Here is a 72,089-nt window from a genome sequence, read left to right as displayed (position 1 = left end):
GTTTGATATGAAGTGGATTCTTTGGATCAAAGCATGTTTAGTCTCCTCTAAAGCCTCCTTTCTTCTTAATGGTAGTCCTTCTTCCGAGTTTTCTATCGAAAGGGGCCTTCGTCAAGGTGATCCTCTTTCCCCTTTCCTTTTTATTATCGGCATGGAAGGCCTCCAAGCAGCCATCAATGATGCCTCAGATGCTGCACTGTACTCTGGTATGCGAATAAATAATTGTCATAACAATGTCGTTGATAATGCTAAAAACGAACATATATTTCATAGCATTATTCCTCAAGAAAGACAAGCTTTTAGTTGCAATTGTCCTATTTACAAGTGATATTCGTTTAAATAATAAAAGGTGAAGACAAAAGACAGATTCGACAAATTGAAGACGCAAACGACCAAAAAGCTCAAAAGTACAAAATACAATCAATGAGGTTCCAATTATTGATAAGAAACGTCTCAAAATTACAAGAGTACAAGATTCAAAACGAAAAGTACAAGATATTAAATTGTACGCAAGGACGTTCGAAAATTCGGAACCGGGACCAGAGTCAACTCTCAACGCTCGACGCAACGGACTAAAAATTACAAGTCAACTATGCATATGAATATAATATAATATATAATTAATTCTTAAAATTAATATATATATTATATTATATTTAAATAAACGTCGGCAGAAGAAAACAACCAAAAGTGGCTCTCCCCAGCTGGCCATGCGATCGCATGGCCTGGAAGGCATAAATCCATGCGATCGCATGAGCCCCTTTTCCAGATCACAGGCCTATAAAAATCGAGCTTTGGTGCACCATTTTTCAATCAATAATATCAATCTCTCTATCTATATACGTAGTATATTTATATTTATATTTTAATTTTAATTTTAATTTTAATTCTAATAATAAGGGTATGTTAGCGAATGTTGTAAGGGTGTAAGTCGAAATTCTGTCCGTGTAACGCTACGCTATTTTTAATCATTGTAAGTTATGTTCAACCTTTTTACATTAATGTCTCGTAGCTAAGTTATTATTATGCTTATTTAATCCGAAGTAATCATGATGTTGGGCTAAAAATATTAAAATTGGGTAATTGGGCTTTGTACCATAATTAGGGTTTGGACAAAAGAACGACACTTGTGAAAATTAGACTATGGGCTATTAATGGGCTTTATATTTGTTTAACTAAATGACAATTTGTTAATATTAATATAAAGATTTACAATTGGACGTCCCTATAAATAACCATATATACTCGATCGGACACGATGGGCGGGGTATTTATATGTACGAATAATCGTTCATTTAACCAGACACGGGAATGGATTAATAGCCACTAGAATTATTAAAACAGGGGTGAAATTATGTACAAGGACACTTAGCATAATTGATAACAAAGTATTAAAACATTGGGTTACATTCAGTCGACATCCTGGTGTAATTATTAAACAAAGTATTAAAATCTTGTTACAGTTTAAGTCCCCAATTAGTTGGAATATTTAACTTCGGGTATAAGGATAATTTGACGAGGATACTCGCACTTTATATTTATGATTGATGGACTGTTATGGAAAAAAACCAGACGGACATATTAAATAATCCAGGACAAAGAACAATTAACCCATGGGCATAAAACTAAAATCAACACGTCAAACATCATGATTACGGAAGTTTAAATAAGCATAATTCTTTTATTTCATATTTAATTTCCTTTATTTTATATTTAATTGCACTTCTAATTATAGCACTTTTATTTATTGTTATTGTATTTAATTGCACTTTTAATTATCGTACTTTTTAATTATCGCAAGTTTATTTTATCACACTTTTATTTATCGCAATTTCATTATCATTATTTACTTTACGCTTTAAATTAAGTCTTTTATTTATTTAATATTTTACATTATGTTTTAACTGCGACTAAAGTTTTAAAATCGACAAACCGGTCATTAAACGGTAAAAACCCCCCTTTAAAATAATAATATTACTTATATATATATTCGTATTTTTATAAATTAAACTAATATAGCGTTAAGCTTTGATTAAAAGATTTTCCCTGTGGAACGAACCGGACTCACTAAAAACTACACTACTATACGATTAGGTACACTGCCTATAAGTGTTGTAGCAAGGTTTAAGTATATCCATTCTATAAATAAATAAATATCTTGTGTAAAATTGTATCGTATTTAATAGTATCTCCTAGTAAAATTTAAGCTATTTTATGTACACCTCGCATAACATCAAGTATTTTTGGCGCCGCTGCCGGGGACCAAAATCTAGCTTAAAAGCCGGAAGCGCAACGCTAAATAAAAAAAAGATTTTTATTTTTAGTTTACTTTTAAAAAAAAATACACTTTTGTAAAAATACGTTTTAATATATTCAAAAATATAAAAAGAAAAACAAAAATATAAATATTTTTAAGAGTTTGTTAAATTTATAAGTTCTATAAAAGTTTCTTTATCTTTATTTTATAAAAATATAAGTTTTTTTTTATTTATATTAATATATTACATAAATTTATAAAACAGAAATATAATACGGCAGAAAAAAATAAAAAAATAAAAATAAAAACAAAAACACTCGAGTCCAAGTACTGTAGCAGCCCAGTGTCTGGTCCGAAACCCTAGCCCATGCGATCGCATGACTGGGTAACTAAGAACTCATGCGATCGCATGAGCTCTGCAGACACGCCAGAATTGACTGAAATCTGCATTAATTACGGTTTATAATTATTATTATTATATTTAAACCCTAATTAGGTTAGATTAGTTAAATATTTAATTTAGTTATTTATTTAATTTATATTTTTAAGTTTAATTAGTTTTATTAAAATATAAAATTAATAGTTTTATAAAATAAATAATATAAAAATAATATTTTTATAAAAATTGTACTTTTTACAACTTTTAGTATATTTTTATATTTTATCCCTTTTTAATTGTTTTAGCGTAACTTTTGTAATTTTTGCTCGTATTTATTTTTAATTCATAGTTTTTGCCATAGTTATTTTTATTTCTAGATTTTTAGGCTTTGCCGTAAAATCCCTTAAGTGCTTTTTCTTTAGACTAAGATTTAAGTGCTTTAGAGTTCTGCGACGTTTTTTTTAAGTTTTAATACCTTTTTGAGATATTGCCATTTGGGATATCGTTTTTCCTGTAAGCTTTAATATTTTTAGACACCTTTTACCTATGTATCAATTATCATTCCAATTAGTAATCTCAATTTGCGATTATAATTTTAAGTTAGTGATAGTAATAAGGTTGGGTTAGTCGAGTTTTTTTTTTTAAGTTTTATAGTCATTTTTTTTTCTTTCTTATTTTTTGACGCATTTTATTTTTCGATCTTTTCTTTTTCGAACTTTTTCGACGCACTCTTTTTCTTTCTTATTTCTCGTCATTCTAGTTTTTAGGACTTAGAATTTTTTTTCTACTTCTTATCTATACTTCTTAAAATTACGAAAATTTATTTTAAGTGGTTAAATTGATAGACATCAAAATCAACTGGTTCGTAGTAATAGTTGGATTTGTACGTGGACTGGGTTATTGGAGCCAAACAGTCCTCAATTATATTGAGACCAAACGAATCCTGCCCCTCTGCTGCATCTTTTGGCTATTCGAAACGTGGGCAAAATCAGAAAAGTCTATTAACTGGATAACTTATATAATTTTTTCTTTCCTTTTAAAAACTAATAGGATATTCAGTGAATGCACCGAGCAAGACGTTCACCACATTTTGTACGTTCACCACCTGTAACTCGATCAAGACATCTAGCAAATATTACCGCCGTTGATTTTTCTTTAGAATCATCATCCAGTCGACCAAGTACTCCAATTCAAATTTCTGATAATCCATTTTTTGAACCCGACCTCACAATTGAGAATCCGGATAATATTCAGGGACAATTCATAGATCCTGAACCATTAAATTTTCCTCCGGAACCACCAATCATTCAAACAGAGATTGTTGAGGAACGAACCATTAAATCAGAATCCTCTAGTGATTCGGATTCAACAAATTCAATCATGGAAAATCTAGAACCTTTAAGTATGGAAGACCGAATGAGAGCTAAACGCACTGGCCAAGGTCACGCAATTACTCATCCCGACATTAATGCGCCAGATTATGAAATCAAAGGACAAATTCTACATATGGTGACTAATCAATGCCAATTTAGTGGTGCGCCGAAGGAAGATCTAAATGAACATCTTCATACCTTTAATAGAATCTGCACACTATTTAAAATAAGAGAAGTTGAGGATGAACAGATATATCTCATGTTATTTCCCTGGACTTTAAAGGGAGAAGCCAAAGATTGGTTGGAATCGTTACCTGAAGGGGCGATCGATACATGGGACGTTTTAGTTGAAAAAATTTCTTAAACAATTCTTTCCGGCATCTAAAGCCGTAAGACTTCAAGGAGAAATTGTTACGTTCACACAGAAGCCAAATGAAACTCTATATGAGGCGTGGACAAGATTTGGAAAGTTATTAAGAGGATGTCCGCAACATGGTTTAGATACCTGTCAAATAGTACAAATATTCTACCAAGGATGCGACATCACTACAAGGAAAGACATAGATATTGCAGCTGGTGGTTCCATTATGAAGAAAACCGAAACTGATGCTTACAAAATTATTGATAACACTGCTTCCCACTCACATGAGTGGCACCAAGAAAAAGATATCGTTAGATCATCTAAAGCAGCTAGAACCGATTCTAGCCATGACTTAGATTCCATTTCCGCAAAGATAGATGCTGTCGAGAGACGAATGGAAAAGATGACTAAGGATATCCACTCAATACGAATTAGTTGTGAGCAGTGTGGAGGACCACATTTGACAAAAGATTGTCTTAGTATTGAATTAACAATGGAACAAAGAGAGAATATTTCATACATAAACCAAAGGCCTGGAAATAATTATCAGAATAATTATCAACCGCCAAGACCGATTTACAATCAAAATCAGAATTATAACCAAAATATTCCATACAACAACCAACAAGGTCCTAGCAATCAACAAGTATCCAATAATACTTACAACCAGCAAAGACCTAATTTTCAAAACAAACCACCACAAACCGATGATAAAAATCCGAATTTAGAAGATATGATGACGAAGCTAGTTGAAACTCAAACGCAGTTATTCACATCTCAGAAACAAACTAATGAACAAAATGCTCAAGCATTTAGAAATCAACATGCTTCTATTCAAAATTTGGAACAAGAAGTAAGTAACCTAGCAAGGTTAATAGGTGAAAGAAAATCGGGAAGTTTACCTAGTGATACAAATGCTAACCCCCGGAATGAAACAGCTAAAGCCATTACCACAAGAAGTGGTACAACACTTAAACCACCTGAAATACCTGTAACTTCTGATGAAGCTATTCCTACTCCACAAGAACCACAACCTGAACAAGATAAGGAAAAAGAACCGGTAGTTGAAAAGGTTAATGAAGATAACACAGTTAAGGATAAACCTTATGTTAAACCATACCAACCACCACTTCCTTACCCGAGTAAAATGAAGAAAGAGAAACTTGAAGCCGAGCAATCCAAATTCTTGGATATGTTTAAACAGATAAATGTAAATCTTCCTTTCATTGATGTGATTTCAGGAATGCCTAGTTATGCTAAATTCTTGAAAGATCTAATCTCAAATAGAAAGAAAATGGAAGAACTCTCGGCTGTTACTATGAATGCTAATTGTTCAGCAGTGCTGTTGAATAAGATACCAGAAAAACTATCTGATCCAGGAAGTTTCACAATTCCATGTTTTCTGGGTAGTCTTAGTTCAATAGAAGCATTGGCAGACTTAGGTGCTAGTATAAATTTAATGTAGTATTCACTATACGCTAAACTAGACCTTGGAGAATTGAAACCAACAAGAATAAGCATACAACTAGCCGATCGATCAATAAAATATCCTAGAGGGATAATGGAGAATATGCTAGTTAAAGTTGGTACTTTAGTATTTCCAGTAGATTTTGTTGTTCTAGACATGGAAGAAGATTCTCAAGTTCCTCTCATATTAGGAAGACCATTCTTAAACACGGCTAAAGCAATGATAGACGTGTTCGGTAAGAAATTGACCCTAAGTATAGAGGACGAGAGTGTTACCTTTTCAGTTGATAGAGCAATGCAACAACCGCAATCTGCAGATGATACATGTTATTATATTCAAACTATAGATTCACATGCAGAATTGTTAGAAGAATTTCCAGAATTACAAGGAACAGGAGAATGTTCTTTAGGAGAAGGAACTGAACAAATTGATGAAGCTGAAATGTTAGCTACACTTATAGCTAATGGATATGAACCAACAACAGAAGAAATTCAAATGCTAAAAGAAGAAGACAGATATCGATATAAATCATCGATAGAAGAACCTCCGAAATTAGAGTTAAAGCCACTTCCAAACTATTTGGAATACGCTTATTTACATGGTGAATCTGAATTACCTGTAATAATATCATCTTCTCTTACTGAAAATGAGAAATCACAACTCATTTCTGTGTTGAAAGCTCATAAACCAGCCATTGCATGGAAGATTCATGATATTAAAGGAATAAGTCCTTCGTATTGCACACATAAAATCCTTATGGAAGAAGGTCATAAAATGTATGTGCAACGCCAACGAAGACTAAATCCAAATATGCAAGATGTAGTTAAAAAAGAAATTATTAAACTGCTAGATGCAGGTTTAATTTATCCAATCTCTGATAGTTCATGGGTAAGCCCAGTTCAATGCGTGCCTAAGAAGGGTGGCATGACTGTCATTACAAATGAAAAAAATGAGCTTATTCCTACAAGGACTGTAACAGGATGGCGTGTATGTATTGATTATAGAAAATTAAATGACGCCACCAGAAAAGATCACTTTCCCTTACCTTTCATTGATCAAATGTTGGAAAGATTAGCCGAAAATAGTTATTATTGTTTTCTTGATGGATTTTCCGGATACTTTCAAATTCCAATAGCACCCGAAGATCAAGAGAAAACCACATTCACGTGCCTTATGGTACTTTTGCTTACAAACGCATGCCATTTGGACTTTGCAACGCCCCTGCAACCTTTCAAAGGTGCATGATGGCGATTTTTCACGACATGATAGAAGAATGCATGGAAGTTTTCATGGATGACTTTTCAGTCTTCGGTGATACATTTGAATCATGTCTAGTTAATCTGGAACGAATGCTTATTAGATGTGAACAATCAAATCTAGTACTTAATTGGGAGAAATGCCATTTCATGGTTAAAGAAGGCATCGTTCTTGGACATAAAATTTCAAAAGAAGGAATTGAAGTGGATAGAGCTAAAGTAGATGTAATTGCTAAACTTCCATATCCCACCAATGTTAGAGAAGTTAGGAGTTTTCTAGGGCATGCCGGTTTTTACCGACGTTTCATAAAAGATTTTTCTAAAATTGCCACTCCTATGAATAAACTCCTAGAAAAGGATGCTCCATTCATCTTTTCAGATGAATGTATCAAATCTTTTAATATTCTTAAAGAGAAACTCACTAATGCGCCGATCATGATAACACCAAATTGGAATCTACCTTTTGAACTAATGTGCGATGCAAATGATTTTGCAATGGGAGCTGTTTTAGGACAAAGGATTGAAAAACGATTTCAACCTATATATTATGCTCGTAAGACGTTACAAGGAGCACAAACAAATTATACAACTACTAAAAAAGAACTCCTTGCTATTGTCTTTGCTTTTGACAAATTTGGTTCATATCTCGTTCTAGCAAAAACGGTGGTCTATACCGACCATTCTGCTCTTAGATACCTATTTTCGAAACAAGATGCCAAACCAAGATTAATCCGTTGGATCTTACTCTTACAAGAATTCGATATTGAAATCCGAGATAAAAGAGGAGCAGAAAATCTCGCCGCTGATCATCTTTCTCGTCTTGAAAATCCTGAATTAGAAGTTCTAAATGAATCGGCCATACAAGACAACTTTCCTGATGAATATCTATTGAAGATAGATTATAATGAAATACCATGGTTTGCAGACTATGCAAACTACTTAGTATGTGGATTCCTTGAAAAAGGATTATCGTACCAAAAACGAAAGAAATTCTTCAGTGATATAAAACACTATTTTTGGGAAGATCCACATCTGTTTAAAAGCTGTCCCGATGGAATAATACGCTGATGTGTATTCGGAGATGAAGCTAGTAAAATTTTAAACCATTGTCACACAGGACCAACAGGAGGGCACTATGGGCCTCAACTAACAGCAAGAAAAGTTTATGATGATGGATTCTATTGGCCTACAATTTACAAAGACGCACACCTTCTTTGCAAATCCTGTGATGCTTGTCAAAGGGCCGGAAAAATAAGTCAACGTGATGAAATGCCACAAAATGTCATCCACGTATGTGAAGTATTTGACATTTGGGGTATTGACTTTATGGGTCCATTTCCAAAATTTCATAATAATCTCTATATTCTCGTAGCCATTGATTATGTATCTAAATGGGCGGAAGCACAAGCTCTCCCAACTAACGATGCACGAGTTGTAGTCAACTTTTTAAAACGTCTTTTTGCAAGGTTTGGAACACCGAAAGCTTTAATAAGTGATCGGGGTACTCATTTCTGTAATAATCAACTTGAGAAAGTTCTCAAAAGATATGGAGTAACTCATAAAATCTCCACCGCATATCATCCACAAACAAGTGGACAAGTTGAAAATACCAACCGAGCTTTAAAACGTATTCTAGAGAAAACCGTAGGATCAAATCCGAAGGAATGGTCCATTAAATTGGAGGATGCACTCTGGGCTTTTAGAACAGCCTACAAAACTCCAATTGGAACCACACCTTTTAAACTCGTCTACGGAAAAGCATGTCATCTTCCAGTAGAAATTGAACACAAAGCATTTTGGGCTTTGAAGACATGTAATCTTGATTTACATGAAGCTGGACGTCTACGATTAAGTCAATTAAACGAATTAGAAGAATTAAGACATGAAGCATACAAAAATTCGTTAATCTATAAGGAAAGAACGAAGAAATGGCATTATAAAAGAATCAGAAGTTCAAAAGAATTTAAAGAAGGAGACAGAGTTCTTCTTTTCAATTCATGATTCAAGCTATTTCCTGGAAAATTGAAATCAAGATGGTCTGGACCATTCATAGTCAAAAGAGTTTTCCCATACGAAACGATAGAGTTAATAAATTCAAATGGAATTGAATTTAAAGTTAATGGTCACAGAGTTAAACATTACATAGATAGTCCGATGGAAGTCGACAACGAAGTTAATCACAATTTCGATACCACAGCTAACTAAGTGTGAGGAGAATCAAGTCTTTTAAGGATTTTATGTATTTCTGTTAGAGTTAGATTGTCTGTTTTCGTGTAGTTCTCGAAAATGGAACCCGAATGGTCTTTCCCTAGCAGACCCTAAAGAACTAGTCTTCTCCCCCCATTCTGAATTTTTATTTTTTTTAGGTTTTTACGAAATGAAGACTTTCTGTGAACTAAACCATGGTCTAATGCTACACGCTTTGATCACTAAACGTAATAATGACACACTTCCGAGTGAAATAGTATCAGTAATCATAGAAAGATTGGACGGAGTAAGAAAAGAATCCAGATGCGAAGATAATAAGTTACAATTTGGTAAAGGAAAATCAAAATCCGCAGCGAAAAGAAGAGCACGACACCTTGAAAGATGTCACAAATGCGGAAAATGGTCACATGAAGGTAAATGTTCAAATAATCAAACCTATTCAAATACCGAATTTGTTACTTTATGCAGAGACGGACCGTTCATATGTTTAGAAGAAAAAACACTGAATGCTCGAGGTTACGCCTATGTAGCTATGGAAAAACAATTAAACCGACTATCTTATGAATGGGATAGATCATATAACTAAGAATACTATCTCACAGGTAAGTCTGTACAGTTTTTATTTTTATTTTTTTTTATTTTTAATCTTTTGATAATAAACGCTAATTTGTTCGCTATAAAGCATTAAATTGGTATTGAATAAAATTAGGTTTGGCGACCGAAATTATTGATATCATACAAAAATTTATTACATCACTGCGAAATTTAACGTTTATTCTTAAGGTATAAATATCTTTAATCAATCAACCCAAAATATTTCAAAAATTCGTCATGAGTTAAATTAGGTCATGGAACCAAAATTACTTTACCGAAAAGAGGGGCGCCTATTTTTGATAATATTTGATTGATTAAAGTGGGATAAAAGCCAAAAAGATTTTTAATTTTATTTTTTTTACCATGTTTTTAAAATTAATATATAAATCTTAAATTAATATTGTAAACTTTTTAAATTAATATAATTAAAATTGTAAATATTTGAACAATTGATATTTTTAAGTTTGTATGTATAAAAACGAAAATATAATATAAGTTTGGTGTGAATTTTTAATTTTTAAAAAAATGTGAATTTTTAATTTTATGCATATTTTAAATTTAAGTTGTGTGAATTTAAAAACAAAAATTTACTTTATTTCGCTAAGTTAAAAATATGATTTTTAAAATTCGTCGTGAGTTGAAGACTAGGTCGTTGAACCGAAATTGCTTTACCCGAGGGAGGGACGAGAACTTTTATTATCATTATTTTTAATCTTATTGAATTAAAGTATGTCAAAAACATTAAAAAAATCCAAAAATCTTTACTTTTAAAACCGCGCTTTAATTTGACAAATTTTAAAAATTTTGTCGAGGGACAGACTAGGACATCGATCCGAAACGCCCTCATCCTAAAAAGAAACAAATTTTTAAAATTTTATTAATTTTATGTTTTATTAAGAATAAGGTTTTATAAAAAATAAAAATAAATAAAAAAATAAAAAACCTGAAAGTACTGTACCCGGAACCCCATGCGATCGCATGGGGTTTACTCTTCAACCTCATGCAATCGCATGAGGCTGGATTTCAGGCCAGTTTGATAAAAAGAACAGCTCGCTGTTCTGCACAAAAAACACACACACAAACACGAACCAACCCCAAAATCACCTCTAAAATTCGCAATTTTCCACCGTAATTCGTCATTTTTCTTGCTCTAATCATGCCTAGATTCTCATTCTTCAGCAAAATGGTAAAAATTACACTCCTAAACTCATAAATTTGCTAGTTTTTGTGATAAATTCCAATTTTTTGCCTAATGCAATTTTGTTAATTTCTAGTGTAATTAGTGTTAAATTGTTAGTATTTTATGCATGTATAACCTAGATTGATGCTATTTAACATGATTTGAAGCCAAAAACTTCAAAAATTTTAGAAATCTAGGGTTTGTGTTCTTGAACAATTTGGGGCTTTTTGATATAAACAGGTTATGGTCAATTTTTGTCTTGAATTATTGCTAAATTGAGTAGTGTAACATGTTTAGATAGTTAAATTATCCAAACATTGATCCTAAACATGATTTTTGAAGATTAAAGTAGACTTTTTAAGTCCAAAATTCATGAACTTGATTAATTTGATATATTTACCATTTGAGACTTGTTTAATTATTAGTAATGAATATTTTGACATGTTATTTGAGTTAAAAGCTTATGAACTTTGTATACATTCTCATATTTGCTTATTTGAAAAGTGTAGAATTGTGAAAAATTGGGAAAATGCGTATAAGTTTAATTTTGATTTAACATGTTATAGTGATTGTTTTAAGTTGTTATTTTGCTAACACTAATGCATATTTGGATGCACAAATTTTGTATTTAATGTGTTTTGCAGAAAGCCGATACTGGAGGTTCAGGAGCATCATCATCTAGACGACCAGCACCAGAACCAGAACCAGAAATGCAACACGAACAAGAACCACAACAGGAACAACAACAACAGCCTGATCAGCACGTACCTTATTATGATCCAGTACAGTTTGTTGATGAATTCATAGTATTCCCAATGAGGTCGCCAGTAGAATTCCCAACGATTCCTGAGCACACTCTGCATCCTAATCTGAGATTTGATAGGAGATGGAGAGATTACGAGACATATCAAAGGAACAAATTTAAATTGGTAACAAAAAATGTAGAGGTGCCAAGGGTAATCGATTGGGCCCCTTTGAAAACGGTCCATATAGCTGACCGTGTTAGACAGCTTTTAGTTCAAAGGTATGGCAGTTCTTCTTTTACAGATTGGGAACGTCTTTTCACCATTCGTAGACCTGTATATAAGGAATGGTGTGTTGAGTTGATGAGTACTGTATCACTTGATACAAATATAGTTAGAATAGATGATAGAAGATTTCTTAGGTTTATCCTTGGCGGTAGGATGTACAGAATGTCCATACTGGATATGGCCAGGGCCTTACAGATATATACTCCTGATGAGTTGCTATTACCCGATTGTACAAATTTGATTCATTATGGTGAAAGGGTAGATAGTAACTTTGATGCTGACGCCATTTGGAGGCGTATGTCACATTTTGATGTTTTTACACGAGCAGGAGGACACTCCTATACACATATTGACAGAGCCAAGCTTCGTATTATTCATAGATTTTTGGCTAACTCGATTACACAGAGAGGTCATAATAAAGAAAAAATTACCTTACATGATTTATTCTACCTAAAGTGTATTCGGGATCCTAGAAGCTTTGTCAATATCCCTTACTGTGTTGCTTTTTATTTATCTAAAATAGTAGCGGGAATGCAGGACGGGAGTATAATAGGAGGAGGTATTTTTGTTACTCTCATTGGAGAGTATTTAGGTGTTGATAGGAACCAAGGGGATCCATTACAGCTTTGTAGAGAACAGGTTGAGCCCTTAGGATTGAAAGTTTATGTGGGTGCTAAGGTATTGAAAAGTAGACGTAACCAGGCAGTACCCTATGAGGGATCTCATCCTCAGGTAGAGAGAGGCTCAGACGAGGAAATGGAGGAGGCGGAAGACATTAGGGATGTCTTTCGAGATGCTATTCTTGACGTCCACGTTCGTATAGATGAGGAAGCAATGACGAACGCGGCCAAACATAGTATGTATGAGCAGTGGAACTCCGAGCGAGTATACGAGGATTATAGGCGACGCCAACACGATAGCTGGTTAGTTCATCAGCACCAAATCATGAGCCAGCTATCATATCAGGTACCAAATAATTACGTACCTACTCGACCTGCTCATTTTCCGTCACACAGCCCCAATATCCGACCACCCTTTAACCGGTATGACTATAATCAAGCCTATCAGAACACCTATAACCAACAATGGAACCCACCTGACGAGATGAACTGGAACCCATATCCAGATTGATTTAGTTCCATTTGGTTATTTATATGATTTTTATGTTTTTATCTTTTTACTTATTCATGTTTAAACTTATGTTATTGAATATACTTATGTAATCTTTATCATTTTTATTATTATTGTGTACTAATATTTCACATTTAGGATTTGAAAGTGGGATATTAAGTCCCATTTCAAATTGCCATGCATGTTTATATTTGTATGTATGTATGTATATGGTAAATTGTACAAAACAGGGTAAAACAGCGCATTTTCAAAGACTGGCATTAAGTTCAGCAAAAGCTACTAATTTTGACGACAAGATAAATGTGATGTAACAACAGACGGAATGGACAAATGATATGTACCATTTATCATTCAGCAAACAAACGCCAATATGTTTGGAAACTTTGGTAAAATTTAATCATTTCTACGCTAATCACCCTCAATAATTTAAATTGTTACTGATTTCTTGCAAATGAGGGCATTGCAAGATCTTAAGTGTGGGAAGGGGTTAAATTCTTTCGGATTTTTTAATTTTTTTACTTTAAACACTTGGTTACTATTAGAAATACTAGTAAAGCAGTAGTTGTATTAGAATCTAGTGCTCTCTGATAATAAAGAACAGCCCTAGTCTTATATACTGACTACCCAATTCTAGTAAAATTTTTCAAAATTTTCAATTAAATGAACTCAAAATCATGTTTATACATATTTATGAACGATAAAACTAGGTGTTAACACCGAAATTATTGTTACCTCGGAAAGGACATAAATTGAGAAACAAACCAAAATGTTAAAATTCATTTAAAATGGAATAGAGGACAATAAAAAGGAAAATAAAAGCCAAGTGTGGGAAATTTTAACCGAGTTATTCAAAATACATATCACATATTTTTGTACAAATAATTGAAAATACTTTTGTTTTGGACGATAATTAACTGTTTTACCCGATGAAAGAAAAGAAGAGATGGATCTACACGATGAATCAATTCCATCGTTAAAAGGAAGTAAAGTCTTCTGAAAAAGAAACGCGCTTCTTGATTTAGGTCAAGAAGTTGTTGTCCAGACCAGCTGTAGGTTGACGAAAAATCTAGAAAAGTCATCTCTAAAATCAGCAGGAAATCCACGGACCTCAGCATCAAACAGGGTCGCCAAGTGGTCAGATTTATCCTAACCATGAGAAGGATTTATCTCGTACAATAGGGGGCACCGTGCAAATTAGCTTGATAAGACTAATAAATCAGATCCCCAGAAAGGATAATCTCCTTAAAAGATCAAAAATCAGCTTTTAAGCCTGATATTACTCAATCCTAGAGATTGACCTTAAAGATTGAGAATTCAAACTCATGGAATTCAATGATATCTAAACTCGAGCTTGAACGAGAAAATATTTTGATCAAAATTACAAACCGATTTGTTTTCTGAAAACCCATTTTCAATGCGTTCATTACCATTGAACGTAAAATCCTAAGAATTCACCTGGAATCCATTAGGTCACCTGAACCAAATCGGGTGTCAATCGTAAGAACGGTGGTTACATAGCATGGTCGAAGACAGGACCTTGTGCCAGACTGAAAAATCATAAGGGTGATCTTTACTATTGCTCCTACAAAGGATAGTAATTGCGTCCGGCACGTTATAGACCATAATTAAAAGCATGTCAGGGGACATTGCCTTAACAGTTGCTTGTTCAACGCTTTCCTTTATAACCGGACGGTAGTTTACCGAAAGGTAATATACGGAGCAAGTATACTGGATGTGTTGCTTTCCTAATACAAGGTTAGCAAGTGGGTGACACAAAACCACAAGTTTTGAGCTAAAATTTTCAAATCTGAAACCCACCAAGCCCACAAAAATATTTTGCAAACACCGGTGAAGGGTTATTCCGGAAAACTTATCTAGGGTAAAAACTAGATTTAATTTTTAAAAGATCAAATGTTTTCATATAGATCCAATTTCCTTAATGGATCTAAATTTTATAGTCATGTGGGACTGTAAACCACATCGTTACTACCATTGTTTATACCGCCGTAAAGAAATCACTGATGTACAAAGTGTGAAGAATAAAGAAGTGATTCTAGTATTTCAAGACTATATTGCTTGAGGACAAGCAACGCTCAAGTGTGAGAATATTTGATAATGCTAAAAACGAACATATATTTCATAGCATTATTCCTCAAGAAAGACAAGCTTTTAGTTGCAATTGTCCTATTTACAAGTGATATTCGTTTAAATAATAAAAGGTGAAGACAAAAGACAGATTCGACGAATTGAAGACGCAAATGACCAAAATGCTCAAAAGTACAAAATACAATCAATGAGGTTCCAATTATTGATAAGAAACGTTTCAAAATTACAAGAGTACAAGATTCAAAACGAAAAGTACAAGATATTAAATTGTACGCAAGGACGTTCGAAAATCCGGAACCGGGACCAGAGTCAACTCTCAACGCTCGACGCAACGGACTAAAAATTACAAGTCAACTATGCATATGAATATAATATAATATATAATTAATTCTTAAAATTAATATATATATTATATTATATTTAAATAAACGTCGGCAGAAGAAAATAACCAAAAGTGGCTCTCCCCAGCTGGCCATGCGATCGCATGGCCTGGAAGGCATAAATTCATGCGATCGCATGAGCCCCTTTTCCAGATCACAGGCCTATAAAAATCGAGCTTTGGTGCACCATTTTTCAATCAATAATATCAATCTCTCTATCTATATACGTAGTATATTTATATTTATATTTTAATTTTAATTTTAATTTTAATTCTAATAATAAGGGTATGTTAGCGAATGTTGTAAGGGTGTAAGTCGAAATTCTGTCCGTGTAACGCTACGCTATTTTTAATCATTGTAAGTTATGTTCAACCTTTTTACATTAATATCTCGTAGCTAAGTTATTATTATGCTTATTTAATCCGAAGTAATCATGATGTTGGGCTAAAAATATTAAAATTGGGTAATTGGGCTTTGTACCATAATTAGGGTTTGGACAAAAGAACGACACTTGTGAAAATTAGACTATGGGCTATTAATGGGCTTTATATTTGTTTAACTAAATGATAATTTGTTAATGTTAATATAAAGATTTACAATTGGACGTCCCTATAAATAACCATATACACTCGATCGGACACGATGGGCGGGATATTTATATGTACGAATAATCGTTCATTTAACCGGACACGAGAATGGATTAATAGCCACTAGAATTATTAAAACAGGAGTGAAATTATGTACAAGGACACTTGGCATAATTGATAACAAAGTATTAAAACCTTGGGTTACATTCAGTCGACATCCTGGTGTAATTATTAAACAAAGTATTAAAATCTTGTTACAGTTTAAGTCCCCAATTAGTTGGAATATTTAACTTCGGGTATAAGGATAATTTGACGAGGATACTCTTACTTTATATTTATGACTAATGGACTGTTATGGACAAAAACCAGACGGACATATTAAATAATCCAGGACAAAGAACAATTAACCCATGGGCATAAAACTAAAATCAACACGTCAAACATCATGATTACGGAAGTTTAAATAAGCATAATTCTTTTATTTCATATTTAATTTCCTTTATTTTATATTTAATTGCACTTCTAATTATAGCACTTTTATTTATTGTTATTGTATTTAATTGCACTTTTAATTATAGTACTTTTTAATTATCGCAAGTTTATTTTATCGCACTTTTATTTATCGCAATTTCATTATCATTATTTACTTTACACTTTAAATTAAGTCTTTTATTTATTTAATATTTTACATTATGTTTTAACTACGACTAAAGTTTTAAAATCGACAAACCGGTCATTAAACGGTAAAAACCCCCTTTAAAATAATAATATTACTTATATATATATTCGTATTTTTATAAATTAAACTAATATAGCGTTAAGCTTTGATTAAAAGATTTTCCCTGTGGAACGAACCGGACTTACTAAAAACTACACTACTATACGATTAGGTACACTGCCTATAAGTGTTGTAGCAAGGTTTAAGTATATCCATTCTATAAATAAATAAATATCTTGTGTAAAATTGTATCGTATTTAATAGTATCTCCTAGTAAAATTTAAGCTATTTTATATACACCTCGCATAACATCAGTCGTTCTCAAGCTTTGTTCTTATGCCGATGACGTTCTATTTATTGGGGAGTGGAATGATCAGAATGCGTGTAACTTGATTATGATCCTTGGCTGCTTTTTTGTTGTTTCTGGTTTAATGATTAACTTGAATAAGTCCTCCGTATTTGGAGTGGGTGTTGATTCCTTAGAGGTTAACCGTCTAGCAAACGTTATTGGTTGCTCTTTGGCTAATCTGCCTTTCACTTTCCTCGGAATTCCCATTGGGCAAAATATGCATCGTAAAGAAGGATGGAAATGTGTGATTGAAAAAGTCAAAAATCGCCTAGCATCTTGGAAAGCGAACTTACTCTCCTTTGGCGGCAGATTGACACTAATCAAATCAGTGTTGGGTGCAATTGGTACATATTATATGTCTCTTTATCTTGCCCCTAAAAACGTTGTCCGCGTTATCGAATCTCTTCGCTCATCCTTCTTTTGGGGTGCAAAAGACAATGAAAGAAAAATCCATTAGGTGAATTGGCGTCTCATTCAAAATCCTTACGATAAAGGTGGTCTCTCGGTGAATTATTTATCTTCTTTGAACCTCGCACTTCTATATAAATGGAGGTGGAGATTCTTTAATGAGAAAGACTCCCTTTGGGTCCAAGTTATCACAGCCATTCACGGGAAAAGAAAAGGTAATTTACTTCCTTGTGCTTCAAACTCAAATGGGACGTGGGCATCCATTATCTCGGCTATCACAAATCTGCACCAAGATAACTATTTGTCCACTGGAAATATGCGCATTGATCTACGGAACGGCTTGATTGCCGATTTTTGGCATGACCCATGTCTTGGGGATACGCCTCTTTATATACGCTTTCCGCGTCTCTTCGCTCTCGAATCTAACAAAGTCGGGTCAGTTGCCTCACATTTTTCAATCTCAGAATGGTTGTGGGAGTGGCGTCGTGCCATAAGAGGAGGGGTAGAACAAAGTCAATTCGATCAATTATCGTCGCTGCTAAGTTCTATCTCATTCTCTACAGGCCCTGATAGATGGCGATGTGATCTCTCAAGTGACGGTACGTTTTACGTTTCCCAGGCTAGAAAGATAATTGACGCTAAAAATCATGCTACATTCTCGGTTCGAACGGTTTGGTGTAATGTGGTTCCCATCAAAATTAATATCTTTATTTGGCGCCTCAAACTCCATAGACTAGGTACTCTTCGAAACTTGGAATCAAAAGAGTTATTTTTTGATATATCTTGCTGCGTCCTTTGCGATGTATCAGAAGAATCTCATAACCATTTATTTGTTCGGTGTGATACTTCATACCAAATTTGGTGCAAGGTGAGTCGATGGATTGATATTCCAATCCCTTTATGGAATGCGGTGGAAGAAATTTGGCCTTGGATAGATACGTTTGCTAATCAAGGATCTAAGAAGATCATCATCTCGATTATTGTGTACTCGACTTTATGGAACATTTGGAATCTCCGCAATGGTATCATCTTTAAGGAGAATAAGGTTCGAAAATCTCAAGTATTCGATAGCATTGTTGCCTCGAGTTTTTATTGGTTGTATTCGAGATACCACAAGACCAAAATTAATTGGTTGGAGTGGTTGAAAGACCCTCTTCCTTCGTTGTAATTCGTTTATTCGTGTGTTCCTTTTTTGTTTTATGTTCTTGTAAGTTTTGGTTTGTTGTTCTGTTTTCTAGCTCCTCGCTAGTTTTCTAATGTTATTTTGGCCGTTAAAAAAAAAAAGTACTTATGGAATAACACACGAATTTAGATGATCTACAAAATAACTTACAAATATTGTTGACATATAAACACGAAAAGATAAACTTAAATGGCATACAAAATCATTTTTCAATATAGGCGACCTAGAAATACAAAACGATTAATTGTGTGGCCTACAAAATCGAGAGTAAATTATACCAATAGTTTGTATTTTATAAAATTTCACTAGTCATTATTTTTTAAAAATCACATCGATCGTTTACGTTGATTGTCCATTACTCATTCAAGCTGCGCATTAATGGGACCAACACACTTTTAAATAAGTCACTGACAATCAATGTGATTTTTAAAAGATAAGAACGATTGATGTAATTTTATCAAAATTACAGGGACATTGTTGTAGTTTATTAAAAGATCGATAAGGATAATTGTCGTAATTTTATGTAAACCACAAGGACTATTGGTATAATTAACTTTTAAATCAAGGTTGTGTTTGATTAAATAGAATGATTAAGTGCCGAAATATTTATTTTGCGAGCGGAGTAATTCAAAAGTTTTGAATAAGCTTGGTTATAAATAATAATAACATGTTTAATAAATATTCTGAATGAATAATATGAACAAAGTCAAATTTCGTTATTATTAGCTTTTGCATAAATAAAATTTTAATATGATTGCTAAATCTATTTAATATAATTTATTGAGGTTTTTACAGAAAATAAATATAAGTTCATAATTATTAAAAAAGTGTAGTGTTAGAACTATATAATTAAGAGTTTGATGATCACATCCTAATTCCTAAGTTGAACATCTCCTCTTATACTATTTTCATTTTTGAAAAGATATTATCATTAGTTAATTTTGATCTATTGTTTATTGATCGTTGTCAACAGCTAGAGTTATATCTTTATTATTTATTATTAATTATTAATGAATATGACATTATTAAATAATTATTCAAATTCAACGACTCGGCAGACTTTACACAACCAAAAGTTGGATATAGTCAAACTTAGTCTTAGACAAGAAGTTGCATACGAAACTTCAACATGAGAGCACAACTGCCACGTGGACGAATAATGACGCATGACCTTACGCATTTTGGCCAATACCAAGTTTACAAACACACCCTACATTCACACACGTATCTATCTATCTATCTATCTAATCTAACTCAATTTTAATTATAAAAAAAAGTCAAACATTTAGTCCTTAAAAGCTCTTTTTCGTTTCTTTATAAATACCCTCCTTGATTCCAACATTAAAAGACTCTTGAAATCTGAACATCTCTCTGTAATTATCTAAAAAGAAAAGAAAAGAATTAAGCTCTTTCTTTTAATTTTATTAAGTTTCTTGATTTAATTTAGAATTAAACCATTGGTGTTAATGAACCAAACAAGGTGGAACCCATTTGCGATTACGTATGCAGCTGGTGGTGAAGATTCAAATCGAAAAGTGTTGGCTGAAATGGATCTTTTTTCTACAAGAAATAATAGCAAGGCGATAGTTAAGAAAGAGAACAATGATCTTGATGTAAATGTACGTACATGTTATTTAATTTGTTTAATAATTTATTTATTAAAATTGATTAATTAATTAACTAATGTTTCTAGTTTGAATAACAGACTGGTTTGAATTTGGTTACTCGTTCAAGTGATCGATCCGGAGGTCATGGGATTTCATCGTCAACTGGTGATGAAAACCGAACTACTAACGTGGTATGATCATCCATAAACATCGTATTAATCATGTTAAAATTTTCTGTTAATTATAATTTGATTAAATAATGTGATATTTAACTCACTTTTTGTATTAGTATATGGTGGTAGTCGTAGAAAGATAGTAGCTAGCTAGCTTCTTGTAGTTGTACTCCGTATTAGCTTCTTGTTGTATTTGTTGGTAGTTGTATTTGTATAGCATAAATTTTTTTTGCTATTTCTTTTTACATGAGTATAAACTCATTTTTTGTAAAAATAGAAAAGAAATAGAAATGAAAATAAAATTCTCAAGATTATTATAGTCGTCATTATTCATTATATGAGTTAAAAATGACGATTTTACAACTTCATTTTACCCAAAACATAGTATATAAGTTTTGTTAATTTCTAATAAATTACTCCGTATTAATGTTTGTAATAAATGAATGTTCTTAATCAATTATGTTTTCTTGTTAATATTCAGTTGGAAAATATGCAAAATGAGTTGCAAAAAATGAACATGGAGAACCTAAAGCTAAAAGAGATGTATTTACAAGTTAGCAACAACTACAATGCCTTACAAATGCAGTATATGACTTTAATGCAACACCAAGAACAAGAATTACGAAATGAAAGTATTCAGAAACAAGATCATGATTCTCAACATGTTTCAGTAGCTGTTCCTGGACATGTTATGGAATTAGGACCAACTACGACTCTCGAATTGATGTCTAACGATTCTTCTTCAGACGAAAAGACTCAATCTGGTTCAGCTTTCAACGCAGCCGTCGATGTATCGAAAAATGTTGACAGTGATCATGTTAAAACTATTAACCGTGAAGATACTCCAGATTCAAATGTATGGGTTCCTAACAAAGCTCCCAAATTGGCTGCACAAGAAAATGTTGAGCAGATAAACGAAGCAACAATGCGTAAAGTTCGTGTTTCAGTTCGCGCACGCTCAGAAGCACCAATGGTAATTACCTTAGTTCAGTTCAATTTTATTTTACCCATTAGGGGGTGTTTAGAACAGCTTATTAATTTAACTGTTTATCTTATTAACCTATAAGATTTTTCCTGTTCAGGCCATACGATAATCCGTGACTGTTTCCGACCATTTACCCAAAATATCCTTCCATTGAAATCTGAATTTGAGGCCTTATATTTACATATATGGCTGATGGCTGACAAGAAAATAGAAATATAGAAGCTGTTTATTATTTTTATTTTTTTGTTTTTTTTCTCCAAACGACAAACACACATACATCCATTTTTGTCCGCAATGAAACGCCAACTCATATTTTAAGGTTAATGAGACTCCTTGATATCCCAGAAGCCCTTTGGTTGGAAACTGTTTATGTACCTTTGTGAATGGAATCGATACTTAAATATAAAATTGTTCGGCATCTAGCTACTTATTTTTAAGCAGATAAATACTTCAAAATAAGCAATCTTGAACTCCTCCTAAAACATATGTTAGCTAGTTGCATGACAATATGTTTACTAGTGGTCTAATTATGTTATTATATGATGGGGAAATGCAGATTACAGATGGATGTCAATGGCGAAAATACGGACAAAAAATGGCAAAAGGGAACCCGTGCCCACGAGCATACTATCGTTGCACTATGGCTACGGGTTGCCCTGTTCGAAAACAAGTTCAAAGATTGGCCGATGATCAAACAATATTAGTAACAACATACGAAGGAACTCACAACCATCCTCTTCCACCAGCTGCAGTCGCAATGGCCTCAACTACATCGGCTGCCGCTTCCATGCTACTCTCCGGTTCAACGTCTAGTAGTACAGAAGGGTTCATGAACCCTAACCTTTTGGCTCAAGTAATTCGACCAAACCCCTCAAATATCGCCACTATATCCGCATCCGCACCATTTCCTACCATTACATTAGACCTTACACATCCTCCAAATACATCAGCTAGTCAAATGGTTACTGATCAGGGTCAACCTACGCCGCAATTTTTGGCACCAATGCCGTTACAAGCGTACAACCAATCAGGATTCGCGGGTCTTCAATTATCTCATGATAAATTCTCTAATCAATTAGTACCCTACCAAATGGCACCACCACCACCACCACAATATCAACAAAGTCATCAATCGAATACATCGTTTGCGAATTCTCTTAGTGCCGCTACTGCTGCCATCACTAATGATCCTAATTTCACGGCAGCCTTAGCGGCTGCCATCACATCGATTATGGGCAGCAAGGCCGGCAGCCCTTCACATGAACAGTAGTTATAAAACGAACTTAATAATCAGTTTAGTTCAAGCTGCTGTTATAATTCTTTTGTTCATTTAGTTACCAGTGATTTCATATTAATTCCTATGAGTACTTAATGTACATTATTATACGATTTATTTCATTTATATGCTTAGGAGGGCTACCTAGGTACAAATTATTTTGTGATTTTCATATATTCAATTTCCTGGTACAAAAACAGTTGTATTTTAATTTTTCAATGATGATATCATAAAGTTGACATTTTGAGTTTCAATTGGTTGAAATTTTAAAGATACGTTTCTTCTAGGCAACTTCTTGATGGTGCTGTATAGTTTTGTACGACTTAGACTTACGATGTTGACTTTAATACATTAACTAGTTTTTATTTTAATTTTTTTTTATTTTTTATTTTTATTTTTTATTTTGGTACGGATGGAGTATTTTAATGTCAATGATCAATATAAAAATATCATGTTTTTACTATTGTGTATACAGAATTCTTATCGTATGTTTCAATTCTCCCTTTTTTGTTTCAAAGTTTGTTGATAACAGTTGAAAATTTATGCAAATTTTAGTGTTTACATATAATATTCATCTTTGATTTTTATATATCTTTTTATCAAAAGATGCATAAGAAAAGCTTGTTTGATCTAAATGAAATTGCTAGAGAGGAAATCTTCATCAATCTTGATGAAGGTGAAATTGCTTTTGATAAAAAAGAAATACGTATGAATGAAATTGTTCATGAACCCTTTTTGGGTCAATGTTTTCTTAGTGAAGAAGAGGCTTTTATTTTTTTACCAAAAATTTGTAACACAAAACAGATTCTCAATTCGAAAAGGAAGATTTGATAAGAAAAATGGAGAAGTAAAATGACGTGACTTGTTTTGTCACCTCGAAGGAAAGCCACAACCTAAAATGGTAGACCATTCTAAACAACAAAGAAACCGAGGTTCGACTAGATGTGAATGTAACGCTTATATGCGAATAAAATTGAGAAGATTAAAGGAAATATTTCCTAAAGAGTGACAAGTCACTAGTTTCGTTTTAGAACATAATCATGAATTGTTGTCTACCGAGGAGGTACGCTTTATTCCATCATATCGTAGTATAACACCCGAAGATGAAAAACGCATAACCATGCTCAAAGAAGCGGCTTGTCTATTAAGCAAATTATGCGTGTGATGGAGCTTGAAAAAATTTAAAACATGGAGAACTACATTTTCTTAGTAAGGATGTTCGTAATCTTTTTGGTAAAATATATGCAAAAAACTCTCAAAAAAATGCAAAAGAGCTTTTCAAATATTGTCAAAATAGTAAAGTAGAAAATTCTAGGTTTGAATATGCATTTACAATTGATGATTAGAATAAGCTAGAAAATATTTTTTAGTCTCCCGCTCATAATTGTTTCGATTGGTACCAACTTTTTGGAGATGTGGTGGTATTTGATACAACATACAAAGTAGATTCATATGATATGCCTTTTGACATCTTTGTGGGCATTGATAATAATGGAAGGACTATATTGTTTGGATGTGCATTACTACGAAATGAGCCTCCCAGATTTGAGAAGTCATCTTTAGACTTACAAACTGATGAAAGATATGTCCATCCAACGCAATAGTTAGATTGCAGTACATCTTCTTTTCTAGATTATAGTATTCTTTTAGTTCCGAGGGCATATTTCCCAAAGTGATTAGCTAGTTCATTACATGAGATATTGGCCATTCATACTGTCATACCCCCCAAATAGGGCCAGGGTAAATATGACTTTCTCAATATCATCACATAGTTATATAAACGAGAACGACTTTAAATGAGACGTTTAATAAAATCAGTAATTTAATTGCAGCGGAAAAAGAATTGTTTTACATGGTAAACCCAAATGTAATAAATATTTAACAATGTTAAATATAAGAAATGTGGACTCCAATGCAACAGCAAGCAAGCAACATAGGGCAGCACATAAGCTATTCATCACCTGAGACAAACATGCATAAAATGTCAACACAATGGTTGAGTAAACATCATAGGTTTAATAATTAATAAGTTTAGACCACAAGATTTATTTCAAAACATCAAAATATTCAATATGCCATGAGTTATAATATCGAGCTAAAAATTAACCCCTGACACTGTACGGGTATCGATAATCATTATTATGTACCCCCTTGACGATCGGTCAATGGGTAGAGACGTCGCTCTCAATAGGCCTACTCACAATAATTAAGCTTGCAACATTTTAATTCCAGCAATTAACGATATTATGGCGGGGATTTGCATGTAAGAATACAAGTTAACAAAAGTCTCACGAAGTTGCATATCAAAAAATTTAGGCACTTGTGTCTAAATTGTAAATCATTTAAAGCATGCATGTATCTCACGACAAGATTTATAAAATACATTAAATATGTATAAAAAAACGGGGCTATGAGTTCTGTGACGACCTGGGAATTTCCGACCAAATTTAAACTTAATCTTTATATGTTTCCGACACGATAAGCAAAGTCTGTGATGTTGAAATCTCAAAAACTTTGAACTGTGTTAAAATATTCATTTATCCTTTGACTGCTCTTGATGATTCACGAATGATAAATTGTAAATAAATGTGTATATATGTATATATATGTATATAGGTAATAACTAGAAATATTAAATAAAGTATTATATGAATTAATGATCTGAACTAATCTTTGAAAAAAATAAATTATTAATAAAACATAATAGATATAATGTAAGTCGGATAAAAATGGTTTCGAACATAATAATTGTAATCATTGATCTGTAAAAAGATTTCGTAAATGATAAGTTATTTAAAATGCAATTACTTTGATAGTTTGGATTGTAATATCCTATATATCTTATTTGGGACTAAAAACAAGAAAGTGACAAACTTTGTAGAAATAGTTTTACAAGGATTAAGATCGAAATATATAAATTTATAATAATTTATTTTAAATAATTATGTATTAATAATAATTTGTTATAGTAATATTATTATTTTATTTATATCATATTTAACACTATTATTATTATTATTATTATTATTATTTATTATTATTATTATTATTTTATTAATATCTATTATTATTATGATTAATATTAACAATATTATTATTATTAATATAATTAGTAATCATTAATATTAAATTAAATATAAGATATAAAATAAACAATTACGCGTACAAGTATTGTTATCCATCAAAATCAGTTTGTTCCTTTTTCCCTGAATTCCCGTGATTGAATTACTAAACCTACTTTTTAAATTTTTGTTTCCTTTCTCAATCTTAACTAAATTATTACATAAACTCGACATTCAATTAATGAAGCACAATCAACCATCATTTACCACTGCTACAGCCTGCTGTTGTGTTCCCATCAAAACCGCCATTCTCACTCTACTCTCTCTCCTAAAATTGTTCAAGATCACTCACAAACACCACCCTTAAAAAAAATCGTTGTTGTTTATACCTTTTATTTCCTTTGTTGTTTACAACCCAAGAACTCGCAAATCACTACCATCATAGTAATGATATTACTACTATTCATTCCTGTTATAAACGATAATGATAATAGAAGAGACGATGAATAGTGGACATGCAAACCCCATTAATTACTACTACTGATGTAATACTTTTGTTTCTCTCTCAAGTTAAACACGAAGAAGAATGATAGTGTGATAGCAGCTGTTAATCGATCCAATCCTAAAAAAATTAAAAATTCAAATACCGTTGATCGTATTTTTTTCATCAAACCTGTTATGTTTTTGTCGGTTTCAATTACTGCCACGATCTTTGCTATTTTTGATTTAACTTGAGTACCATCAATCATCTCCTTCAATATTCTGTAGCCGCTATCGTTTTGCTCCCAGAACTTAAAATCATCGATTTGATTAATGAAGAAAATTGGGTTTTATTACTTGGGTTGGATTAAACGAGTTACAAGTATTGGGCCAAGATCCCATTCTGTTTTATTTTTTATTATTTGGCCCGTAATCATTTCCTGTTATTTTGGGTTGTCATGATTTTCGGTTGGGCCGAGAGATAGGTTCAATAGTATTAGGCTGGGATTATAATCAAAAAAGCTGAGTTAGAGAAGTGGTGTGGGGTGTTGTTGGATTAACGTGAGGTCGCGAGTTCGAGTTCCGGTCGTGGCATTCTTTTTGAGCTTTTCTTCAAGGTTGTAACTCTTTATTTTAATTATTATTATTATTATTATTATTATTATTATTTTATTATTATTATTATTATTATTATTATTATTATTATTATTATTATTATTATTATTATTATTATTATTATTATTATTATTACTACTACTAGTATTATTAACTATCCTATTTATCATTAACATTATTACTAGAATAAATGTTATTATTATTATTATTATGATTAAAAATATTGTTATGTTAAGTATTGTTACTACTAACATTAATATTAAGAATATTAGTATCATTAATAAGCAATATTATCATTAGCATTATTATTATGACTAGCATTATCCTAAAAGTTGAATACATGAAAAGGTTGGTGAAAGTAATATTAAAGATTATAGATAGTAGTATAATCATGAGTACGAAAAATATGATACAAATGTAGATAAAACCATAACTATCGATAATAAATAATATAGGGAATACGTACGAAAACTAATTAAGTCTATAGATTATATATGTATGTATAACACATCTCCTATTATTGAAACTTTATTATAATTTTGATTAAAATTATAATTATTATCATTACTATAAATATATTAATAATAATACTATTATTAATATTATTACTATTATCGTCTCTTAATTATCATTTTAACTTCATTAAAACTATTATTATTATTATTATTATTAGAATTATCAATACTTTTATTTTTATTATCATTATTATTACTATAATAACTATATTATTATTACTGTTGTCAATATTACTATAAAAATTACTATTACTAGTACAATAAAAATTAGTCATTTTAAATATACATACAAATTAAATATATATATAATATATAATTTAAGATATAATATATAAAATTTGTTCGATTACGATTATACGTGTTAATATATATTAAAATGATATAGGTTCGTGAATCCAAGGCCAACCCTACACTTGTTCAATGTCGTCATATGTATTTTTACTACAAAATACAGTATTGTGAGTTTCATTTGCGCCCTTTTTAAATGCTTTTGCAATATATATTTTTGGGACTGAGAATACATGCGCTGCTTTTATAACTGTTTTACGAAATAGACACAAGTAATTGAAACTACTTTCTATGGTTGAATTGTTATACCAGATATCGCCCTTGTTGAACTTGGTAGCCTAAGAATTGATGTTTATTATAATTGCCACCAATTGACGTGAATCCTAAAGATAGATCTGTAACGACCCTGGTTTTTCCAACGTTTAATTATTAATAATTTATTATTAATGCTTGTGTTTTAATAAACGTGTTCTTATACGTGTTACTTGTTACCGTATTTAACTTTTCATGGCCCGACTCGTCTTTGTGACACACGTACTTTACACGAATAATATTTCGAATATCATTTACGTTCATGATTATTTATTATTAATCATTTTAATTAACTAATGTTACTAGTTAATTACTTGAGCTTTGTTTAATTATTTGTTACATACTTACGTACTTGAGCTTTATTAATGTACATGGACTTTGAAGCCCACCCTACTTCTCTTAATGGATTAATTAGAAGCCCATTTTGTTACTAGTGACTATTAAGGCTTAAGCAAGATTAATTAAGCCTATGAGAAGACTTGTCACAAGCATGCTTGCACCAAGCTCCCATGCACTTTAACTTTAATCTATTTTGAGCTTACACCTTCTCCCCATGTATGAAAGTTAGCTTGTGACTTACCCCTTTGAGACCTCCATGACCTTCGGCCATCAAGGAGTGGGAGGGTGGTTTTATTTTCAAATTTTGATTACTTATTCACTTGTATTTCCTCACTTTTACACACACTTCATTTCACACTTTCATTTCTCTTTCATTTTCTCTCAAACTTGTAAGTAACAAAGCTTGGTTTTCTTTCTTTTTCTTGTCCAAAAACCGCCACCATCAATCATCATTTACTTGTCTTTGTTTGTTGTTTAATTACTTGTAGTTGTTTATTGTTGTTAAGAATCAAACTTTCTAGTTTTATTCTTCATATTATCTTGTTATTTCAAGAACAAACAAGAACCAAGTGAGGATCAAGTTTATAGTTTGATTCCTCCATAACACTTGTTAAAAAGAAAGTTCATGAGTTTTAAAATCATACTTGTGTTCATGTTTGTAAACTTAAGGTTTACTTTCTTAAAGATCAAAGCCTTGGCTTGAATCTTTCTAAGTATGAACAACCATGAACTTATTACTTATAGATTTTGTTTATCTCTTCATTTTATGTACTTTAAAGTTGTGATGTTGTTAATTTGGTCAAGTATTACTAGTTAATCTTGATCTCATATTTCTTGAAACTAAAAGTTAACTTTATAAGTTCAAGAAAATGGAAGTATAACTTTCTAGTTATAACTTCATATACTTATGTTGGATCTAAGTTTATATAACTTATGGTCTTCTAATTTTTTTGTAAATAAGAGCTTACAAGCTTACATACATTTTTCAAGTTGAAAATCTAAGTTTCATAACTTATGGTTTTGTTAAAGTAAAGATCCAAGTCTTATAACTTAGGGTTTAACTTAAGAACTTTATATCTAGAATTTTGGGTCTAAGATCTTCAAGATCTAACTAAGAACTATGTTCTACAACTTAAGATCTTGTTTATTTAGTTTACTTTCAAGTTTGTAGCTTAATATTACTAGTAGAACTCATGTATGTGTCGGATCTAAGATCTTGATGTAACTTTGGTTCATCAAACTACATACAACTCTTAAGTGAGTTGTGCTACATATCTTAGACTTACACTAGTGTTATGATGGTCGTAACTTGGTTAAGATGATGCAAACACATCAACAAGTTGTACACTTGAAGCTATACGCATCAAGGATGAGAACCGGGATGAGCATCAAGCACCAAGAACCCACCAGAACACCTTTAATTACTGTTTATGGAACTGATCAGACTACCTTGGCTACTGGAAAGTTGATTTTCAGTTAGTTCGGTTCAAATAGATGATTTTCCGTTTAGACCTCTTCTTAATCCTAGTTACGGTTTAGGATCTATGACCTCCGGAAAGTCACTACACCCTATTAACGTTGTGCTGAAATTTCTGACCTACTCGCACTTAAACCATCACCACGGTCAAACAAAGACGAGTTTGGTTCTGGAAATTGGTCAGCTTCTAGGGGACTCATATATGGAGCATGGCCACTAGTATCACCTCATTTCAGTTTGTATAGAGGTCGTGGCGACTGAACGAATTCAGCCATTATTTCAAACCCTAGTCTTGACTTAAAACTTACTTTACACTTTTTGTTTAATGATGAATGATGATGGTACTTAAGACCTAATTTACATACTTTTAAACCTTTGGAAACAATTTACTGACGTAGTAACTTTTGACTTAGGTTTAGGACCTTCCGGACCAACCACTTGCTTACTACTTCCGCGTATCGACTTTTACTACTTTCCACTGTGAGTTATAGCATCCCTTTTTACTTTAACTATTTTGGGAACTGAGAATACATCGCATTTTACGTTTTACATACTAGGCACGAGTACTTAAACTTTATATATGTGTGGGTCATACAACGGCATAAACTTTCCCCTTAGCTCGGTAACGTTTACTCATTGGTCTTTGAACCGGTGAACGCTAATCTTAGATATGGATCCATAATGTTTGACATCCCCACTCGAGCTAGTAGCGCTAGCATTTAACGGGTGTTTAATACTTTGTAAACATACGCACTCTCCAAGTGTACTTTTAGGGGGTTATAAACGTTAAGTTAGTTACCAAGTGCCCTGATATCGGCTAAAAAGTCACGTTTTTACCCCCGATATTGAGTCCCAAAAGCATAAAATTCAAAGCTTTGTCGGCAAAATAATTGCTTTTTCGGTTAAACTTGTAGGCAAAGTAATTACAAAGACAATGCAAAAAGAATCAAGAGAAACGGAGCTAAAACGAAGATTCTAGAGCGAAAACGGTGAAAGACAAGAAATCAAGTTACGATCCAAGAAATCAAGGCTGACCAGCAAGCTATACGGCCTGCCATACGGCCTGCCATATGGCCTGCCATACGGCCTGCCAGTATAGAAACGGCCTACCATATACGTGCCACCACACGAGCCACCATACGGCCTGCCTTGCATACGGCCTGCCAAAAACGGGCTGCCATACGCCCTGCCATACGCCCTGCCAGGCGTATGCTGGCAAATTTTAAGTCTATTTAATGGGTCTTTGTCATTCATTCCAATACACACCTCTCTTCACTCTCTCACTACAATACACTTTCTCCCACTAGAGCTTTCAAGGCCTTCTCACCTCCGTGCGGGAAATTAAGTACCCGGAGGCGAATGCCGAAGATTGTAATAGGAGCGGGCTAGAGGTTGTCAGTACTTGTAATGGTCCAGATCTCGTCTGTAAACGGTGAACGCTTTCCTTAATTTAATAAAATTATTATCTTGAGTTGCTTTCATCTTACATGATTATCTATCTGTTACAATTGTTTATTATGTGTTGAATATTTTATCTGAAACTTATCATATTGTTATGCTGAAACCTTGACGGTTTAGAAGTTTAATTTATGGATCACCCTTTTCGCTTATTCACGTGGTTATAACCTAGTATTAGGACCTGATCAACCCTAGGATATGAGGTAAGTAGTTATGTGTGCTTAACGTCACAATAGGGATATAGTACCTACGTATGAATAACCATTGTTCATCATAGAAGAGCTGCCCATTTAGATTGTGGTTAGAATTAGCAATAGAGAGTTCAGTGAACACTAGCTTACTCAGAAGCATGATTCGTGTCAGAAGCAATGTTCTTGAGATATTGTAAGATGATCCGGGGTTGAATAAGTGATCGCAAAAGGAGAGACTTTTATCCCAATTAGCAATACCTTAGGATATCTAAGATTGTACATCTGTTAATGTTCATGCATAGCATAGTGATTTAGTGGTAGGATATTGCTTTAGTTAGACCAACTAGGATTAAGAAAAGCTGAGACGTTTCTTTATTGGGTAAACCACTTTGTTCATGTACCTAGGATTCCATCCATAAGGTCGTTCAAACCTTTCAGGTTAACGTTGGGAGTAGGGATACCTGTCTTAGCCAGAATCTTCAAAGCCTAAACTCTTAGTGACAAATCAGTTAGGTTCACAGCCCAGTTGATTGAGGTTTAGTGTTTATCCTAGGAAGTTAAACTCTTGCGATAATTCCCCTTCAGAATTCTATTCTTCATACCTATCTTTACTTTTATTGTCTAATTACTATTTTATCTAGTTAATCTTAATCTATCACCTCTTGTCAGTAGAGTTAACTATATAGGCACTTTTGTCCCACATTACTGAGCAAACATACAAAAATACGTACCTGAGTTATATTTACCACTTACTCGTTAAAAGGAAGACAAGTAGGTGAGTTATAGCTTGGAACCCCAGCTAAATATAAATAAAAAACAACCCACTACTCGCCCTCGTGGTAGCTGATTCTGACGTGCCGCGGCCTAACGACATCGCGAAAATAAAACCGTCCGTTTCGGCCATATCACGAGAGTAAGTAGAGTTTTTGGCGCCGATGCCGGGGACCTTATTTTCTGTCTGTTAAGGTAATCGCTGATTCTATCAAGATATTCGAGATTCTTGAGTGGTGTCTAAGAAAGATAATTATACACGGACTTGGTTATTGGATTTTCCGAACAGTCTCCAATTATATTGGAACCAAAAGGATCCTGCCTCTCCGTTGTCTGCCTGGCCACTTGTTTCAAAAGATAAACTGACAAGAATCACACATGCTTAATGAGCAGAGAGTTTGTCGGTATAGGATTTAAAGTCGCCATTATAATGAACCCTTTTCAAATTATAAAAACAAAATATTAATTATGGTTTTAATTTATGTAGTTTCCAGTTCAAACTTAACCGACTACGAAGAAAGTGCGAATGGCAGTTGCTCTCCCACAACTTCGGAAACCGGCGAAGTTTTTCTTTATAAACCTAAAACAAATCTAAACCCTGATGAATCTCATCAAGACTTAGTTCTTGATTCTTGTAGTCCAAGAAGCCGGATAATATCATCTGACTTGGTGATTTCATTGCTTTTGGACAAGTTTTACTCAAATACACTAGGATTCGACCCTCTTCACGATCCAAAAGGGAGGCTCAGTCTTAACGAACTCTTGATTATGGAAGATGAGATACGGGAAGAATATCCAACTATTTTCAACTATCCAGACTTGTTCGAATTTAATCCTACATAGATACAGAACCCTGATACAACAAAAGCTCCGTTTATTGGAAATCTGTTAAATCCTAGCAGAAGGTTAGACGTCTATAGAGAATTCGTTAGGCACCTCTATTCCTCAGACTTCTCATTTTCAACATTTCAAATCAATATGTTAAAAGAGCTGCGTTCTCAGACTCGTTCTCTTCACAAACTGTTAAAAGAATGTGGGGATGACCTTTTCGTCAAGTATCGGGATGCAGAAATTAATTTCAAGTTCGATTTAGAGTCATTCGTTGCTTTTCTCCCTCACTTCACTAATAAGGAAATTTCTCCAATTCACATAAATCGTTATGTCTCGACAATGATCTCTGAATTAGAATTTTGGATAGAAAACAAGAAACCTAACCCTATTTCAACCTACGAAAACCGAGATTTCTTTTACTTTGATCCATCCTCATTTCTCATCAAAAGATTAATTGAAGCTTTTCCGGATTCTACCGAGGAAAGAATACATCCGAATTTCTTCGCAAAAAGAAAGGAAGTATATTCGGAACTCGTGCAAATCCTCACTATGTCAAAATTTCCATTTACAACTCCGCAAAGAAAGATCTTTCAAGAAATATCTTCAAACTTTAAATTTACTATCGGTGATCCTGACTACGCGGAAGATCTTTTATTTCAAGACACAGTGGCAAAACTTCTTTTTGAACTAAATTATAGAGATACTGGGCCAAGGGACGGAATTTCAAACACTAAGAAAGTTAAAAGGGCTTTGGTTAAACTTATGGACGATATCGGAGATTTACAGAAGCGCGAGCGTAAAATGTTAAGTGATTTCGAAATATTCTCAATACACTCCGCTGATTTACTCTGGATGGTCAAAGAAGCTTTAAACTTGTCTTTCTTTCCGCGTCATTTCTGAAATTTAGTTGTAGAACCTGTGTAATTTGTGTTTTTAATAAAAACAAAATATTTTAATTTTTAGTGTCTTTTCTTATTCTAATTAGTAATACATCTTAGAAAATATAAAAATAACCGGATCAAAATCTGAGGTTTTATTTTATTTATCTTCTCTTAAAGCCCTTTAAATTTTAAAATGATAAAAATTTAAAAATTGTGCAAGTCGGGTCGGGGAAATAAGCCCGCGAGCCACACGGGCCACTTCTTTTTTCCTTTCTTTTTTCCTTTCTTCCTCTTTTCTCTTTTATTTTTGTGTGCTTCTTCTTCCCTCTGTCCCCTTCACCGTCACACACCACCACAACCCCAAAACCCTCAAAAACAGCCAAATCCAACGAATTAAAGCTCGAAACTTGTTCTCTCTAGCCTCCTAAACATGATTCTACTATCAATTGCGAATAAAAGTAATCTTTCTTAATGAAAACTCGAATTTTCTCTTAGGGTCAAATTTTTGACTTTTTAGAAAAACTTTGTTTTTTATTCAATTTTGGATTCCTTTATGCTTGTATAGATAATGTAATTACTTTGTGTTAGTTTTTAGGCTTGATTGAGATATTTTGGATAGTTTTTGGCTCTAGACTAGTAAGTTGAGATTTTAGGGTGAAATTTGGTGAAATTCTTGGAAATTTGATGTTTTACTAGCTTAGTTAGGCTTAGTGATTCATTAGGAACATTTAGAAACTGAATTTGAAACAAAGAAGGCTTGTTTGCTTGAACTTGGTATTTTGGTCAAACTACATGTAATTAGGACTTTGGTTTTTCCTATAGTTAAAACGTTTTTAAAACTTAGGTTTGCCTTAGAACTAGTTCAAATGGCGGAATCATTGATTTGCTCGTGAAAATGTAGCTTAATCCTTGATTTTCCTTATTTTGTACGTTTTGAACAAAATGAATATTTTTCGGTCAAACGGCTCTAATCTTTGACTGTAATATGTTATAGCACAACTTTGATGTTTAAAAATATTTAAGGTAATTAAAAATGGTTGTTAGGATCATTGTATGCTTAAAAATCATCAAATTTGGTTCAAAAAATTGCTTATTATGACTAAATGACTATAATTATTATTTATTGCATTATTTATTGTAATCACGGGTACACTTTGAATTTTTCTCAAAAGTAAGATTGTAGTTCATTTAAATGTTGTTTGTGGTAATTTTGGCTATATTTGACTATAACAGGATTTTGGAAAACCCCATTTTTAAAGCCCTCATTTCGAAATTTTTTTTTCCCGAAAAATATAGGCATTTTTGGACTCTAAATCTTAATTTTTGGAGCATAACCTATTTTACTTAATTTTTGCAGATGGCCAATCGTCGAAATGATGTCGAGTTGCCCCATTGTCTTCGTGGGCAGGATAACCCGGAGGAAAATGAGCCCTTTATGAGAGTTTGGGTTAACCGAGATAAAGCGGGTAATAAGTACATAAATTGGACGATATTGGAACAATGTGGTTGGGATGCTGATCTCAGAAGAATGTTGACTTTCCAAGCCGAAGGTAGAACGCACCAGGCCTGGAAAATGTTGTTTGAGTTAAACGGAACAACATATAACGAGCCATATGCAGAGTTTATGGCTACCTGGAGTTTTGATTCAACGGTTGATCCGACGAATTATAATAATCAATAATGCATCCATTTTCGACATCAAAACCGAATGTATCACTTGACTCTCGCACGGTTTGCGAGACACCTAGAGTTGTACAAATCATCACAACTCACCCGACCAATATTCAGGGATGGATTGACCACCTTGAATTACATGGATCATCAGACTTTCTGGCAAGAGCACACCACAGATAACGGGCCTTGGCAGTCAAGTAAAAAGGCGTCAAAATTCGCCAACCCCGTACTCCGAATCCTCCACCACCTAATCACCAAAACCCTCCATCCTAAAGCCAGATTCGGCGGTGTTGTTACAATCAGAGACATGCGCCTGATGTACGCCATAATGAACAACCAGAATCTACAGGTGGCGCATCTCCTAGCTCAGGCTATCACCAGCGAGAAGAATTCGGCAAGCACGGTTGTGCCGATTTTAGGGGGTGTTGTGACTAAGTTGCTCAAGAGCATGCGTGTTTTAGGGGATGTTGAACGGTTTAACTATACGATTGGGGCTGTATCAGAGGAAATTGGGTATAAGTTGTTGAGCTACTGGAGATATATTCGCGTTGAGGGTGAGTAGTTGATCATCCAGGCGAACCCAGAGATACCCGGTTCCGAAGAGCGGACGGTACCAGGGGTGAGAGTTCAGGGATTCAAACCTGATACTCGGACTCGGGATGGTAGTAGGAGACGAGGTTCCCAGGAACCTGTGGATGAGGATGACCCTACAGCCCATGGACGACCCACTGACACTCACCGTCACTCATCAGTTGGCGAGGGTGATCATCCAAGATATCCACCGTACGGCTACCAGTACCACATGGGGGATATACCCGGGCATGAGAGTTGGTTTTCCCAGCACACGATCCTTGAGAATTTGGATCACTTTGCGCATTATGCGGGGAGGCAGTTCGACATCCCACCATACCCACATGAGTACCCGGTAATGACAGCCCACCGTGATCCTAGGGGAGCAGGCCCTAGCCATCAGTTTTCAGGACCTCCATCTCCACCTACTCATCACTACAAGCAGCGTACAGTTATCACATCTACACCTCTACCACCACCTCCAGAGACTACAGGGGTCGAGAATTTTGTTGAAGAGTTGTTCAACGTTAACACGTATACTGTTGGTCAGGACCCTAGGTGGGAACAGGCATTGGAGCAACGTACGACTGCAGGGGTTGCGCAGGGTATCGATAGTATGGATGTGAACCAGCAGTGGGGAAGAGGTAGAGATTTACAGGATAGTATGGGTTGGCAGGCAGGTCCTATGGTTCATACGAGCACGTCATCGTTAACTGGGTTAATCGCCAAATCAGATGAGATAGAATTTATAATATCCTCGGGTATGAATACAGCAGAGTTGGCAGACCAGTTTGCCACAGACGAGGAGATGACCAGCGAGGGTCAATCTAGATTAAGGAACCCAACCAGGGCCCGTACCAGCGTGATCTACTCTCCCCCATATTCAGCACCTCAGCCGTAATTATGATTATCTTTTGGAACATTCGTACTTTTATTATTGATGCTACATTACATTACATTATCTTATATTTCTGTACGCCCGGTTTCGGACATAACTACTTTTATGTTTTAGCATGTATGGTTGTTTTTAGAATAAATATTGCATGAAATAAACGTCACAAAGCAAACGACGATTGAGACCGTACGAGGTGGATACTGGAGCAAAGACGACTTGAACGAGGATGACGCTAGCACAAGAATTGAAGAATCCATAATCAGCGCGCCATCCAATTGCACGTCTTGAAACCATAGGGGAGTAATACGTCTTCATCACCTTTTCAAATAGAATATATGCAAATTACTATACCACTTTAAAAACTAAGTGTGGGATTGGCAACCCCACCAACATAAACTTTTAATAACACAACGCCTCTTTTAAAAAAAAAAAAAAAAACTAAAGTGTGGGATACTCCGTATCCTTAACATTGAGGACGGTGTTATTTTAAAGTGTGGGATAGCAAATGTTGCACATAACGATTCTTGTAACATCCTCAAGTTTTTCACAAAATTTAAAACTTTTTGAATTACAAAACACTAAGGATGATAAAATTCTATAAAAGATCAAAAAGTTTTTGCTACAAAATAGACAAAAAGGGTAAAACAAGGTTGAAAACTTTTTGCGAAAAATTAAAATCAATTCTCCCAATAGAGCATTGCATAACAAAAGGCGCAATTCGACCTGCTATAATTGTTGTGAGGCACCCCCAAATAAGGCTTTATAAGCACTCATTTTTAGTGCTTCACTATATTTCCGTTGAGCGCGCCAATGTTAACATCTCGGAATCAGAACTTGCTCTTGATCTACATTTCGGAATCACACATTTTGACGAGGATGACTAAGTGAAAACCTCAGCTATTCGTGAAGACAAAAACAACCCCCGCTACACACCTTCGTTTTCATTTTCGCTCCACAAATCCATTTCACCTTTTTCTTTTTACTTACTCTATCCGCTTCATAAATAAATAAATCCCGACTAAATCACTCTTTTTCGGGAAAACCTCCAAAATCACACTAGAAAAATGCAAGCATCCAAGCCAAATATCAAAGAAGATCGCCCAAAAGCAGACCTCGAAGAGAAAAGCAAAAAAAAAAAAAAAAAAAAAAAAAAAAAACTAGAGCAAAGTCTCTACGAATAAAGGCTCTGAGAAAGGGAGTAGAACCAGCAAAGATTCGAGAAAAGAACTCCTGGCAGTCAAAAAGAAGGATGCTCACCAAGAAATTCCTAACAAAAGCTGAAGGGATCACCGAAATCAATCTTTCGAAAAAGTAACTCCTATCTATCAAAAACCCTTCGCATTCTAGAAACTTCCGAACCCCCCCCCCCCCATCTCTTCACAATTTAAGCTGAGTTAATAACCGAAAATTCTCGCAAATGAGTGATGGAGATTTGAGTCTCGATCAAGCCTATGACGAAGAATGTAAGCATGACTGGCTAAGAGTGAATTCATTTCTTAGAACTTTAGGACACCCTAAACACTTTAGTGAAATGAGTGACCCGAGTGAGATAGCCTCAGTTATGTAACCTCCTCTCATGCTTGCGGGAAAATATTCGAGAATAGCAAAAAGAATAAAAACCAAGTTTCCGCCCTTCCGTCTTGCGGAACAAAACAGCTTGATCACTACGAATTAAAGTCCTCACTGTTTTAAGTTCAGAAGTTTACTTGAGGACAAGCAAAGTCTAAGTGTGGGATATTTGATATCGGCTAAAAAGTCACGTTTTTACCCCCGATATTGAGTCCCAAAAGCATAAAATTCAAAGCTTTGTTGGCAAAATAATCGCTTTTTCAGTTAAACTTGTAGACAAAGTAATTACAAAGACAATGCAAAAAAAATCAAGAGAAACGGAGCTAAAACGAAGATTCTAGAGCGAAAACGGTGAAAGACAAGAAATCAAGTTACGATCCAGGAAATCAAGGCTGACCAGCAAGGCATACGGCCTGCCATACGGCCTGCCAGTATGGAAACGAGCTGCCATATACGTGCCACCACACGAGCCACCATACGGCATGCCAAAAATGGGCTGCCATACGCCCTGCCATACGCCCTGCCAGGCGTATGCTGGTAAATTTCAAGTCTATTTAATGGGTCTTTGTCATTCATTCCAATACACACCTCTCTTCACTCTCTCACTACAATACAATTTCTCCCACTAGAGCTTTCAAGACCTTCTCACCTCCGAGCGGGAAATTAAGTACCCGGAGGCGAACGCCGAAGATTGTAATAGGAGCGGGCTAGAGGTTGTCAGCACTTGTAATGGTCCAGATCTCGTCTGTAAATGGTGAACGCTTTCCTTAATTTAATAAAATTATTATCTTGAGTTGCTTTCATCTTACATGATTATCTATCTGTTACAATTGTTTATTATGTGTTGAATATTTTATCTGAAACTTATCATATTGTTATGCTGAAACCTTGACGGTTTAGAAGTTTAATTTACAGATCACCCTTTCCGCTTATTCACATGGCTATAACCTAGTATTAGGACCTAATCAACCCTAGGATATGAGGTAAGTAGTTATGTGTGCTTAACGTCACAATAGGGATATAGTACCTACGTATGAATAACCATTTGTTCATCATAGAAGAGCGGCCCATTTAGATTGTGGTTTGAGTTAGCAATAGAGAGTTCAGTGAACACTAGCTTACTCAGAAGCATGATTCGCGTCAGAAGCAATGTTCTTGAGATATTGTAAGATGATCCAGGGTTGAATAAGTGATCGTAAAAGGAGAGACTTTTATCCCAATTAGCAGTACCTTAGGATATCTAAGATTGTACATCTGTTAATGTTCAGGCATAGCATAGTGATTTAGTGGTAGGATATTGCTTTAGTTAGACCAACTAGGATTAAGAAAAGCTGAGACGTTCCTTTATTGGGTAAACCACTTTGTTCATGTACCCAGGATTCCATTCATAAGGTCGTTCAAACCTTTCAGGTTAACGTTGGGAGTAGGGATACCTGTCTTAGCCAGAATCTTCAAAGCCTAAACTCTTAGTGACAAATCAGTTAGGTTCACAGCCCAGTTAATTGAGGTTTAGTGTTTATCCTAGGAAGTTAAACTCTTGCGATAATTCCCCTTCAGAATTCTATTCTTCATACCTATCTTTACTTTTATTGTCTAATTACTATTTTATCTAGTTAATCTTAATCTATCACCTCTTGTCACTAGGGTTAACTATATAGGCACTTTTGTCCCACATTACTGAGCAAACATACAAAAATACGTACCTGAGTTATATTTACCACTTACTCGTTAAAAGGAAGACAAGTAGGTAAGTTATAGCTTGGAACCCCAGCTAAATATAAATAAAAAACAACCTACTACTCGCCCTCGTGGTAGCTGATTCTGACGTGCCGCGGCCTAACGACACCGCGAAAATAAAACCGTCCGTTTTGGCCATATCACGAGAGTAAGTAGAGTTTTTGGCGCCGATGCCGGGGACCTTATTTTCTGTCTGTTAAGGTAATCGCTGATTCTATCAAGATATCCGAGAATCTTGAGTGATGTCTAAGAAAGACAATTATACACGGACTTGGTTATTGGATTATCCGAATAGTCTCCAATTATATTGGAACCAAAAGGATCCTGCCTCTCAGTTGTCTGCCTGGCCACTTATTTCAATAGATAAACTGACAAGAATCACACATGCTTAATGAGTAGAGAGTTTGTCGGTATAGGATTTAAAGTTGCCATTATAATGAACCCTTTTCAAATTATAAAAACAAAATATTAATTATGGTTTTAATTTCTGTAGTTTCCAGTTCAAACTTAACCGACTATGAAGAAAGTGCGAATGGCAGTTGCTCTCCCACAATTTCAGAAACCGGCGAAGTTTTTCTTTATAAACCTAAAACAAATCTAAACCCTGATGAATCTCATCAAGACTTAGTTCTTGATTCTTGTAGTCCAAGAAGCCGGATAATATCATCTGACTTGGAGATTTCATTGCTTTTGGACAAGTTTTACTCAAATACACTAGGATTCGACCCTCTTCACGATCCAAAAGGGAGGCTCAGTCTTAACAAACTCCTGATTATGGAAGATGAGATACAGGAAGAATATCTAACTATTTTCAACTATCCAGACTTGTTCGAATTTAATCCTACAGAGATACAGAACCCTGATAAAATAAAAGCTTCGTTTATTGGAAATCTATTAAATCCTAGCAGAAGGTTAGATGTCTATAGAGAATTCGTTAGGTACCTCTATTCCTCAGACTTCCCATTTTAAACATTTCAAATCAATCTGTTAAAAGAGCTCGTTCTCAGACTCGTTCTCTTCACAAACTGTTAAAAGAATGTGGGGATGACCTTTTCGTCAAGTACCGGGATGCAGAAATTAATTTCAAGTTCGATTTAGAGTATTGTAGAAATTAATATCAGAGCCAGGTTGTAGGGAATTAGGTTGCATTAGTGAGTCTGGACCGACCCGAGTAGGATTCACTAATAGGACTAATCTACAACTAGCTAGTTTACTTGTTTCTGCGGAACTTACTGCATGCTGCTGCTTACTTTTACTGCTATATCTCCTATACTGCTACATGCTTTCACTACTGCATGCTACTATTTGCTTTCGATTGCATGCTACTTCTGTACGATTCGTTATTATTGCCATGCTATTTACTGCTATACATGATCTAGACTGTCGTAGTTACTTTGCCTAATACGTGCTTGCTTTATGACTTACTGACATGGAAAAAGTTATTTTTCCTTCTTCAGATGTCGGATATCCCGCCCATTATCATTTTGGAGAGCGACTCAGACTCATCCGCCACCTCGCCTGCCATTGTTGCTGATTCTCAGATCCCGTCGTTGACACCCTCCAGTGACTCTGGCGCTCCATCTTCTGGAGCCAGTAGCCATGCACCTGACCCAGTGATCACCTCAGACGGAGTCGAGGACCTACAGGAGATTCCAGCTCCACTTGCCCCAGGACCCTCGGAGCCACAGCACCATTCTGGTGGTGCTGTGATTCCTGGGGAACATGGGGAAGGTCCGTTCCGTAATGAGCATAACCATTGGTGCCGACGCCTGGCTGATGGATGTCTCGTGCCGATCCCACCTTTCAGATACCGACTGATGATAGCAGACCGAGCAGAGCCACCCATGCAGCCACCCCCAGTCAATTCAAATGACCCATCATCCGCCGACTCATCATCCGACGACTCCAGCGACGAGGATTCCGATGAGGACCCTGATGAGGACCCATGCAGCCACCCTCCACCCTGCCAAAGAAGCGGTATCGTTTCTATGGTACCGTTATTCCAGGGATTAACGGAGGCAGAGCGTTCATTGACGCACATGGTCAGCAGGTTAGGGTTACCGCCCGTAAGCGGCGTGTGCCGTACCCTGCTGATCCATTTGTGCATAAGCCTTACCCTTATGCAGCATCTACTTCTGGTGCCGGACCGTCTGCACCACCAGCTCCACCAGCACCACCTACACCATCAGCACCGCCTGCTCCACCAGCCTCTCCCTCTGTCGAGGAACTGACAAGGAAGGTGGATATCCTCCGTGCTCGGGTAACTGAGCTCAAGGACCAGGTGTCCCACATGATGGACATCCTTTACCCACCTTCACCTTAGGGCTTTTGTATTAGATTTCATTATGTAATCTCGTTTGTAGTTTCATGTATTACTTATGTATTGTACGAACCTATGCGGATGTATGCAACTTTTATTAATGAATGGAACTTTGGGTTGTTTAACTTTTACACGGTGTTCTATTTATGTTACTGTATGATGATTTTGTGGTATCTGAATCTATTTTCGTTACTTAATTAGCATGTGTTGTGCTGATTCCATGTTGTTTACCATATACTGTATCATTATTATTTAAATACTGGATTTTGACTTGAGTCAAAATTTTTGTTTAGAACATCAATGGCCAACAGAAGATCAACGCCCACAGTAGCACAGATCAAAGAAATGATCACTGAACGAGTAGCCGCAGCTTTAGTGGAAATGAACCCCCAAGCCCCACCAGTTAACCAGCCCATTCGTAATGGGTGTACTTATAAGGAATTCCAAAGATGCAAGCCCCACAACTTTAGTGGAACTGAGGGGCCAGTAGGATTGACTAGGTGGTTTGAGAAATTAGAATCTGTGTTCCGAGTTAGCAACTGCTCAGAGACGAACAAAACCAAGTATGCCTCTTGTACGCTGTCAGACGGCGCACTAACCTGGTGGAACACACTTGCTTAAGCTAAGGGTATTGATGAGGCGTATGCTACCCCATGGGAGGAATTCAAAGGGGCCATGATTGAGGAATATTGCCCTCGGACAGAGATACAGAAAATGGAAACTAACTTTTGGCAGTTGAAGGTTGTAGGAAACGATCTCGATGGTTATAATAGTAGGTACTTGGAATTAGCCCTGATGTGTCCTACCATGGTTACCCCAGAGTTTAAGCGTATGGAAAGGTACTTGTGGGGACTTCCTAAGACCATTAAGGGAAATGTCACCTCTTCTAAGCCAGCTGATGTCCCGGAAGCAATGCGCATGGTGCACACCTTAATGAACCAGATTATCAGCGATGAACCGGAAAAGGCAAAATCCGAATCGGGGGTTAGCAGTGAGAAGCGTAAGTGGACAACAACAAGGGGAGAGCCTATGATCAAACCCCCACTAAGAGGCACAACGATGGAAGGAACCCCAATCCGAACACTAGCTTGAACTCTAACTACAAGGGTAGTCTGCCGCAGTGCAAGAGGTGCTACAAGCACCATACCGGGTACTGTAATGTTGTCTGTGAAAAGTGCAAAAGGACCGGGCATATTGGCAAGGACTGCAAGATCACCACCATGACTGGGAAGCCGAACCCCACGGGACCGAGAAAGTGCTATGAATGCGGACAGACGGGCCACTTCAGAAATGGGTGTCCCAACAAGCGAAAGGACGGCGGACCACCGAGTGGCAGAGCATTCAATGTAAATGCAAGGGATGCCCATGAGAACCCCGACTTGGTCACAGGTATATTCACTATCAACAATCTATTAGCTTCTGTTCTATTTGATACTGGTGCCGATAGAAGTTATGTATGTAGACACTTTTTCTCTAAGATAAATGAGTCGTTAGTTCCTTTAAAGGAGAGTATGCTTGTAGAGGTAGCCAATGGAAAACTTGAGAAAGTTGACCAAATTAGCCGAGGAGCTATTATCAACATAGCTGGTGTGGATTTCGAGATTGACTTGATACCCATTAAATTGGGAAGCTTTGACGTTATTGTCGGTATGGACTGGTTGACTAAGATAAGGGCCGACATTATCTGTGGAGATAAAGCTCTTCGTATACCGCACGGAAATGGTAAACCACTAATTATTTACGGAGAGAGATGTAGCTCGAAACTGAATCTCATTAGTTGCATGAAAGTGCAAAAGATCATGAAGAAAGGACGTCTTGCTGTTTTAGCACATGTGAAAACGTTAGAAACTGAGGTGAAGAGCGTGGATGACGTACGAATTGTGAACGAATTTTTCGATGTCTTTCCAGAGGAATTGCCTGGATTACCGCCACCGAGAGCAGTGGAGTTTTAGATCGATTTAGTGCCAGGGGCTGCACCTGTAGCTCGCGCACCTTATCGACTCGTGCCTTCCGAAATGCAAGAGTTGCAGAGCCAATTACAAGAACTGCTAGACCGTGGATTTATGCAACCAAGTTTCTCGCCTTGGGGCGCACCTGTTTTATTTGTGAAGAAGAAGGACGGATCCTTCCGCATGTGTATCGACTATCGTGAACTCAACAAATTACTGATCAAGAATCGGTATCCTCTTCCCCGAATTGACAATCTTTTTGATCAACTACAAGGATCGAGCATTTACTCTAAGATCGATTTGCGATCCGGTTATCACCAGTTGAGGGTGAAAGAGAGCGACGTGATGAAGACTGCATTCAGAACCCGTTATGGTCATTTTGAGTTTCTCATGATGCCATTCGGTTTAACCAACGCATCTGCCGTGTTTATGGATCTCATGAATCGTGTCTGCAAGCCATACCTGGATAAGTTCGTTATCGTCTTCATAGATGATATTCTCATCTACTCCAAAAGAGAAGAAGAACATGAGCAACATCTTCGACTAGTGCTTGAACTTTTGAGACAAGAGCAACTTTATGCAAAATTCTCCAAGTGTGAGTTTTGGTTGAAGGAAGTCCAATTTCTGGGTCACGTTGTGAGTGATCAAGGTATCAAAGTTGATCCCGCAAAGATTGAAGCTATCAGCAAGTGGGAAACCCCCACTACTCCGACTCATATCCGCCAATTTTTAGGCCTCGCCGGTTACTACCGAAGATTTATTGAAGGTTTCTCTCTGATTGCGCGTCCTTTAACCGTGCTGACTCACAAAGGGAAGAAGTTCATTTGGGAACCCGAACAGGAATCTGCATTTCAAACTTTGAAAAAGAAGTTAACCACTGCACCTATCTTATCACTTCTTGAAGGCAGTGACGATTTCATCATTTATTGCGATGCTTCGAAAAGTGGTTTTGGTTGTGTACTGATGCAACGAACAAAGGTTATCGCTTATGCCTCTCGTCAACTGAAGATTCACGAGCAAAATTACACAACGCATGATTTAGAGCTTGGAGCCGTTGTCTTTGCACTAAAACTGTGGAGACACAATCTTTATGGAACTAAGAGCACTATTTTCACCGATCATAAAAGCCTCCAACACATCTTCGATCAGAAGCAACTAAATATGAGACAGTTTCGATGGATCGAGACACTGAATGACTATTATTGTGAACTTCGTTATCACCCTGGCAAGGCCAATGTTGTAGCTGACGCTTTGAGCAAAAAGGAGAGGATGGCACCTCTTCGTGTTCGGGCACTAAACATCACCATTCATTCGAACCTCAATAACCAGATCTGAGCAGCCCAAGATGAGGCCCTCAAGGAGGAGAATATATCTCACGAATACTTGAACATTCTCTTTTCTCGATTCGAGGTTAAGGAAACTGGACTCCGATGCTATGCCGAAAGAATTTGGGCACCTCATTACGGAGATCTACGGAACCTTATACTAGATTAAGCCCACAAGTCAAGATATTCGATTCACCCAGGAGCCGGTAAAATGTACCACAATCTTAAGGAACAGTATTGGTGGCCTAATCTTAAGAAGGACGTTGAAACTTATGTTGGTAAGTGTTTAACTTGCTCGAAAGTTAAGGCCGAGCATCAGAGGCCCTCTGGATTACTTTAACAACCGGAAATCCCGCAATGGAAGTGGGAAAGGATAACAATGGATTTCATTACGAAGTTACCAAAGACGGTGGGCGGATACGATACCATCTGGGTTATTGTTGACCGTCTTACTAAATCTGTACACTTCTTAGCCATGAAGGAAACGGATACGATGGAAAGACTAGCTCAACTATACATAAAAGAGGTTGTATCTCTTCATGGTGTACCTTTATCGATCATATCAGATCGCGATCCCCATTTTGCTTCCAGATTTTAGCGTTCTTTGCAAGAAGCCTTGGGAACCCGTCTCGACATGAGTACTGCGTATCACCCACAGACCGACGGACAAAGCGAATGCATGATTCAGACTTTGGAGGACATGTTGCGTGCTTGTGTTATTGACTTTGGAATGGCTTGGGAAAGGCATTTGCTGCTAGCCGAATTCTCTTACAACAACAGTTATCATTCGAGTATTAATGCCGCACCCTTCGAAGCATTGTATGGCCGCAAGTACCGATCCCCTATTTGTTGGGCCGAAGTAGGTGAAACGCAAATCACCGGACCCGAGATAGTCCATGAAACAACTGAGAAGATTGTCTAGATCCAAGCGAGACTTAAGACGGACCGTGATCGTCAAAAGAGTTATGCCAACCTTAAACGTAAGGACTTTGAATTCAACGTGGGTGACCGTGTAATGTTGAAGGTTGCACCTTGGAAGGGTGTGATCTATTTTGGAAAACGTGGGAAGTTAAACCCGCGATACATTTGTCCTTTTGAAATCTTGGAGCGTGTTGGACCCGTTGCTTATCGTCTGGATCTTCCGACTCAATTGAGCTCAGTTCATCCTACTTTTCATGTATCGAATTTGAAGAAGTGTCTTGCTAAACTGAAACATGCCATACCATTGGAGGAACTTACAATTGATGACCAACTCCACTTCGTTAAAGAACCTGTCGAAATTATGGACCGTGAGGTCAAAACTTTGAAATACAACAAGATTCCGATCGTCCGAGTCCGATGGAATGCCAAACGAGGACCTGAGTTTACCTGGGAACGAGAGGATCAAATGATGCAGAAGTATCCTCACCTTTTCCCAACTCCTCCATCTACCTCAGCTTAAAATTTCGGGACGAAATTTACTTTAACAGGTGGGTAATGTAACGACCCTGGTTTTTCCAACGTTTAATTATTAATGATTTATTATTAATGGTTATGTTTTAATAAACGTGTTCTTATACGTGTTACTTGTTACCGTATTTAACTTTTCATGGCCCGACTCGTCTTTGTGACACACGTACTTTACACGAATAATATTTCGAATATTATTTACGTTCATGATTATTTATTATTAATCATTTTAATTAACTAATGTTACTAGTTAATTACTTGGTCTTTGTTTAATTATTTGTTACATACTTACATACTTGGGCTTTATTAATGTACATGGACTTGGAAGCCCATCCTACTTCTCTTAATGGATTAATTAGAAGCCCATTTTGTTACTAGTGACTATTAAGGCTTAAGCAAGATTAATTAAGCCTATGAGAAGACTTGTCACAAGCATGCTTGCACCAAGCTCCCATGCACTTTAACTTTAATCTATTTTGAGCTTACACCTTCTCCCCATGTATGAAAGTTAGCTTGTGACTTACCCCTTTGAGACCTCCATGACCGTCAGCCATCAAGGAGTGGGAGGGTGGTTTTATTTTCAAATTTTGATTACTTATTCACTTGTATTTCCTCACTTTTACACACACTTCATTTCACACTTTCATTTCTCTTTCATTTTCTCTCAAACTTGTAAGTAACAAAGCTTAGTTTTCTTTCTTTTTCTTGTCCAAAAACCACCACCATCAATCATCATTTACTTGTCTTTGTTTGTTGTTTAATTACTTGTAGTTGTTTGTTGTTGTTAAGAATCAAACTTTCTAGTTTTATTCTTCATATTATCTTGTTATTTCAAAAACAAACAAGAACCAAGTGAGGATCAAGTTTATAGTTTGATTCTTCCATAACACTTGTTAAAAAGAAAGTTCATGAGTTTTAAAATCATACTTGTGTTCATGTTTGTAAACTTAAGGTTTACTTTCTTAAAGATCAAAGCCTTGGCTTGAATCTTTCTAAGTATGAACAACCATGAACTTATTACTTGTAGATTTAGTTTATCTCTTCATTTTATGTACTTTAAAGTTGTGATGTTGTTAATTTGGTCAAGTATTACTAGTTAATCTTGATCTCATATTTCTTGGAACTAAAAGTTTACTTTATAAGTTCAAGAACATGGAAGTATAACTTTCTAGTTATAACTTCATATATTTATGTTGGATCTAAGTTTATATAACTTATGGTCTTCTTTTTTTTTTGTAAATAAGAGCTTACAAGCTTACATACATTTTTCAAGTTGAAAATCTAAGTTTCATAACTTATGGTTTTGTTAAAGTAAAGATCCAAGTCTTATAACTTAGGGTTTAACTTAAGAACTTTAGATCTAGACTTTTGGGTCTAGGATCTTCAAGATCTAACTAAGAACTATGTTCTACAATTTAAGATCTTGTTTATTTAGTTTACTTTCAAGTTTGTAGCATAATATTACTAGTAGAACTCATGTATGTGCCGGATCTAAGATCTTGATGTAACTTTGGTTCATCAAACTACATACAACTCTTAAGTAAGTTGTGCTACATATCTTAGACTTACACTAGTGTTATGATGGTTAAAACTTGGTTAATATGATGAAAACACATCAACGAGTTGTACACTTGAAGCTATACGCATCAAGGATGAGAACCGGGATGAGCATCAAGCACCAAGAACCCACCGGAACACCTTTACATACTGTTTATGGAAATGATCAGACTACCTACCCTAGTGGAAAGTTGGTTTTCAGTTAGTTCGGTTCGAGTAGATGATTTTCCGTTTAGACCTCGTCTTAATCCGAGTTACGGTTTAGGATCTATGGCCTCCCGAAAGTCACTACACCCTATTAACGTTGTGCTAAAAATTCTGACCTACTCGCACTTAAACCGTCACCACGGTCAAACGAAGACGAGTTTGGTTCTGGAAATTGGTCATCCTCTAGGGGACTCATATACGGAGCCATGGCCACTGGTCTCACCTCATTTCAGTTTGTATATAGGTTGTGGCGACTGAATGAAGTCAGCCTTTATTTCAAACCCTAGTCTTGACTTAAAACTTACTTTACACTTTTTGTTTAATGATGAATGATGATGGTACTTAAGACCTAATTTACATAATTTTAAACCTTTGAGAACAATTTACTAACTTCATAAATTTTGACTTAGGTTGAGGACCTTCCGGACCAACCACTTGCTTACTATTCCCGCGTATCGACTTTTACTACTTTCCACTGTGAGTTATAGCATCCCTTTTTACTTTAAGTATTTTGGGAACTGAGAATACATGCGCATTTTACGTTTTACATACTAGGCACGAGTACTTAAACTTTATATATGTGTGGGTTATACAACGGCATAAACTTTCCCCTTAGCTCCGTAATGTTTAGTCATTGGTCTTTGAACTAGTGAACGTGAATCTTAGATATGGATCCATAGGGTTTGACATCCCCACTCGGGCTAGTAGCGCTAGCATTTAACGGGTGTTTAATACTTCGTAAACATACGCACTCGCCAAGTATACTTTTAGGGGGTTATAAACGTTAAGTTAGTTACCAAGTGCCCACGGTTATACATATACTTTTCATACTATTTTGAAACGCTGTTGAAGCACTGAAATCTCGTGGCCTACCTTACATTACTGTTATACTTAAAATATAGCTCACTAACCTTTGTGTTGATGTTTTTATGCTTGCTTCTGCTGTACTAGTCATGCTTTGTATACACCCGCTGCGCTTATTAGAGATGTCACCGCATGAAACGTTTTATTTGCATTCAAACAATGTTATTTTTGAAACAATGTATCTGTAACGACCTATGGGTCACATACTATTATTTTTGCTTGCTATTTGTAGAAGCATACTTTTGGATGTTAAACATTTGACGTTGGTTAAAACGTCACCTTTTATCATGAATATAAACTTATTTCGACACAGCATATAGTGTTTGACCTTGTAATGATCCTGTTGTTAATGAATCGTACACGATGGTTTTGTACGGGGCATTACAAGATCTATGGGCTTTGACACGCCCCAGTCAGAGAATTTGAACTGCTTTAGTACTTCGATGTTTATATGTTTGGGGATATTCTAGATGCATTTTGTTAATGTCGGTTACCAGGTGTTCAATCCATATGAATGATTTTTAAACACTTGCGAGTGTATGATTATTGAATAAAGGAAATCTTGTGGTCAATTAAAATTATGGAAATGATTGATTACGATAAACGAATGAACTCACCAACCTTTTGGTTGACACTTTAAAGCATGTTTATTTTCAGGTATTAAGGAAATCTTCCGCTGTGCATTTGGTCATTTTAAAGATATTACTTGGAATCATTCATGGCATATTTCAAAAGACGTTGCATTCAAGTCATTGAGTTCAATAGAGATTATTATTAAGTAAATGACATATTAGGTCATTTATATGTTGGATATTATGAAATGGTATACATGCATGTCAACTTTTGATGTAATGAAAGGTTGTCTTTTAAAAATGAATGCAATGTTTGTAAAATGTATCATATAGAGGTCAAATACCTCGCGATGTAATCATATGTTATTGTATTCGTCCTTATGGATTAGGACGGGTCGCTTCATGTGGTATCAGAGCGGTGGTCTTAGCGAACCAGGTCTTGCATTAATGTGTCTAACTGATAGTTTTTTAGATACATTAGTGAGTCTGGACTTCGACCGTGTCTGCATGTCAAAAGTTTTGCTTATCATTTCTTGTCGAAAATTACTTGCTTATCATTCTTAGTCTAGACACATTTTACTGCATTGACTACATGAATAGTGTATAGACAAAATTCTTATCTTAGCGTATCTGATAATTCATATCTTAGCGTATTTGTTACTGTAGACTTTGCTTGACAGCTCCATAGATTCCTCCGTAACTTATGGGATTTTAGTATTATATATTCATATGTAAAATTATGTATTGCAGGGTACTAATCTACATCCTATAATCTATTTCTTATCGAAAATCCTTCATCTGATCGTACGAGATGAATCCCTCAACCAGTTCGTGTGACGACCCGGGAATTTCCGATCAAATTTAAACTAAATCTTTATATGCTTTCGACACGTTAAGCAAAGTCTGTATTGTTGAGTCTTGAAAATTTTGAACTGTTTTCATATATGCAATAACCTTGTGACTATTCCCGACGATTCACGAACAATGGTGTGTAAATAAATATGTAAATATATATGGATTCTATACATAATAAATATTGTAATGTAAATATATAAACATAATTAACAAATATTAAAGATTTAATAAATTATAGATATTATATAATAAATGGTAATGTAATAAAATTAATTACAAGTTTGAATATAATTGTTATATTAATATTATCATCATTACTAGTGTTTTTAGTGAGTGGTATTATTAATAATATTATTAAAAAGACTGTTACTATTACTAGTATATAAATATATATTGAAAGGTATAGATATTAAATATTAAATATATGGTATACATGTTATATAACTATTAAATATTATATAGTTAATAAATTGTAAATGTAATTATAAGTTGAAACATAATAATAAAAATGAAAGTATTACTTTCATCAAAATAAATACTAATATTAAATATCAGAATCTATTATGAATGTTATATGTAGAAATAAAATTTAATAAATGTGATTTGATATACTAGTGTTATTATTATTATTAGAAAATAATATAATTATTAATATTATTAATATCATTATAATTAGTAGTAAATTATAATCATTTTTATGATTTTATTGTTATTACTAAAAGTTATTATTTTCATGTAAGATTCTTATTATCATTATAATTATATATATTTTTTTTATCATTACTTCTATTATTATTAGTACATTTACTTTTAGTAATATTATGAAATTAAAAGAATTTTATTCTTTATAATTACTATCATTAATAATATCATTTTTAACATTATTATTAGTAATAATTATTAATATTATTATTAATAATCATTATTATTAAAAGAATTCTTTTTATTATTATTTGTTTATATTTAATCCACAAAATCAGGGATTTGATCAGCTTTAAATCGTATTCAACCTTTATCTGATTTTTGTTTCTATTCCTAATCTGTTACCCATCATAATCAAATTTGTACCATTTGTGGAATTTAATCGAACTAGTTATATTTGTCAAGTTCCTGATCGAATAATTCTTGTCCCCAAATTGTTACATGTCTTTCTCAATTAACATTACAAATTGTATTAAACTATCATCATATTATATATGTACTTCCTACTGACAGTGAGATTAACAAGAGAAAGGCTTTAAAAAAAAAAAACAAAGAACAGCTCACTGCTCTGTTCGTGGTTCCAAATTTTGAAAGGTTCGATTCGAAAACAAATTCAAATTGTGTAAATGCAGTCTTGATAGTAAGCTTTTACTCAATCTTTCTAAAAAACTTCAATTTCCAATTCTTTCAAACATATACAAATTTTGGGGCCAAACTTTTGGTTTCAAAAGTCAAACGGTTGAACAAAGATCAAATTCGAGTTTGTTTTTGAGATTTCGAATTAATTAACGATTCCATTAGTTTCTATAGATATTTAGAAAACTATTTCAAGATATAATCATAGTCCAATAGGTGTTAAAAATCGAAAAGCATTTTTTTTTGTAATGGCAGTCGCGAACAAGCACAACAGGTATATTTTTTTTTATTTTAATCTTCGTTATCTATAAATACAAACGATATCAATGATTATTCCTACTTCTAATAAATAATCTTATAAGTTTACAAACTGATTTGTGATGGAATAGATCGTGGGTCGACTGGTAAACTAATTGTGAAGAAGAAAGAAGAAAGTAAACAGAAAAATATATTAAATATAAAAGGAATTCGAATATAAACAGAAAAGCAAGTATGGCGGAATGGTTAAGGGGCTTTCGGGTTAAGCGAGTGGTCGAGGGTTCGAGCCCTGCAGTGGGCTATTTTTTTTAGAATCCATTTTTATGAGGTAGTTTTCTTTTTATAACTATTATTATTATTATTATTATTATTATTATTATTATTATTATTATTATTATTATTATTATTATTATTATTGTTATGATTGTTAGTGTTATCATTATTATTGTTATCATTAATGATATAAACATTATTATTATTATCACATGTATAAGTATTATAATTATTATCATTATTATTATTATTATAAGTAGTAATCATATTAATATTAGTAGTAACGTTATCATTTTAAGTATTATGATCATTATTATGATTATGATTATTATTATCATTAGTATTATGAAAGTAATAAAAAAAACTTATTATTATTATCATGAGTATTAGAATTTGTATTAATTATAATTATTAGTATTATTATTATTATTATTATCATAATTACTATTATTATTATTACCATTACCATTTTTGTTATTTGTGTTGACATTATTATTAAAGTTATTAATACTATTAAAAGAGTCAGTATTATCAAAATTATTATGGTTATCACTTAAAATATTATATTAAAATACTACTTTAACAAATAAAAGATATATATATATATATATATATATATATATATATATATATATATATATATATATATATATATATATATATATATTTAATACATATAACATAACAAAATTTAAAATTTTAATGTACAAAACGAATATATGAAACATATATATTATTAATATAAAAAGGATATAACTAATAAATTATATATATACTTGTTCGACTACAATTATGTATATTAATAAATATACAAATGTTATAGGTTCATGAATCCGAGGCCAACCCTGCATTGTTCAATATAGTCATATGTATTTTTACTACAAAATACATTAGGTGAGTTTCATTACTCCCTTTTTAAATGCTTTTGCAATATATATTTTTGGGACTGAGAATACATGCGCTTTTATGAATGTTTTACGAAATAGACACAAGTAAATGAAACTACATTATATGGGTGAATGATCGAAGCCGAATATGCCCCTTTTTGCTTGGTAACCTAAGAATTAGTAAACCGATCTACTAATTGACGCGTATCCTAAAGATAGATCTATTGGGCCTAACGAACCCCATCCATGGTTGCAGATGCTTTAGTACTTCGATGTTGTTTTTATCATGTCCAAAGGATTTCCCGGAATGATAGGGGATATTCTTATATGCATCTTGTTAATGTCGGTTACCAGGTGTTCACCATATGAATGATTATTTTTGTCTCTATGCATGGGACGTATATTTATGAGAGCTGGAAATGAAATTCTTGTGGTCTATTAAAATGATGAAAATGAATGATTATGATAAACTAATGAACTCACCAACCTTTTGGTTGACACTTTAAAGCATGTTTATTCTCAGGTACGAAAGAAATCTTCCACTGTGCATTTGCTCATTTTAGAGATATTACTTGGAGTCATTCATGACATATTTCAAAAGAAGTTGCATTCGAGTCGTTGAATTCATCATGATTATTATTAAGTCAATTATAGTAGGATATATTATGAAATGGTATGCATGCCGTCAACTTTCGATGTAATGAAAGTTTGTCTTTTAAAAACGAATGCAATGTTTGTAAAATGTATCATATAGAGGTCAAGTACCTCGCGATGTAATCAACTATTGTGAATCGTTTATAATGTATATGAATGGGTCCTTTCAGTTGGTATCAGAGCGGCGGTCTTAGCAAACCAGGTCTTGCATTAGTGTGTCTAACTGATAGTTGTTTAGATGCATTAGTGGGTCTGGACTTCGACCGTGTCTACATGTCAAAAGTTTTGCTTATCATTTTGTGTCAAAAATTACCTGCTTATCATCCTTAGGAAATCACCTACTTATCATTCTTAGTCTAGACATGTTTTACTACATTGACTGCATGAATAGTGTATAGACAAAATTCATATCTTAGCGTATCTGCTAATTCATATCTTAGCGCATCTGTTACTATAGACTTGCCTGGCATATGCCGTAAATCCCTCCGTATTCTACGAAATCTTTAGTACTATATATATAGATATTCTATGTAGTTAGAATATCATCCAATATTCAAAAATCATTTCATATCGAAAAACCCTTTATTCAATCGTACGAAATGGAATTCGCCACTAGTTCAAGTCCCTCGGATTCCGACATGGATGTTCACCTAAGCTCCGAAAGCAATGTCACCAGAATGAATCAACCAATCAGCCATCCCTAATTCATCTGATGGGTTCGTAGTTACTTAATCAATGAATACGCGAAGAAGGCGATCCCTTCCACCAACCGAATTTACCTCTTGGTGAAGAACCTGAAGCACTTACCGAAGAACCTGTTCGAAACACCATCTTCTCTCTCATTTAAAGAGTATCTCGCCACGATTATATCATAACCCCAATTCTAAACCTTATTCATTCACTCGTTCCGACCGACAATCATTCCGGAATAATAGAAGAAGTCAATGAACTTCGCGCTCGAGTAATCAATTTGGAGAATATGGTGCAAAATTTACCAGCTTCAGCAACATCATCGACACTAACAATACCATCAGCAACAGCACCAGTACCATCAACAATCCATGCCTCAACATCACATTCTGTACCTCGAATATAATCATCGTTCTACGCATCGTTTTACATCAATTACCTTCGTTCTTCATGATGATTATGTAATCTCTAATGTTTTAGAGATTATGTATTCTAGATCTAACAGTGAATCAAATGAGATTAATATTATATTAACTCATTAAATCTATGATTACATCTGAGGAAAATATATATGTAAGTATATTTTCATAAAGATTGTAATTCTTTTGTACAAACTGTTAATGGTGAAAATATTTTAACGGGTAGGTAATACCCGAGGAATATTTAGATTTCACATTAATAAGTTACACTGTACATTCTTCAAATCTGATTCAACATTCATTTACTATCCTACTTACATCTACAAAGATACGAATCCGTTCACCGCAGAATAACCATATTCATTCAATTTCATATTTGGATTTTGACCTATCAGAATCCAACGAGTGGCATAATGAAGAAAACATTTGACAAAATAAAATTTGTTAGAAACAAACAAATTAACTATGAGAAAATTTGTTAAGAAACTACGCTAACGAAATCCTAGCTAACTGTTAATTCTATATTACATTTTATTTATCGCAATTTAATTATCGCAATTTTAATTCTCGCAATTTTATTTATCTGCATTTAATTTCTGTTATTTACTTTACGCACTTTATTTATCGTCGTTTAATTTCTGTTATTTATTTTACGCACTTTAAATATCGGGACACGTATACACGGTTTTGACATATCATATCGACGCATCTATATATATTATTTGGAATAACCATAGACACTCTATATGCAGTAATGCTTGAGTTAGCTATACAGGGTTGAGGTTGATTCTACAATAATATATATAATTTGAGTTTTGATCGAGTCTGAGACATGTACACGGGTCACGATACGTATTAATTAATTCGAATATTATAAACTATATATGAATTATTGAGTTAGTGACTGCGGACTGCTAACTGTGGACTACCAAGATTGGACAATTAAAATGAATTAAAATATTGATTATAACATATGAAACTAAACAATTCTTCAAGTTTGCCACTTGATTTCATCTTAAACCTCCTTTGTATCTTGACGATTTCAATCTGCGTTCAAACATTTCATAATTCTTGAAAATACTTCAATCGAGAGGATGAACCAACCGCACTTCATCTACGGAAGAAAAGATTTATGCATATAGTTATGCACCTGAAAAACTCTCAGAAACTGAGTAAACGTTTCACACGTATCTGTGCTAGCTCCTTTGGCATTGCTATTATCAAAAATAACTTTACAATTCCTTTTTAAATTAGCCAATTTTGTCACAGCTCCAGCAAATTAACATCGACCTTTCATTCGAATAAGTATTATTAAAACTTTGTTATATAAGTCTACCTTTCGTCATCATTGCCGGAGAACCGTTTATTTCCGCCACATTAGCATCAAAAACTGTACAAGCTGAATACAGCTGCAAAAAGTGTACAAGCTGAATACAGCAGGAAAAACTGTACAAGTTGAATACAGCAGCAAAAACTGTACAAGCTGAATACAGTAGCAGAAACTGTACGCGACCATAACCGACGAAGGTATAAAGATAAAGAATAGTATGTTGGCAAAGCTCAGAAAAGTTGGAACTGGAAACTGGATTGAACAAAACATGAAGGTGATTCTGAACAAATTATAAGGACTGAACTTGTACATAAAGAATCCAGATGATTCTGTTTCTGATGAAATCTTTAGCGAATACCTTAATCCTTAGCCACTCTAAATCATCGTGAATGAATTTCTTCATCACAATTTGATTCTGAAATCCTAAGATATCATTGTACCTTTCTTTATTAATATCCTCAATATTTCTGAAGATATCTTCATAAATATTCTCGTTCGATATTAATTATCTTTCTGTGCTAACCATATTATATCATAAAAGGAAACTATTTTAGTTTCTATATTCTGCGAACCATTGAATTTAAAATATGAATGTTTTTGAAGTAGTGTTGGGAACTGATGCATGAGTTAGTATAATATAATGACACTTGATCAACGTGATTATATTATAGTAAGTCATGCTGAGTTTCTAAAGGAACGTGATGATTCACAGATCATAACGTCATCATGTGCCATGTTACATGACTCTTACATTCTACCCAATATATATAAACATATCAAGAACATAAATTCTTGATAGTTCTATTCTGGTAATTTAACCAATCAAGATCATGCTATTACAATTTCTCTCTTAGAACATTAGCCATGTTCAAACGAAACTTCATACCTACGAATTCTGGACCATTATTCGCTTGAAGTCGGGAAGAGAAAACAAAAAGGATGGAACTCCAAAATATAAAGGAAATGAAGGGAGTGGATTTATAGTGAAATATCTGATAAGAGAAATCTAGACAGATTAGCGCATTTAACGAAAGAGGGTCTTAATTTCCTTAAATTCCGAAGAATCAGATCTTATTTATATTTCAAATATTTCTTTAAATCCCTTGAATTCCGGAAATCCACCGTGACTACGTCAAAAGTTAAATCTCTATCTCAATCTTTTGTGACAGCTTCACTTGTACGCTTCACATCATCGAATCGTTTTGTCTATATTAATCAATGATGATAAAACTTTAATTTCTAACTCGTATGCGTCATGAAAGAATATTTATTGTCAGCCATAACCATCCTAATCAAATTTCGGGACGAAATTTCTTTAACGGGTAGGTACTGTGACACCCCGGGAATTTCCGATCAAATTTAAACTAAATCTTTATATGTTTTCGACACGTTTAGCAAAGTCTGTATTGTTGAGTCTTAAAAATTTTGAACTGTTTTCATATATGCAATAACCTTGTAACTATTCCCGATGATTCACGAACAATGGTGTGTAAATAAATATGTAAATATATATGGATTCTATACATAAGAAATATTGTAATGTAAATATATAAAAATAATTAACAAATATTAAAGATTTAATAAATTATAGATATTATATAATAAATGGTAATGTAATAAAATTAATTACAAGTTTGAATATAATTGTTATATTAATATTATCATCATTACTGGTGTTTTTAGTGAGTGGTATTATTAATAATATTATTAAAAAGACTGTTACTATTACTAGTATATAAATATATATTGAAATGTATAGATCTTAAATATTAAATATATGTTATACATGTTATATAACTATTAAATATTATATAGTTAATAAAATGTAAATGTAATTACAAGTTGAAACATAATAATAAAAATGAAAGTATTACTTTCATCAAAATAAGTACTAATATTAAATATCAGAATCTATTATGAATGTTATATGTAGAAATAAAATTTAATACATGTGATTTGATATACTAGTGTTATTATTATTATTAGAAAATAATACAATTATTAATATTATTAATATCATTATAATTAGTAGTAAATTATAATCATTTTTATGATTTTATTGTTATTACTAAAAGTTATTATTTTCATGTAAGATTCTTATTATCATTATAATTATATATATTTTTTATCATTACTTCTATTATTATTAGTACATTTACTTTTAGTAATATTATGAAATTAAAAGAATTTTATTCTTTATAATTACTATTATTAATAATATCATTTTTAACATTATTATTATTAATAATTATTAATATTATTATTAATAATCATTATTATTAAAAGAATTCTTTTTATTATTATTTGTTTATATTTAATCCACAAAATCAGGGATTTGATCAGCTTTAAATCGTATTCAACCTTTATCTGATTTTTGTTTCTATTCCTAATCTGTTACCCATCATAATAAAATTCGTACCATTTGTGGAATTTAATCGAACTAGTTATATTTGTCAAGTTCCTGATCGAATAATTCTTGTCCCCAAATTGTTACATGTCTTTCTCAATTAACATTACAAATTGTATTAAACTATCATCATATTATATATGTACTTCCTACTGACAGTGAGATTAACAAGAGAAAGGCTTTAAAAAAAAAACAAAGAACAGCTCACTGCTCTGTTCGTGGTTCCAAATTTTGAAGGTTCGATTCGAAAACAAATTCAAATTGTGTAAATGCAGTCTTGATAGTAAGCTTTTACTCAATCTTTCTGAAAAACTTTAATTTCCAATTCTTTCAAACAAATACAAATTTTGGGGTCAAACTTTTGGTTTCAAAAGTCAAACGGTTGAACAAAGATCAAATTCGAGTTTGTTTTTGAGATTTTGAATTAATTAACGATTCCATTAGTTTCTATAGATTTTAGAAAACTATTTCAAGTTATAATCATAGTCCAATAGGTGTTAAAAATCAAAAAGCATTTTTTTTTAATGGCAGTCGCGAACAAGCACAACAGGTAAAAATTTTTTATTTTAATCTTCGTTATCTATAAATACAAACGATATCAATGATTATTCCTACTTCTAATAAATAATCTAATAAGTTTATAAACTGATTTGTGATGGAATAGATCGTGGGTCGACTGGTAAACTAATTGTGAAGAAGAAAGAAGAAAGTAAATAGAAAAATATATTAAATATAAAAGGAATTCGAATATAAACAGAAAAGCAAGTATGGCGGAATGGTTAAGGGGCTTTCGGGTTAAGCGAGTGGTCGTGTGTTCGAGCCCTGCAGTGGGCTATTTTTTTTTAGAATCCGTTTTTATGAGGTAGTTTTCTTTTTATAACTATTATTATTATTATTATTATTATTATTATTATTATTATTATTATTATTATTATTATTATTATTATTATTATTATTATTATTATTATTATTATTATTATTATTATTGTTATGATTGTTAGTGTTATCATTATTATTGTTATCATTAATGATATAAACATTATTATTTTTATCACATGTATAAGTATTATAATTATTATCATTATTATTATTATAAGTAGTAATCATATTAATATTAGTAGTAACCTTATCATTTTAAGTATTATGATCATTATTATGATTATGATTATTATTATCATTAGTATTATGAAAGTAATAAAAAAAACTTATTATTATTATCATGAGTATTAGAATTTGTATTAATTATAATTATTATTAGTATTATTATTATTATTATTATTATCATAATTACTATTATTATTATTACCATTACCATTTTGTTATTTGTGTTGACATTATTATTAAAGTTATTAATACTATTAAAAGAGTCAGTATTATCAAAATTATTATGGTTATCACTTAAAATATTATATTAAAATACTACTTTAATAAATAAAAGATATTTATATATATAAATATATTTAATACATATAACATAACAAAATTTAAAATTTTAATGTACAAAACGAATATATGAAACATATATATTATTAATATAAAAAGGATATAACTAATAAATTATATATATACTTGTTCGACTACAATTATGTATACTAATAAATATATAAATGTTATAGGTTCGTGAATCCGAGGCCAACCCTGCTGTAGTGACCCAAACTTTTTCATGTTTATATATATTAAATGAAATTTTTATTTACATGATTAAGTATTTCCAACATGTTAAGCAATCAAACTTGTTAAGACTTGATTAATTGAAATAGGTTTCATATAGACAATTGACCACCCAAGTTGACCGGCGATTCATGAACGTTAAAACTTGTAAAAACTATATGATGACATATATATGATTATATATATAGTTAACATGATATTATGATAAGTAAGTATCTCATTAGGTATTTTAACAATGAGTTATATACATAAAATTGAGTTTATTGAATTAAGAAACTCGAAACGATATATATAACGATTATCGTTATAACAACGTCATACTAAATACATATGAATCATATTAAGATATTGATACACTATGTTTAATAATGATAAATGATAAGTAAACATGTCATTAAGTGTATTAACAATGAACTACATATGTAAAAACAAGACTACTAACTTAATGATTTCGAAACGAGACATATATGTAACGATTATCATTGTAACAACATTTAACTGTATATATATCATACTAAGATATATTAATATGTCATAATATCATGATAATGTAATAATTTAACATCTCATTAGATATAATAAACATTGGGTTAACAACATTTAACATGATCGTTAACTTAAAGGTTTCAAATCAACATTTACATGTAATGACTAACGATGACTTAACTACTCAGTTAAAATGTATATACATGTAGTGTTTTAATATGTATTCATACACTTTTGAAAGACTTCAAGACACTTATCAAAATACTTCTACTTAACAAAAATGCTTACAATTACATCCTCGTTCAGTTTTATCAACAATTCTACTCGTATGCACCCGTATTCGTACTCGTACAATACACAGCTTTTAGATGTATGTGCTATTAGTATATACATTCCCATAATTAGCTCTTAGCAGCCCATGTGAGTCACCTAACATATGTGGGAACCATCATTTGGCAACTAGCATGAAATATCTCATAAAATTACAAAAATATTAGTAATCATTCATGACTTATTTACATGTAAACAAAATTACACATCCTTTATATCTAATCCATATACCAATGACCAAAAACACCTACAAACACTTTAATTCTTCAATTTTCTTTATCTAATTGATCTCTCTCAAATTCTATCTTCAAGTTCTAAGTGTTCTTCATAAATTCTATAAGTTCTAGTTTCATAAAATCAAGAATACTTCCAAATTTGCTAGCTTACTTCCAATCTTGTAAAGTGATCATCCAACCTCAAGAAATCTTTCTTATTTACAGTAAGATATCTTTCTAATACAAGGTAATACTCATATTCAAACTTTGATTCAATTTCTATAACTATAACAATCTTATTTCGAGTGGAAATCATACTTGAACTTGTTTTCGTGTCATGATTCTGCTTCAAGAACTTTCAAGCCATCCAAGGATCCTTTGAAGCTAGATCCATTTGTCTCTTTTCCAGTAGGTTTATCCACAAAACTTGAGGTAGTAATGATGTTCATAACATCATTCGATTCATATATATAAAGCTATCTTATTCGAAGGTTTAAACTTGAAATCACTAGAACATAGTTTAGTTAATTCTAAACTTGTTCGCAAACATAAGTTAATCCTTCTAACTTGACTTTTAAAATCAACTAAACACATGTTCTATATCTATATAATATGCTAACTTAATGATTTAAAACCTGGAAACACGAAAACACCGTAAAACCGAACATACGCCGCCGTAGTAACACCGCGGGCTGTTTTGGGTTTGATAATTAAAAACTATGAAAAACTTTGATTTAAAAGTTTTTCTTCTGGGAAAATGATTTTTCTTATGAACATGAAACTATATCCAAAAATCATGGTTAAACTCAAAGTGAAAGTATGTTTTTCAAAATGGTCATCAAGACGTCGTTCTTTCGACTGAAATGACTACCTCTTACAAAAACAACTTGTACTTATATTTCTGACTATAAATCTATGCTTTTTCTGTTTAGATTCATAAAATAGAGTTCAATATGAAATCATAGCAATTTAATTCACTCAAAACGGATTTAAAACGAAGAAGTTATGGGTAAAACAAGATTGGATATTTTTGCTTGTTGTAGCTACGTGAAAATTGGAAACAAATCTATATTAATCATATCCTAGCTAACTTATATTGTATTATACATGTATTCTAATATGTTATGTAATCTTGGGATACCATAGACACGTATGCAAATGTTTTGACATATCATATCGACCCATGTATATATGTTATTTGGAACAACCATAGATACTCTATATACAGTAATGTTGGAGTTAGCTATACAGGGTTGAGGTTGATTCCAAAATATATATACTTTGAGTTGTGATCTAGCCTGAGACGTGTATACACTGGGTCGTGGATTGATTCAAGATAATATATATCAATTTATTTCTGTACATTTAACTATGGACAACTAGTTGTAGGTTACTAACGAGGACAGCTGACTTCATAAACTTAAAACATCAAAATATATTAAAAGTGTTGTAAATATATTTTGAACATACTTTCATATATATGTACATATTTGTTATAGTTTCGTGAATCGACCAGTGGTTAAGTCTTACTTCCCGACTAAGTAAAAATCTGTGAAAGTGAGTTATAGTCCCACTTTTAAAATCTAATATTTTAGGATGAGAATACATGCAGTTTTATAAATGTTTTACGAAATAGACACAAGTAATTGAAACTACATTATATGGGTGAATGATCGAAGCCGAATATGCCCCTTTTAATGATCGAAGCCGAATATGCCCCTTTTGCTTGGTAACCTAAGAATTAGTAAACCGATCTACTAATTGACGCGAATCCTAAAGATAGATCTATTGGGCCTAACGAACCCCATCTAAAGTATCGGATACTTTAGTACTTCGAATTCGTTTTTATCATGTCCGAAGGATTTTCCGGAATGATAGGGGATATTCTTATATGCATTTTGTTAATGTCGGTTACCAGGTGTTCACCATATGAATGAATTTTATCTCTATGTATGGGATGTATATTGAAATATGAAATCTTGCGGTCTATTATTATGATTTGATAATATATAGGTTAAACCTATAACTCACCAACATTTTTGTTGACGTTTTAAGCATGTTTATTCTCAGGTGATTATTAAGAGCTTCCGCTATTGCATACTAAAATAAGGACAAGATTTGGAGTCCATGCTTGTATGATATTATGTAAAAACTGCATTCAAGAAACTTATTTTTGATGTAATATATTCTTATTGTAAACCATTATGTAATGGTCGTGTGTAAACAGTATATTTTAGATTACATTATTTGATAATCTACGTAATGCTTTTTAAACCTTTATCGATAAAATAAAGGTTATGGTTGTTTCAAAAAATGAATGCAGTCTTTGAAAAACGTCTCATATAGAGGTCAAAACCTCGCGACGAAATCAATTAATATGGAACGTTTATAATCAATATGAACGAGACATTTCACCTGCATTATTTAATATAGTCATATGTATTTTTACTACAAAATACATTAGGTGAGTTTCATTACTCCCTTTTTAAATGCTTTTGCAATATATATTTTTGGGACTGAGAATACATGCGCTTTTATAAATGTTTTAAGAAATAGACACAAGTAAATGAAACTACATTATATGGGTGAATGATCGAATCCGAATATACCCCTTTTTGCTTGGTAACCTAAGAATTAGTAAACCGATCTACTAATTGACGCGAATCCTAAAGATAGATCTATTGGGCCTAACGAACCCCATCCATGGTTGCGGATGCTTTAGTACTTCGATGTTGTTTTTATCTTGTCTGAAGGATTTCCCGGAATGATAGGGGATATTCTTATATGCATCTTGTTAATGTCGGTTACCAGGTGTTCACCATATGAATGATTATTTTTGTCTCTATGCATGGGACGTATATTTATGAGAGCTGGAAATGAAATTCTTGTGGTCTATTAAGATGATGAAAATGAATGATTATGATAAACTAATGAACTCACCAACCTTTTGGTTGACACTTTAAAGCATGTTTATTCTCAGGTACGAAAGAAATCTTTCGCTGTGCATTTGCTCATTTTAGAGATATTACTTGAAGTCATTCATGACATATTTCAAAAGAAGTTGCATTCGAGTCATTGAGTTCATCAATATTATTATTAAGTCAATTATATTAGGATATATTATGAAATGGTATGCATGCCGTCAACTTTCGATGTAATGAAAGTTTGTCTTTTAAAAACGAATGCAATGTTTGTAAAATGTATCATATAGAGGTCAAGTACCTCGCGATGTAATCAACTATTATGAATCGTTTATAATGTATATGAATGGGTCCTTTCAGTTAGAGTCCCTCAGATTCCGATAGCTATTCCGATAGTTATTCCGACAGCTATTCCGACATGGATATTCACATATGCTCAGAAAGCAGTGTAAATGAAATGGATCAACCAACTAGTCATCTTCAATTCTGGATGAATTGGGGATGCGTTCGTAGTCAACTTAACCGATGGAGACGAGAAGAAGGCGATCTTTTCCACCCATCAACCTGCACTCTTGGCGAAGAACCTGAAGCACTCACCGGCAAACCAATCCGAAACACTATTTTCGCCCTCATTACCCGAATATCTCGCCATGATTATATACTATCTCAAATTCAAAACCTTATTCATCCGCTCGTTCCGACCGACAATCATCCCGGAATAATAGAAGAAGTCAACGAACTTCGCGCTCGAGTAATTAATTTGGAAAACATGGTGCAAAACGTACCAGCTTCAGCAACATCACCGGCACCAACAGTACCACCAACAACCCAAGTTTCAGCATCACACACCTTAATATCTCATTCTGTACTTCAAGTATGATCTTCGTTCTACATATCGTTCTACATCGATTATCTTCGTTCTACGTATCGTTCTACCTCATTTATCTTCGTTCGACATGGTGATTATGTAATATCTAAAGTTTTAGAGATTATTTATTCTAGCTCAAATCGAAAAGCAAATGAGATTAATATCATATTAACTCATTAAATCCATGATTACATCTGAAGAAAATATATATGTATATATATTTTCATAAAGATTGTAATTAGAAATTCTTTTGTACAAACTGTTAATGGTGAAAATATTTTAACGGGTAGGTAATACTCGAGGAATATTTAGATTTTACATTAACATGTTGCACTGTACATTCTTCAATTCTGATTCAACAGTCATTTACTATTCTACTTACATCCACAGATATACGTATCCGTTCACCGCAGAATAACCAGTTTCATTCAATTTTATATTTGGATTTTGACCTATCAGAATCCAACAAGTGGCATAATGAAGAAAACATTAGACAAAATAAAATTTGTTAGAAACAAACAAATTAACTATGAGAAATTTTTTTAAGAATCCACGCTAACAAAATTCTAGTTAACTGTTCCTAGCTAACTGTTAATTCCTTATTACTTTATCGCAATTTATTTATCGCAATTTTAATTCTCGCAATTTTATTTATCGTCATTTAATTTCTGTTATTTATTTTACGCACTTTATTTATCGTCATTTAAATACTGTTATTTACGCATTTTAAATATCGGGACACATATACAAGGTTTTGACATATCATATCGACACATCTATATATATTATTTGTAATAACCATAGACACTCTATATGCGGTAGCGATAGAGTTAGCTAAACAGGGTTGAGGTTGATTCTAAAATAATATATATAGTTTGAGTTGTGATCGAGTCTGAGACATGTATACAATGGGTCACGATACGTATTAATTAATTCGAATGTTATATATTAAACTATATATGAATTATTGAATTACTAACTGTGGACTGCTAACTGTGGACTACCCACATTGGACAATTAAAATGAATTAAAATATTGATTATAACATATGAAACTAAACAATTCTTCAAGTTTGCCACTTGATTTCATCTTAAACTTCATTTGTATCTTGACGATTACAATCTGTTCAAATCTTTCGTGATCCTTGAAAACACATCAATCGAGAGGATGAACCAACCGCACTTCATCTACGGAAGAAAAGAATGATGCATATAGTTATGCACCTGAAAACACTCGGAACCTGAGTAAACGTATAACACATATCTGTGTTAGCTTCTTTGGCATTGCTATCACCGAAAATAACATTTCAATTATTTTTCAAATTAGCCAATTTTATCACAGCTCTAGCAAATCAGCTTCAATTTTTCATTCGAATAAACCTTATTATAAAGATTACCCCTTCATCATTGTTACTGGAGAACCATTTATATCTCACCACATTAGCAGAAACTTACCAGCAACTTCATTTCTCATTGGCTTAAGTCTTTCCGAAAACCATTATATTTGTTCATCAAAACCTTATCATATACTCATCCGCATCTTGTAACAAGAACTACCATATCAATTATCGGGAATCAGCAATCAGTATTTTGAAAACTCAGAGCATGCCTACATCAACAGTTATATGTATATATATAACATTTATCTCTTAGAATTATGACCTTCAATTCTGAATTTCTGAAAAGAAAAAAAAAACCCACTCTACGAATCAATACTCTGAATTTTGAAAAGGCTGAATGAAGAAGCAAAAATATAGACAACCGTAACAGTCAAAAGTTTGATGGTAAAGAATGGAGTGTTGAAAATACTCAATGGAAAATTTGTACTGAAAAATAGACTGAGCAAACCATGAAGGAGGCTGTGGACAAATCACAAAGACTAAACCTGCCTTCCAAGAATCTGAATGATTCGGGATCTACTGAAGACATTAACAAATACCTTACTCCTGACTCTCCATTTTTACTGACATATCTTCTTCATCATCCATCGATATTAGAAATTCTAAGATATCATCGAATCTTTCATTATAAATATCTTCGATATTCCTGAAGAAATTTTCATAACTACTCTTATCTGAAATCATTCATCTCCTCGCATTATCTGTATCACATCATAAAGGAAACTGTTTTAGTTTCTAAATTCTGAAACTTTCGAATTTAAAATATGAATGTTTTTGAAGTAGTGTTGGGAACTGATGAATGAGTTAGTATAATATAATGACACTTGATCAATGTGATTATATTACAGTAAGTCATGCTGAGTTTCTAATGGAACGTGATGATTCACAGATTATAACGTCATCAAGTGTCATGTTACATAGCTCTTTCATTCTGCTTAACTTCTGAACATATCAAGAAAATATATTCTTGATAGTATAGTCCCAGTGATTCTAGTAATTTGATAAATCAAATCGTGCTATTATGTTCTTTCTTGTTTAGAACATTAAGTTCATTCGAAACACCATACTTACGAATTCTGAACCATTACTCGCTTTACTAGAGGTCGAGAAGAGCATAAAAAGGCAAAGAGCTCCAAAATATAAGAGAAAATATAAAGCCCAATAACAACACGGAGAATTACAAACCGTGGATATTAATACAAATAGCAATATAGAGACACGGTAGAATTAAGAATAGTATCACCCCAAGGTAATAGTAGAAGTAAATAGATTCTTCTGGTGGAAGATTGAAAAGAAGGATGACAGAAATGATAATTAAGAAAATATCAAGGATTAGAACGGGATTAAGCATTTTCACAATCTTTTGGATGTATGAACTAAGAAAGAAAGTATAGGAATGATGGGAATAATGGAACGGAAGAGTTTAATTTATAAATGAAAAATTTGACGTAACAATCGAGACAGATGACCACATTTAATTAAAGAGATCCTAATTCCCTTAAATCCTGAAGAATCAGATCTTATAGATTTCGAAGACTTTCTTTAATTCCTTGAATCCCGGAAATCAACCATGACTACATCACCGGTTAAGACAAATATGCATTTACTAATTTCACTCTTTTGTGATAGCTTCATTCGTACTCTTCGAGTAATCGAATGGTTTTATCCTTAATACTCAATGGTAATAAAACTCTATTTATCAGCTTATATGAGTCATGAAAACATACTTATTGTCAACCATGATGATCCCACTCAAATTTCGGGACGAAATTTCTTTAACGGGTAGGTACTGTGACGACCCGAGAATTTTCGACCAATTTTAAACTTAATCTTTATATGTTTCCGACACGATAAGCAAAGTCTGTGATGTTGAAATCTCAAAAACTTTGAACTGTGTTAATATATTCATTTACCCTTTGACTGCTCTCGATGATTCATGAACGATAAATTGTAAATAAATGTGTATATATGTATATATATGTATATAGGTAATAACTAGAAATATTAAATAAAGTATTATATGAATTAATGATTTGAACTAATCTTTGAAACAAATAAATTATTAATAAAGCATAATAGATATCATGTAAGTTGGATAAAAATGGTTTCGAACATAATAATTGTAATCATTAATCTGTAAAAAGATTTCGTAAATGATAAGTTATTTAAAATGCGATTACTTTGATAGTTTGGATTGTAATATCCTATATTGAAATGTCCCGTTCTTATTGATTAAAAACGTTCCATATTAATTGATTTCGTTGCGAGGTTTTGACCTCTATATGAGACGTTTTTCAAAGACTGCATTCATTTTTAAAACAAACCATAACCTTTATTTCATAAATAAAGGTTTAAAAAACTTTACGTAGATTATCAAATAATGATAATCTAAAATATCCTGTTTACACACGACCATTACATAATGGTTTACAATACAAATATGTTACATCGAAATCAGTTTCTTGAATGCAGTTTTTACACAATATCATACAAACATGGACTCCAAATCTTGTCCTTATTTTAGTATGCAACAGCGGAAGCTCTTAGTATTCACCTGAGAATAAACATGCTTTAAACGTCAACAAAAATGTTGGTGAGTTATAGGTTTAACCTATATATATCAAATCGTAACAATAGACCACAAGATTTCATATTTCAATACACATCCCATACATAGAGATAAAAATCATTCATATGGTGAACACCTGGTAACCGACAATAACAAGATGCATATATAAGAATATCCCCATCATTCCGGGACACCCTTCGGATATGATATAAATTTCGAAGTACTAAAGCATCCAGTACTTTGGATGGGGTTTGTTAGGCCCAATAGATCTATCTTTAGGATTCGCGTCAATTAGGGTGTCTGTTCCCTAATTCTTAGATTACCAGACTTAATAAAAAGGGGCATATTCGATTTCGATAATTCAACCATAGAATGTAGTTTCACGTACTTGTGTCTATTTTGTAAATCATTTATAAAACCTGCATGTATTCTCATCCCAAAAATATTAGATTTTAAAAGTGGGACTATAACTCACTTTCACAGATTTTTACTTCGTCGGGAAGTAAGACTTGGCCACTGGTTGATTCACGAACCTATAACAATATATACATATATATCAAAGTATGTTTAAAATATATTTACAACACTTTTAATATATTTTGATGTTTTAAGTTTATTAAGTCAGCTGTCCTCGTTAGTAACCTACAACTAGTTGTCCACAGTTAGATGTACAGAAATAAATCAATAAATATTATCTTGAATCAATCCACGACCCAGTGTATACATATCTCAGTATTGATCACAACTCAAACTATATATATTTTGGAATCAACCTCAACCCTGTATAGCTAACTCCAACATTCACATATAGAGTGTCTATGGTTGTTCCGAAATATATATAGATGTGTCGACATGATAGGTCGAAACATTGTATACGTGTCTACGGTATCTCAAGATTACATAATATACAATACAAGTTGTTTAAGTTATGGTTGGAAGAGATTTGTTACCAATTTTCACGTAGCTAAAATGAGAAAAATTATCCAATCTTGTTTTACCCATAACTTCTTCATTTTAAATCCGTTTTGAGTGAATCAAATTACTATGGTTTCATATTGAACTCTATTTTATGAATCTAAACAGAAAAAGTATAGGTTTATAGTTGGAAAAATAAGTTACAAGTCGTTTTTGTAAAGGTAGTCATTTCAGTCGAAAGAACGACGTCTAGATGACCATTTTAGAAAACATACTTCCACTTTGAGTTTAACCATAATTTTTGGATATAGTTTCATGTTCATAATAAAAATCATTTTCTCAGAATAACAACTTTTAAATCAAAGTTTATCATAGTTTTTAATTAACTAACCCAAAACAGCCCGCGGTGTTACTACGACGGCGTAAATCCGGTTTTACGGTGTTTTTCGTGTTTCCAGGTTTTAAATCATTAAGTTAGCATATCATATAGATATAGAACATGTGTGTAGTTAATTTTAAAAGTCAAGTTAGAAGGATTAACTTTTGTTTGCGAACAAGTTTAGAATTAACTAAACTATGTTCTAGTGATTACAAGTTTAAACCTTCGAATAAGATAGCTTTATATGTATGAATCGAATGATGTTATGAACATCATTACTACCTTAAGTTCCTTGGATAAACCTACT

The 72,089-nt window shown here is 33.3% G+C and overlaps 2 protein-coding genes across 2 annotated transcripts; both read left to right on the top strand.

The window, feature by feature from the left end:
* The first annotated feature begins 18,102 nt into the window (after positions 1 to 18,102).
* On the top strand, positions 18,103 to 18,954 carry LOC139854519 (uncharacterized). Its single transcript, XM_071843820.1, has one exon. It carries the CDS (start codon positions 18,103 to 18,105, stop codon positions 18,952 to 18,954), a length of 852 nt encoding a protein of 283 aa, XP_071699921.1.
* A 1,356-nt stretch (positions 18,955 to 20,310) lies between these two features.
* Positions 20,311 to 23,132, top strand: LOC139851656 (WRKY transcription factor 6-like). Its single transcript, XM_071840753.1, has 4 exons — positions 20,311 to 20,588; positions 20,675 to 20,767; positions 21,231 to 21,722; positions 22,291 to 23,132. Exons 1-4 carry the CDS (start codon positions 20,436 to 20,438, stop codon positions 23,002 to 23,004), a joined length of 1,452 nt encoding a protein of 483 aa, XP_071696854.1. The 5' UTR covers positions 20,311 to 20,435; the 3' UTR covers positions 23,005 to 23,132.
* The last annotated feature ends 48,957 nt before the right edge of the window (positions 23,133 to 72,089 follow it).

Source organism: Rutidosis leptorrhynchoides, chromosome 6 (assembly GCF_046630445.1).
Source record: "Rutidosis leptorrhynchoides isolate AG116_Rl617_1_P2 chromosome 6, CSIRO_AGI_Rlap_v1, whole genome shotgun sequence".
NCBI lineage: Eukaryota > Viridiplantae > Streptophyta > Magnoliopsida > Asterales > Asteraceae > Rutidosis > Rutidosis leptorrhynchoides.
This window is presented reverse-complemented; position numbering and strand designations above follow the sequence as displayed.

Coding starts and splice junctions, on each gene's coding strand:
- LOC139854519 (XM_071843820.1), top strand. CDS start 18,103: ATGCGCATTGATCTACGGAACGGCTTGATTGCCGATTTTTGGCATGAC.
- LOC139851656 (XM_071840753.1), top strand. CDS start 20,436: ATGAACCAAACAAGGTGGAACCCATTTGCGATTACGTATGCAGCTGGT. Junction 20,768..21,230: donor AAAACCGAACTACTAACGTG/GTATGATCATCC, acceptor GTTAATATTCAG/TTGGAAAATATGCAAAATGA. Junction 21,723..22,290: donor CACGCTCAGAAGCACCAATG/GTAATTACCTTA, acceptor GGGGAAATGCAG/ATTACAGATGGATGTCAATG.